The 53,010-nt window shown below is 38.2% G+C and overlaps 7 protein-coding genes, 1 long non-coding RNA gene, 1 other non-coding gene and 2 pseudogenes across 16 annotated transcripts; 5 read left to right on the forward strand and 6 right to left on the reverse strand.

The window, feature by feature from the left end:
* Nucleotides 1-3,750: 3,750 nt before the first annotated feature.
* On the reverse strand, nt 3,751-9,196 carry LOC104760976 (uncharacterized). 2 transcript variants are annotated; one of them, XM_087499453.1, is made up of 20 exons: nt 8,759-9,196; nt 8,602-8,675; nt 8,286-8,390; nt 8,104-8,160; nt 7,935-8,005; nt 7,701-7,800; nt 7,540-7,613; nt 7,352-7,452; nt 7,159-7,262; nt 7,015-7,068; nt 6,870-6,925; nt 6,671-6,709; nt 6,406-6,550; nt 6,115-6,296; nt 5,972-6,039; nt 5,815-5,887; nt 5,675-5,736; nt 4,649-5,582; nt 4,261-4,551; nt 3,751-4,164 (listed from the first exon to the last, which is right to left on the reverse strand). In XM_087499453.1, exons 2-20 carry the CDS (start codon nt 8,668-8,670, stop codon nt 3,876-3,878), a joined length of 2,874 nt encoding a protein of 957 aa, XP_087355579.1. In that variant the 5' UTR covers nt 8,671-8,675; nt 8,759-9,196; the 3' UTR covers nt 3,751-3,875. The 2 variants fall into 2 exon arrangements, with proteins under 2 accessions (XP_087355579.1, XP_087355580.1); XM_087499454.1 differs by having other exon boundaries at nt 7,360-7,452; nt 8,759-9,111.
* Nucleotides 9,197-11,174: 1,978 nt separating this feature from the next.
* On the forward strand, nt 11,175-15,461 carry LOC104760978 (heat shock 70 kDa protein 7, chloroplastic). 6 transcript variants are annotated; one of them, XR_015588986.1, is made up of 10 exons: nt 11,798-12,525; nt 12,636-12,888; nt 13,003-13,082; nt 13,168-13,310; nt 13,392-13,490; nt 13,606-13,795; nt 13,908-14,306; nt 14,418-14,925; nt 15,014-15,054; nt 15,142-15,461. XR_015588986.1 is itself a non-coding variant. In XM_010483984.3 (8 exons), exons 1-8 carry the CDS (start codon nt 11,947-11,949, stop codon nt 14,826-14,828), a joined length of 2,154 nt encoding a protein of 717 aa, XP_010482286.1. In that variant the 5' UTR covers nt 11,175-11,946; the 3' UTR covers nt 14,829-14,953. The 6 variants fall into 6 exon arrangements, 1 of the variants encoding a protein (XP_010482286.1); XR_015588984.1 differs by having other exon boundaries at nt 15,004-15,461; XR_015588983.1 differs by having other exon boundaries at nt 15,014-15,461.
* Nucleotides 15,182-16,421, forward strand: LOC147922876 (14-3-3-like protein). Its single transcript, XM_087499460.1, has 3 exons — nt 15,182-15,336; nt 15,800-16,081; nt 16,217-16,421. Exons 2-3 carry the CDS (start codon nt 15,829-15,831, stop codon nt 16,231-16,233), a joined length of 270 nt encoding a protein of 89 aa, XP_087355586.1. The 5' UTR covers nt 15,182-15,336; nt 15,800-15,828; the 3' UTR covers nt 16,234-16,421.
* A 786-nt stretch (nt 16,422-17,207) lies between these two features.
* LOC104763312 (B3 domain-containing protein At5g38500 pseudogene) lies at nt 17,208-18,251 on the reverse strand (annotated as a pseudogene).
* A 1,193-nt stretch (nt 18,252-19,444) lies between these two features.
* Nucleotides 19,445-20,314, forward strand: LOC104760980 (heat shock 70 kDa protein 7, chloroplastic-like; annotated as a pseudogene). Its single transcript, XR_002036416.2, has 3 exons — nt 19,445-19,584; nt 19,689-20,089; nt 20,177-20,314. The product of XR_002036416.2 is annotated as a heat shock 70 kDa protein 7, chloroplastic-like (transcript).
* On the reverse strand, nt 20,305-22,031 carry LOC104760979 (uncharacterized). Its single transcript, XM_010483987.3, has 2 exons — nt 21,377-22,031; nt 20,305-21,275 (listed from the first exon to the last, which is right to left on the reverse strand). The coding sequence occupies exons 1-2, from the start codon at nt 21,522-21,524 to the stop codon at nt 20,548-20,550; spliced, it is 876 nt and encodes a 291-aa protein (XP_010482289.1). The 5' UTR covers nt 21,525-22,031; the 3' UTR covers nt 20,305-20,547.
* Nucleotides 22,032-22,161: 130 nt separating this feature from the next.
* LOC104760981 (uncharacterized) lies at nt 22,162-27,019 on the reverse strand. Its single transcript, XM_010483989.3, has 14 exons — nt 26,703-27,019; nt 26,481-26,593; nt 26,297-26,393; nt 26,093-26,217; nt 25,510-25,993; nt 25,227-25,412; nt 24,810-25,103; nt 24,568-24,720; nt 24,331-24,485; nt 24,130-24,235; nt 23,186-24,037; nt 23,010-23,091; nt 22,612-22,905; nt 22,162-22,514 (listed from the first exon to the last, which is right to left on the reverse strand). Exons 1-14 carry the CDS (start codon nt 26,805-26,807, stop codon nt 22,318-22,320), a joined length of 3,243 nt encoding a protein of 1,080 aa, XP_010482291.2. The 5' UTR covers nt 26,808-27,019; the 3' UTR covers nt 22,162-22,317.
* A 2,622-nt stretch (nt 27,020-29,641) lies between these two features.
* LOC104760983 (nifU-like protein 2, chloroplastic) lies at nt 29,642-31,762 on the forward strand. The gene is made up of 4 exons (XM_010483992.2): nt 29,642-29,961; nt 30,079-30,181; nt 30,670-30,980; nt 31,442-31,762. The coding sequence occupies exons 1-4, from the start codon at nt 29,857-29,859 to the stop codon at nt 31,628-31,630; spliced, it is 708 nt and encodes a 235-aa protein (XP_010482294.2). The 5' UTR covers nt 29,642-29,856; the 3' UTR covers nt 31,631-31,762.
* Nucleotides 31,763-31,819: 57 nt separating this feature from the next.
* Nucleotides 31,820-34,047, forward strand: LOC104760982 (uncharacterized protein At5g49945). The gene is made up of 3 exons (XM_087499461.1): nt 31,820-32,829; nt 33,257-33,460; nt 33,549-34,047. Exons 1-3 carry the CDS (start codon nt 31,831-31,833, stop codon nt 33,777-33,779), a joined length of 1,434 nt encoding a protein of 477 aa, XP_087355587.1. The 5' UTR covers nt 31,820-31,830; the 3' UTR covers nt 33,780-34,047.
* A 462-nt stretch (nt 34,048-34,509) lies between these two features.
* Nucleotides 34,510-35,291, reverse strand: LOC104760984 (uncharacterized). Its single transcript, XR_763071.2, has 2 exons — nt 35,158-35,291; nt 34,510-34,723 (listed from the first exon to the last, which is right to left on the reverse strand). It is a non-coding gene; the product is annotated as an uncharacterized LOC104760984 (long non-coding RNA).
* A 14,677-nt stretch (nt 35,292-49,968) lies between these two features.
* Nucleotides 49,969-50,075, reverse strand: LOC147922877 (small nucleolar RNA R71). Its single transcript, XR_015589918.1, has one exon. It is a non-coding gene; the product is annotated as a small nucleolar RNA R71 (small nucleolar RNA).
* Between the last annotated feature and the right edge of the window lie 2,935 nt (nt 50,076-53,010).

The raw sequence follows: 53,010 nt of genomic DNA on the forward strand, positions 1-53,010 counted from the left end.
GAATAATGGGTTGAGGATATATATAGTTTAACAACTGATAGATGAAACACATATTAAAAATGTCAATAAGCAAGTCTAGTTAATACATATCGTACAGAAAATCCAATTGTTAATCTACAATTATTTTTCTATGCATAGGAGAAACGTGTACACCACCTGTAGTCTGCAGACACCTTTAATTATCCCGAGCATATAAGATATTAAGAGTGATGATTTTTTAAAGAGTTGAGCAGATTACACTATAATGAAGTTTATATAAGATGTAGTCCCTAAATTCAAATATATGTTAATCGAAGACGGTGGAAGCCGTGTTTAGATGATATATCATTATCCTAAATAAACTAGGAATGACTAATGATGGTTTATTACATGAAAATTGGTCAAATGCCATAAAATAAGATACAATTCATAAACAAATAAATTTTTCAAAACTATAAAAGGTTATTACTTTACTTTTCAATGTGTACCTTCCGAGTAAGTATTTAAAATTAATTTGGATATGATTTTAAAAAATATATTGGAACAGTTTCTACATATTGCAGTTGGAATACTTTGTAAGTAGAGAAAATTAGACTTCTAATACAGTAAAACCACTATAAATTAGTAATGTTGGGGCCAAGATATTTTATTAATTTATAGTGATATTAATTTTATATATAAATTAATAATTATTATTTTATAGTGTAAATTAATAATTATTAATTTATAGGTATATTTTTAATTGTTTATTTTTAAAAAATTATTAATTGAGACAATTTTTGCAAAATAATATTAGAATTTTGGATGTTGTAAATTTTATGGTATTGGAATTGAATTTGAAATAATAAAAAATATTATTGACAATGAATTACAAATATTATAGACAAATTCACTTATACACATGACATGAATATTCAAATTTATGAATACGAATATCAATTATCGTATTTTAATAGTCTATCAAACTATCAAAATGTAAATGATGCATATTTAGAAATTGAAAATTTTAAAAAGTTTTAGCTGTTTTATGAAATATTATAGAATATTTTATATCATTATAGTTTGAAGATACAAAATAACAATTGTATTATAGATATGAGGTTTAAGAAAAACATATTTTACTATATCAGCATATATATATATATATATATATAAATTTATATGATTATTGATTTATGATATTATTGGGATTATATTTTACATGGAAATTTCAAAAAAAAATATTATCTTATCGAATTTTGTTATTTTCTACATTGTCCCGACTTGGGACTAGCAAATTTTTTTAATTATAGTGTTTATTAATTTATAGAATATTAATTTATAGATGTTTTACTGTAATTGACTTAATTAGAAGTACAAATATCGTCATTAAACCCATTTGTAAGTAGACAAAATTGTCCAAATGGGTGCTTTGCAAAAGTAAAATTTGAGGAAGGCATGGGTACATTATGCATATTAAGTATCATAACTATCAATTAAATAATAAGAAGAAACAAATTATTCAATCACATTTATTTTGAAAATAAGGTATTTTGGTTGATAAAAGTTAGAAAAATTATTAAAAGTCTTTTCTTCAATTTATTCTACTCACTAAGATGAATTAAAAAAAAAGGTATTCATTTGATAAAAAAATGATTATTAATAAAAACCGATGGTGATAGTCGATCGTGGATAGTGGTGGGTTTGTAGACAAGGGATGATGTGGACGGTGGAAGGTAGGTTTGTGGACGGTGGATGGTACATGGTTACATGGTGGGTGGTTAGATCAAGGATGATGGATATGATGTGTTTGTGGACGGTGATGTTGTGGACCTATGGTTGATTATAAACCCAATTTTTGTTCATTGATATTTCTTTAAATTTGTGCATGTAGTAAATTATGATTTTAAGCACACTAACATTCTCAATACAAGAAAAAAAATGCATCAAATCAGGCTTCAGACAAGTATGACATAAAATTGTGGAACCTCATTTGAATAAAACTTATATATTCTGAGACAGTGGGAATTGACCGTCGAGGAGTATATGCATTTGCTCCAAATTGTCAACGTTGCGGAGCGCATCCTATCAAATTAGGCTTCCGAAAATCTGGTATTTAAAATTTAGGGTTTAGTTTTGAAAGTTTAATTTTTAAAAATGGGACATTTAGTCAAATGATATACATTTTAGGTAATATCACCAGAATCTACAAAAAAAAAATTATTACTAAAATATTTCGGATATTTTCAAAATACCCAGCGTGCCCTTGTTTTATGTTACCGGAAAAACGTTATTACAAAAATGTCATTGTCACGTCAGACGCCACGTCAGAAATCGCTGACGTGTATTAAATAATTCAGCCGTAAAGCGAAATAGAGGTAATGACGGCTGAGTTATAGGTATGTTGCGGCTGGTTTAAGAAAAAAATATTTGAGTAAGATCGGACGGCTGACTTAGAGCATAATTCAGCCACACGTTACGGCTGAGTTTTCAACGGATGGTTGAGTTGTCAAAATTTTGGCTGAGTTAGAACATAACTCAGCCGTCCGATGGTTGAGTTGTCAAATTTTCGGTTGAGTTTTCAATACGAAACGGCTGAGTTATCGTATTTCCAGCTAGCTGAGTTATGAAAAACGGCTGACTTATGAAATGTAGTTTCGGCTGAGTTATGGTTAAATTCTATAATTCAGGCGTGAAAGGCTGACTTATCGTACAACTCGGCCATTTGACGGCTGACTTAGAAACAAAAGATTAATTACTAGAATGTTATTCAGTTACGGCTGACATATGAAACGATACGGCTGAGTTACATATTTTCAGTTGACGCAGCGGCTGAATTTGGCAGCCATAGAGTTATAATTTATTTCATGGCTGAGTTATATTAAGGCTGAGTTATTATTCCTTTAATGTCTGACTTACCACGTCGGATGCATCATCCATGTCATCATCTTTCTTCTCTGGAAATATAGAAGAAAATAATACCATATTCAAAAAAATTAGGGAATCAAGATAGGGATAGAGCAAAATTACCATTTTAGGATTTTGTGTGGTGGAGGGAGTGGTGGCTGTTGGTCGGAAGCGGTGGTCGGCGGCTGGAGAAGGTGGCTGTTGGTCTGAAGCGGTGGCCGGCGGCCGGCGGCCGGAGAAGGTGGTCGGAGGTTTGCGGCGGAGGTCGGTGGACGGAGGTTGGCAGCGGAGGTCGGTGGCCGGAGGTCGGTGGCTGGAGGTCGGTGACCAGAGGTCGGTGACCAGAGGTCGGCGGAGGAGGTCGGGTGGCCGGAGGTCGGCGGCGGAGGTAAGTGGTCGGAGGACATGTTAAATCATATATATATATATATGTATTTTACTTTACTGATGTGCATTTTTTTTTTATTTTTTTATTTAAAATGGAAAAACTAAACGCAAGGGGTAAATTGTAATTACACCCAGAACACTAAACATTTGAGTAATTTTCAAAAGATTGTTAGATATAAATAATAAACTAACTTTTGATAACATTTGCGTAATTCTTTTTTAAAAAATTATGTTATTATCGAACTTGAAAGCTGATGCTACATATTGAAGCGAAAATATAATATTTCATACTATTATATTTGTTGTTTTTTAATTAATCTATGTGCACTTTCAATTAGTTTTGATACGATATTTCTTAAAAGTTTAGAATACTTTACGTATACGTAATTATTGTCATCTAAACCTTTTGTAGCTAGTAAAAGTCGCTATGCACATGTAACCGAGAAACACATGTATATATATCCTTTAAATGCTAAGACTACCTTGTTGAGGCTGTTGTTGTGCTAAAAGCAGTTTAGGTTGAACTTTTCACAATAGAACAAGCAAATTGTTATAATCAAGGCCGTAAGCAAATTGTTATAATCAAGGCCGTAATGTACTGAAACAATGAGTGCAAAATGAATCTAAGACATAATTCTCCGGCAAGTATAGTCGAACAAAGTCTGGAGTGTGCTTTTTGGAGATGTTTCATTAGGTAGATTCAGAAGCCTAGAAACCCGAGAGAAACCGATATCATGTTTCATTAAAGAGTTAGGCTCTGGTTCTTGTTCTGGTTCTAGACCAAGTTGTTGCTGTTCTTTACTTGTTTTTGTTAGTGCCCATTGCATAGCCCATATTGCAAGGGGACGCATGTAAGTCAGTGATCTATACTCATCATTCGTGTTCCAAGCTTCAGGCGTCTGAAACGAGTAACTGTGTATACACAGTATCAGCAACTAATAATGGATATGAGTCATATGACTCAGAGTGAGAATGATAGAGAGAGAGAGAGGGAGAGAGCAAGCTTACCCAAGTCCGCCTTCAGACCAAGCAGCTTCATAAACGCCACTTGCAGTCTGAAACGCCATATCAACTAGACCTTCTTGGATCATTGTAGCAGAAAGAGCATATGTAACACCGGACCATATCTCTCGTGATTGCATAGACGCTGTATCAACTTTCCCACTGGGATGCATACCGTTTACAGCCCCACGTTTCCCATCTTTAATCTTCATCACATTGAAGTTGTAAACTTTCTCCAAAGCTGTTCTTGCCTTGTCTTCATCTACAATAGGCAAAAGGCCTGATGCTCTCGCGTACCTGCGATTATATACATCATACCACATCAACTCTTACTTCTAACTAAAATGCATAACAGTTATACTTATTACTTCTTTAAGAAAGGGAGGAAACAAACCATTGACCAGCTAGTTGATCAGCTTGGATAGATGAGCTATACGGACTTCCACTATTGTCATAGTTAAAATATGAACCATTCCACAACTGTTTCTCATATACAACCTTTGCTTTCTGAAACTTTGACCAGAAATAGTCCTGAGAGTTCTTGTCATCAACTACGCGTGCCAATGCTGATGCAGCTTGCAGTGCAGCCACCCAAAGTCCACCAGAGTATGCGCTTACACCAGACGCGGACCATGTATCGTAAGTCTGATCTGGAAATCCTTCGTTCTCAATCATTCCATCGCCATCGTTGTCAAACTGAGCCATATATGCCATTGCAACATACACTGAGGGCCAGACAGCTGTTGCAAACTTCTTGTCGCCTGTAGCAACCACATCCCGGTACACTTGGAGGACGAACTTGGGGTTCAAATCTTTCCACCGATCTGTATTGTGAAGGTTATAACCATTGACTTCAAACCAAGGGTCATTGATGCCTAAGTCATGAGGAACTGCACCAAGAACCTTCCTCTGAACCCATTGTCCCTCAGTAAGAGTTTTAACTTTAGTGGGATCGTGTAGCATCACTGCAGCAGCAAAGTCTCTTTGGATACTAAGTTCTAGTTTTGGAAACAGCATCACTAGTGCAAAAGATGAATAGAAATGAACATCATAGGTGTTCCACATACGATATTCAACCCCTTCTAGGTAAAGGAAGTGCCCAATGTTCTCTTCTCCTTCTTCGAGTAGTTTAGTGCCAAATGCAGAGTTTGATGCTGTTGATGCATGAAGTTCCTCAAGTGTAGATGACATTTTTTCAAGGACAGAGATAGCTGTATCATTCTGACGCGGCACATCAGTAGCGTCGTTCTTCAGACCGAGCTGGGAGTAATCGAGTGAGAACTTCTTTTCTCTGACTCCTGCCAAGCTATGTACTGGGGATGATCCATCTGCAGAAAAATATGGACTAACCATGAGAACACCGCGTCATAATGTCATGCTGAAAGTAAACTTTTATCATATAAAAATCGTCCAAACGTACCTGTCCAAACAGTTCCTCCTGAATTAAGGTAATAAAGCTCGTTGAAGAGAGTGATAGGGTACCTAAAAACACCAAACACAGGTTCGTGATAACTTTATGAGCACTGATATGTCTTATAGAAGCTGAAAAACAAGCCTTACCATTCAGGCAGCCTTTTGTCTTCAAGTATTGCTCTTTGCCAAGCTTCTATCCAGGACTCCCATTGATTATGTTCTGTTCCATATAAGACTTGTCAGTGGAAGCTCTTTCTTAGGTGTATCAAAGGAAAATCTATTTTAAGAATGATTAGGTCTTCACCAAAAATAGCATCATGTGCAATTTGGGCTGCAGCATCACCATGATTACCATAAAACTTTGTGTAACGCCTGAAAAGAGTCTGTTTTAGAAGGCTGACTTTATTAACCATCATCATTAAAAAAAAACTCTGTAGCGAAACTTACCTAGAATATATTTTACCACTAGGAAACTGCACTTCAGGGCAGTCCCAAGCCAGAGAAAATGTGACAATGCGTGACTCTCCCGGTGGGACTGTTACAGAGGCTGCTACTGCTGCCCCAATCGATGACCCGTTCTCTGACTGCATCGACGCTTCAGAAGCCTCAAAGTGATCAAAAGAACCATTCTGTAACAAATACAGGAGTATATATCAAATATAACGTTGACGAATAATACAATTATAGGCAAGAAGATAATGTTCGGTTCATCGTAACATAATCAAGGATTTGTCAAACCTCTTTAATAACTTGCCACATATCTTTTGCTGTGATTCCATTCTGTTTTCCAGATACTATGAAAAATGGGCAGGTTGACACACTAACACCATCGGTGGACTGAGCTGAAATCGCATATGACAGTGATGGTAATCCGTTTGCTGTTCTGTATCAGAAAACATCCAGCAACAAAATTGAAACATTAAGAGTATGATACTTAACCACCAAAAACATTTTTATCATGTACTAAATTGGTGCTTTACGCAAAGAATATGGAAGAACTTACTTATGGTGTAAAAGCACACCCTGGACTCCATCATTCATCCTATTATGATCATCAACATCAAGTTAGTATAAACACACACACGCACAGAAAAAGTTGAAAATTTTGCAACGACGTTCGCCTTCATATCTTTTAAAGTGGGAGAGCTAGTAAAGCCACAAAAGAAGATAAAGTATGATGAGTGAAGAGTATTTATTTATACATTATCTTGGAGTTGTAGTGGCCACCTGAGAACTCTGAATCTCCTCCAACAGAATTCTGAACAAAAACAAAAATCTCAGAGGATTGTGAAAGGAATGGTAAAAACAAAAGCCAAACAATATGACAGCATTGAACAATGATCTCACCGCCCAAGTGAAGAGCAATGTCGCATCCGCAGTAGTGTCTCCGAGATTATGAAGCTGATTAATATAATAGCCAAACTCATCAGTACTATGGTAAGCTCTACAGCATAAAAATCTCAAAATATCAAAAAGAAACACTAGACATACTGTAAAAGTGAAAACAGACACAGGAAAGCTGCTTTCTTTGTAGTTGTGAGGTATAAAAGGTGAAACTTGACGACATACAATCCTAAGCTCTGGATCAGGTTCACCTATAGACCATCAAATATTAATGTTTCAGGTTCATAACACAGACGGAACAATATTTCTTAGTGTGAAATTATGTATAGAATCATATTACCCTCATACATTGTCCAGGACCTTGGGTATAAAGCATGATAGGTAGACTTGTCTCCTTTCAGATTCCAGTCCCAAGAACCAATTCCAGATTCTGACTCTTCTCTGTTCAAATATATACATGTCAATCATCTCAAAACAAAGAATATCCACCGCAAGCTAACAAGCAGCACAGAGTACTGTAGTACTTACTTGCCAAGCTTTGGGTTCTTAGGACATAACACGCTTGAGTACTTTTTTTTACCATTAGCACGTGAAACAAATGCCTGCATCAAACAGTTTGAAACATGGCTTAAAGTTCATCATCAGAAATATCCTAAAACCAGTTTCTTCCTGCGAAGTCTCTAACTTACTGAGAATTGATTTGCTAGAACTGGTTCATCTTCACATCTTGGAGGGAATAGTTGCCATCTCTGGAATTCACCTTTAAAACTCCTTCCTATGCTTCCAGCACTGCATGTTAGACCTTATCAATATTTTTTCAGTATGAAAGGTTACAAATATAATCAGAGAGATAGAGTTCTCCAAATGACTATTAAACATACTAATGTGATGACGTAGAGTGGTAAAAAGGAACAAAAACATACCCAATACCTCCAAGTGGAACACCATGGGAAGACGTTACAGAGTGCTTGGAGAATGGATCTATGAAAGCCAACTGAAATTAAATAGATATATTATTACAATATGGCTTATGTACACAGATCATTTTGTCTTAAACTCTTTGATAGAACTGAAAAAGTGAAATCTGTTTACCCTTCCTTTAGCGGCTTCTTCTCTGACAAGAAACCATAACCGAATGCCAACAGGAGCCTACCAGAAACAAAACAAAAAAGATAGTTTTGATGATGACAAGCTTATCAAACAGTATGCAGAATTTCTAATAACAGTTAATATATATTTGAAGCGTTTTGTTTGCCAATAGGTAGGTTAGGTACCAGTTGAAAAATCTCTTTAGGAGTTAGATTGAATTCTCGAGGAGCCTTTACGTCACTATCTATCTTTCTTTGCCATGTCAAAGATGCAGGTACTCCCGGATCAACCTGATTTTGACAAAAATATTACAAACCAAAACCAACATTACTTGAAAGATTCTGGTAAAGAAGCAGTGTTGATCAGTATTTGTGTGATACAGATTAAAGAACTGAAAAGTTGATGGATAGGAAACTATAACAAGAACCCAGAAGTTTAAGCTATCCAAATCAGTCTGTATAAGAAGAAAGCAATGACACAACACAGCCATGTATAGCTTACTTTAGTAGTATCAGAAGAGTTGAAAGATTTGACATCTTCACCACTATCCATGATCTTTACATCAGACATTGATCCTGAAAACACAACAGAAACATTAAATAATTGTAACACATTCTAAAATTCATGAAGACAAACTGGGGAAAATAAGTGAATATACCTGAAACGGATTGCTCTGAATCGAACAAGTGGATCAAAACAAAAATAAATACGGGAAACAAGAATAAAAATCGCGAGAATTGGTTGTGGCAGAGAGGAACGATCAACCCGAAGAAGATTGAAAAAAGAAAATAAACTTTGTGAAAGTGAGATTGAAAAATCGGGACTTTGTCAATGGTTACAGTTGGTGACTCTTATTGAGAAAACAGAGTTTTGTTATATGGAAGATTTATTGGATAAAAAATTATCTCCTGAATAATTTGGACTAATTTAATTGGATATATATATATATATGGTCGCCACTCGCCACTCGCCACCACAAACAATTATTTAAGGTTAGAAATCTTATTTATTAATTTTGATCAAAACGTCTCAACTATTTATTTCCTGATTTTTAAAACTTTACTTTTAAGCAATGTGTTTGTAATTTGCTGATTACAAAAAAAAAAAAAAAGCATTTAATTTTTGCAATTATTAAATTAGGATAATGATGAACAGACAACGCATAATGAATGGGTAGATGAAATCATGGAAATAAAACGAAAGAGATAAAAACCGTGTGCGAAAATTGGAATTAATGGTGTTGTTTAAGGACAACAAGTAAACAAAAAAGGAGTGAAAAACAGACACGTTACTTGCATCATCATGCTTCATATGTGGACCTATCGAGAGAACTTAGGTTCTGCACGATTGCATCGTGTATTTGTTTTAATTAATAAAAGAAGTAACGAAGTAATATAAAAAAAAAACACCCCAAGTCAGTTAGTTGTTAATGTGAAGAAAACATTACCGACATGCTTGAATGAACTAGAGAGCATCACGAAACGAACTCTATCCCCAGTCGTGTTTTACACGGCTTCCCTGTCAGTCTCTGGTTCGACTTAACATGTGTTTGACCTCTTTTTTTTTTTTGTTTGTTCTCTCCCACGAGTTGAACTCGGTGGAGCTTAGCCCTCAAACCACATGTTGAGCTACAAGTTCATGCACAATGTGGTTTGACCTCTATTTCAAGTTGTTAATTAGTAAAATATTTTTTTAAAATGGGAGATTCTCATAATACCAAAAAGTGTCTTTCCAAATTTAGCACAATATTTTCAAAACTCCAAAATAGCACTAAATTGCAAAATTAAACTCTAAATTCAAAATATTAAACCTTACCTCTCAAAAGTTAAAACTATATCTGAAATGTGAAATTGAGAACTTAAACCTAAAAAAAAATTCTAAAAATTAATTTTAAACATTGTAATGTCTTAAATAATGCTATTTTTGGAAGTTTATGGGGTGTGTGCTATAATCTTCCATAAAATTTGTTTTAATGTTATTTTAGGATATTTTTTTTTATAAAGATGTAAAATTTGGGTTTCAAGTTTCTTTTTAAAAAAAAAAAAAATCCCTGACATTAATATGCATGTTTGAAACCATATGGTAACACAATGACAATGTTAGTAAAAGTTAAAATAATGTATATACACTAAATTTTACCCCGTGGTACACCACAAGTATATTATTTTGTTGATATGATACTGTAATAGTTTAGTGGTGCTTGTAGTCGATGGTGAATTGCATATATATATATATATATATTGTTAACGTTGTAGATAGGTTTTGTATAAATTTATAATTCGCAAGTTAAGAATATACGTTATCAATTCTTTTTGTCAAACTGAGCCCTAAAAATTTGGCATGTAAATTAGATATTTCCTAAGATACAATGGGCATTAATTGACATTAATTGGATGTAAATAAGTAAGCTATGTATTAAAAACCGGCCCAAAATATTCGGTAATCTTAAGGAGGATCCGAATAATTGAATTGGTTATAATTTTATTTAAAAATCTGACCCAAAATTGGCAAAAAGCCAAAAAGTGATGGCAATCTATTGTACTTTAAAAATGTATTTCGAGCTCTATATGTGCATATATTTGTTTGGTTATAAATATTCTAAGAAAAAATTTAAAATATATATTTGTTTATAAAAATTCAAATCACATCATATGCTGAACAAAATCTAAAATTTTATTAACTTTATGTATTAAATAGTAATTAAAATAATTAAATATACGATTAAATAAAAGTGTAAGGAGAATTATATTTTAATCTAATATATTGATTTAAATTGGGTAGATAGTTTTTAGGATAATAATTTTATCAAATAAGGAAATGATTGTGTTTGGTTGTAAGGATTGTAGAGAATTTAGTTGAGACTTGTTTGGATACAAAAATAAGAGAAGATAACACAAAAATGTACTTCAAAAATGTTAAGATAGATATTAACATTGTTTTCCCTTGTTAACATTCTAATATTAATACTGTATGTGGAGATGAACACGAGACGATCAAGTTTGGGTAACCAAGCTAAATAGGCTTGACTTGTTATCTTGTATATATATAGGACCACAGAGAGGAACCTTTCATCCGGACAATAAAGCAACCAAGGTTATCTTGTATTTTAGTGAAGTGATTTGTTTGGAGATTGATACTGAGTCGTCCTAGCATTTGGAACAGTTTCAATCAAGATCCAATAAACGCAACTTATAAAAAGAAGGTTTGGGTTGGTGAGAGAGAGAGAGAGAGAGAAAACAAATAAAGTAGCGAGCAAGTTAGTAAGAGAAAAGCATTCAAGGTGTAAGCATTGGGTAGTTCTCTCAAGATATATACAAAGAAAGGGTGTGTGAGAGTTACTCACTCTAGTCAGTATCTTCCCTTTGTTGTATCTCTTATAAACTTGCTTGGTTAGTGGATTTTGATTTTTGAGCTATGGTATTCAAAAAAGAGAATGATGTAGCTAATGTCACATGCTAACATTGCTGGAAGTCGTAAAAGCCTCTAACGTCAATCTCTTTATTAATTACTATCTCATTTCTCTCATACATCTCTACTTTGTTTCAAACTTTTTGTTAGTCTTTTTGCTTAAGTAAAGTAGACTCAAACAAACATCTTTTGAATAACTTTCTAAATATGCAACGATTCAAATATGTTGGGCTCAGCCGTTTTCATAAAAGCCCACCTAAACACATTAAAATCGAAAGGACATATATACGCCACCGCCACCGCCACCAACCATTTTTTCTAGAAGCTTCCACTTACATACATACTTCTCTCCTCCTTCCTTCCTTCTTCTTCGGGCTTATCTTCTTCCTTCCTCCTCCACCTAACTCTCCTTCATTTCCTCCTTAGGGTTTCAATCTCATGGCTTCCTCCGCCGCACAATTCCACATCCTCGGCGGAATCGGATTCCCTACTTCTTCTTCATCAAACAAAATCCTCGATGGTAAAACCAATTCCACTCCACGAAGCGTCTTCTTCGGCAACAGAACCACTCCTTTCTCTACTCCAAACTCCGCCTTCCTCCGTATGGGAAGAAGAAACACCGGCGGAGCTTCCAGATACTCGGTTGGTCCAGTCCGTGTGGTTAACGAGAAAGTAGTCGGGATCGATTTAGGTACGACGAACTCAGCCGTAGCTGTCATGGAAGGAGGTAAACCAACGATTATAACTAACGCTGAAGGTCAGAGAACTACGCCTTCTGTTGTGGCTTACACGAAGAACAAAGATAGACTTGTTGGTCAGATTGCGAAGCGTCAGGCTGTTGTTAATCCGGAGAACACTTATTCATCTGTGAAGAGGTTTTTGGGTACGGAAATGAAAGAGGTTGGTGAAGAGGCTAAGCAGGTTTCTTATAGAGTTGTTAAAGATGATAATGGCAATGTTAAGCTTGATTGTCCTGCTATGGGTCAACAGTTCTCTCCTGAGGAGATCTCTGCTCAGGTTTGAACGGTTTTTTTTTTTTTTTTTTTAATTCATTTTCTTGTGAATTTAGAATTTGGGTGATGAGTGGTTTTACTGAGTACTGTTGTGTGTGGTTGTAAATAATGTAGGTTTTGAGGAAGCTTGTGGATGATGCTTCGAGGTTTTTGAATGATAAAGTAACTAAAGCTGTCATCACTGTGCCTGCTTACTTTAATGATTCACAAAGGACGGCTACTAAAGATGCTGGGCGTATTGCTGGATTGGAAGTTCTTCGTATTATCAATGAGCCTACTGCTGCTTCTTTGGCTTATGGCTTTGAGAAGAAAAGCAATGAAACTATTCTAGTCTTTGATCTTGGTGGTGGTACTTTTGATGTCTCAGGTACTTTTGCTAAAAAGTATTACTTGGGTTTTGCTAAGTCCTTGGCTTTATTGTCTACGTTGGTATTTGGAGTATTCTGATTATTTATGGGTTTTTTTGTTTCGTTGAATGTAGTCCTTGAGGTTGGTGATGGTGTTTTCGAAGTGCTTTCTACTTCTGGTGATACACATTTGGGAGGTGATGACTTTGACAAGGTGAGTCAAAACATAGACTACTTGTCTTGATACTAAAGGCAGGGAACCTTGATCTGTTCACTCACCTGGTAAATATGCAATGCAGAGAGTTGTTGATTGGCTTGCTTCAACTTTCAAGAAAGATGAAGGCATAGATCTTACCAAAGACAAGCAAGCGCTTCAGAGGTTAACTGAGGCAGCTGAAAAAGCTAAAATTGAGCTTTCCTCACTGACTCAGACTAACATGAGGTTCAATTTTCCCTCTCAGATCTCATTTACCTGGTCCTTTTTGCTATATGAGATATTAATTAATTGAAATTCTGTGTCCAGTTTGCCTTTTATCACTGCTACGGCTGATGGTCCTAAGCACATTGAAACCACTCTCACCCGAGCCAAATTTGAAGAATTGTGCTCTGACTTACTCGACAGGTGATTATAGTTTTTGTTTTCTGTGGCTAAGATCAGTAACCCGCCATTCAAACAAGATTGCTATGTGATTTACCAGAAAGGCTTAAGTTCCTATTCTATGCATTCAAACTTGTAGGGTAAGGAAACCGGTGGAGAATTCCTTGAGGGATGCGAAGCTCAGTTTCAACGATATTGATGAGGTGATTCTTGTTGGTGGATCCACACGTATTCCTGCTGTTCAAGAACTCGTAAGGAAACTGACAGGGAAAGAACCCAATGTGTCAGTCAATCCTGATGAAGTCGTAGCTTCAGGTGCTGCAGTTCAGGTGTGTTCATGTTGACATCTTATCTTCACGTTTTGTAGTCATAATAATTACATTGTACCATTGTACTTTAATGAGCTATATCACTAAAAGGCTATTTGGCTTCTGATTTCAGGCTGGTGTTCTATCTGGAGATGTGAGGGACATTGTTCTTCTTGATGTGACGCCACTGTCGCTTGGTTTGGAAACTCTTGGTGGTGTCATGACCAAGATCATTCCAAGAAACACCACACTTCCAACTTCTAAATCAGAAGTCTTCTCAACTGCTGCAGATGGACAGACAAGTGTTGATATTAATGTGTTACAGGGTGAGAGAGAGTTCGTAAGAGATAACAAGTCTATTGGTAGCTTCCGTCTTGATGGTATCCCGCCTGCACCACGTGGAGTTCCACAAATCGAGGTCAAATTTGATATTGATGCCAATGGAATTCTATCTGTCAGTGCTTCCGACAAAGGCACAGGAAAGAAGCAGGACATCACCATTACTGGTGCTAGTACCTTGCCAAAGGATGAGGTCTGTATCAAAATTATATAAATGTTGCTTCACTTTTTTTTTTTTTGATTTGTAGTGTTTTATCCTATTCATGTTTAAATGATTCATATTGGTTGTGGGGTGTTGTTGCAGGTAGACACAATGGTCCAAGAAGCAGAGAGGTTTGCCAAGGAAGACAAAGAAAAGAGAGATGCGATTGACACAAAAAACCAGGCTGATTCCATCGTGTACCAGACGGAGAAGCAGCTGAAAGAACTTGGAGAGAAAATTCCAGGTCCAGTGAAAGAAAAGGTCGAGGCTAAGCTCCAAGAGCTGAAGGAGAAGATAGCAAGTGGATCAACCCAAGAAATCAAAGAGACCATGGCAGCTCTTAACCAAGAAGTGATGCAGATTGGCCAGTCTCTGTACAACCAATCCCAATCAGGTGGTGCTGGTTCTCCTCCTGGAGGTGAAGCTTCCTCGGCATCTGACTCATCATCTTCAACCAAAGGTGGAGACAATGTTGATGATGTGATCGACGCTGACTTCACTGACAGCAACTAAATACACAATTCGGATTCATACGAGTATTATTCTTGGGGTTTTGTCCATGATTGATTTTGTAGGAAGGATAATTTGATTTGTGGGCAGCAAATGAATGGTAAGAGTCAAATTTTTGCCTTTTAAAACACATAAGTGAAACAATATTCTGGAGCACAAATTGTCAAACCTCTCTCAGCTTTTCACAGAGTAGTTTAGACGTTCCTCTGCAGCTATCAACCAGGCGCAGGTGAAGATACCTACATACATAGTTAAACTGTACAACAAACACAAGACCAAATGATTTATATACACAGACGGTTGCGGTGTTATGCAGCATAGCACATCAGAGGCGGAGTCCGTCGTTCTTAGGACTTTCGAGGGACGCTGCTTGCTCTGCCCCAGAACCTGCGATCTTCATTGCATCCACACCTGCCATTACCACCACCTGAGTTATGCGCGGTTGTGTATAACTGGTTAAAACCATGTCTCGGTGAGCCCCCCCAGCCTGTGCCACTGGGGAAGTCTAAAGGTGCTGGTGGTCGCTGCCTGTTAGGCGCCTGCAAGTATTCTTCGAAAAGATTGATTGAATTATCAAAAATTTGTAACCCAAAGCGCAAAAATAAAGTGGAATTAAATTGATATTAGATTATAAAACTTTTTCTTTATGGTTTACGTGATAGGACTAATAAAATTTACTACTTAATATGATATGCAAAATTCTGATAAAAATTCTATAAAAAAATTTGAAACAGGGTGGCTATCTAAAACTGTTGCTCAAATCAAAGAAGGGATTTTCTCTGGAGTCTTAATCTGTGAAGAGGTTGATTAAGTGGATGAGTGTGTAGATGTGATATTGGGTTACAGTTTTAAGTTGTTTCTGCTTTGTTTGATATACTTCTTGATTCTTAATCCATGATGAACTTGGTTAAGTAACGGCTGTTTAGATGTTCATTTGAGTTCTGCTTTTGATTCAGTTGTTTCTGTTTTTGTAGGATTTTGTTCTAGATTGTTAAAATCGAAGATGTCTACTGAATCATCAAGGGAAAAGAATGTTTACATGGCGAAACTAGCTGAACGCTATGAAGAAATGGTTGAAGAATTCATGGAGAAAGTTTCGAAAACTGTTGATGTTGAGGAACTCTCAGTTGAAGAGAGGAATCGTCTCTCTGTTTCTGAGTTGGATACATTTGGTGAGGAATCATACAAGGACAGTACACTGATCATGCAGCTTCTTAGAGACAATCTCACTCTCTGGATTTCAGATATGACAGACAGTAAGCATCAACACAATATACATTGATCATTGTTCACTTTAAACCAACTTCAACTTGGGGTCTTTAGATGGTGATATAGTTATCAAGAGCTTCTTTGTTCTGTAATTGACATGATTGTTTCTTTCTGGTCATTAGGACGAAGCAGGAGATGATATCAAGGAGGCAGCATCGAAGCCTGATGGCGCAGAGTAAACCCAAAGAAGAGGAAATCACTTTATTTTATAAAAAGTAGAAACTTTCATGTGATAATCTGAGTGAGGGATAGCTCAGGATTCTTATAAGGACATAATTTTGTTCTCGTTTGTTTGTTTGGTAAACAATTTGAAAACTAATTGCTATTGCTTTAGGTTCCTCAAAATTTCCTTTTCTCCTAATGAAATCAAAACTTTTTTTTTTTTTTTTTTTTTTATGATACTGCAGTTTTCTTATCATCGTTTTTTTTGGGTCCTAAATATAGTTTAAAATCAGAACAACAACCCTAATAATTGTTGAATCACCTGAATAGCTTAGTGAACAAGCGAAGTGCTAGTTAATTAACACCTCCAAGTTAAGAGCTAGCTAGTTAACACTTCCACGACACCTGAAAGTACAAAGACTGCTGTTCCAATAATCCAATATCAGATTTAGAAAATGTCGCCAAGCTTTCTTGAGAGCTATCCAAAAGAATCAATTTTCCATCACACAGGTTTGGACTTTGAGATTTAAATTTCTTATTATACTTCTAAACTTGTATGTCATGATCTTATTGTTTGTAGATAGTGCTGAGCATTTTGGAGGATTGGATCATTTGCATCACAAAGGTATTGAACAGAACTGTGCGGTAAACTAAAGTAGACAAAACAAGATACCATATTTATGAGAAAAATGTTCCATTCAAAAGAGAGAAAAGATCTGAAACAACACAAGTGATAGACAAGTTACTATACTAATAATAGAAGAGAGGAACAAAACCATAATAAAACCCCCTTAATGTAGCTAGCTAATTAACACTTCCTAAAAGTTATTACTAGACCATAACCTCAAGTTCAATGGCTGTGCAGAAGAAATAAACTAGATCAATCAAGTTACATCGACTCAAGAGACAAATCAAACATTATCAGACACCAAAATTAAGAAAGAAGCTTAGTATGTCTCAAGAGCAAAGCAGAGTACACCACGGCACCTGAAAGTCCAAAGACTGATCTTGTCCTTGGCTTTTTAGTTGTTATCCTTGACGACATCGTTCCACCCCCAGTTCAAAGCGTAGTTCAAGGTTCCATGTCCAGTTTCCTTCTCCATCGGCCATAGCTTGAAACGCAAACCCCACTTTTCACATCTTTGGTTCACAAGAATCGTTCCCACACCGATAGTCTCATCTATGGCTCGAGACTCCCCAGGCGTCAAGAAGTCGTTTCTGATTAGCTGCTGGAATGGAACTAAGAGACGGCTCTGGGCTGATTTGACATCAGTCGTTGTTAGACACCTCTCAAAGATCAGCAAAGGGTTTGGGGAATCAGCTCTCATTCTTCTCATCACCTGAAAAATCCACTCAGGGGCCTCTGTATCCGTCCTCGTTGGGAAAGAAACAACCTTTGCTTTCTTGAATTTACCACTCTTCTTCTGTTGCACGGCACGCCTCTTGCGACTTGTTGTTGTCTTCTCCTTTAGGCATGGTTCGTAACTAGGGTCGTTCGCCTCTGTCTTCTCAGACTTAGCCGTGTTGTAACCGAGGAGTAACGAAGGGTAATTATAACAACGAAGGTTCAGGAACGATGAAGACGACCCATCCAAGTTTCGTCGTACCAATCTCTTCTCAAAGAGTCTCGTCGCCTCATCACTCTCTCGGAGGTAGTCGTAACCTTCACAGACAATCATAGATTTCCCCTTCTTTGCACGTAGTAGCTCCGCATCTAAAAAACTAGGGTTTTGTGTGTTTTTCGTCTCGTGATCATCATCGAGCGATGAAGAAGAAGACATCATAGAAGTCCCATTAGGGTTTTGTTGTGTGTATCTTCTATTCACCAAAGACGATCTTTTCTTCCTCGGGAAAAGATAGAAGAAACTCTTATCGCTATCTTCTTCTCCACGACGAAGACGTTGTTCTTCTTCCTGAAGCATAACAGCAGTATCCACAAGTAAAAAAAAAAATTCGACCACATATCCTCCGTGAGATGATTCATACTCATGGTGATCGAATTGAAAGAATCTCTAAAAGTTGTGAGAGTGTGAAAGACGTACGTACGTTATCTGGAAGAAAGGAAATTGTTATTGAGAGGAGAGAAACTAGCGAAACTGAAAGAGCCGTCTCCTGCCTGGCCTTATATACTTACATGAATGAGGGTTAGGGTATTTTGTTTTTTCCATTCTTGTGTTTGAGTTTAGTAGTTTAATTATTGTGATTAGTAACTAATTATAGCCGTTGTGGTCAAGTTAACATGGATGATTAGCAGCGTATTGCTATAATTACGATTTAGTCCCTATTTGGTATTTCCTTTTTCCGAGAATGAGAAGAGAAGTAGTGAAAAAAAAATAGGAAGTTTCTCTACAGCTTCGTTTTTTGTTTCATTTTTGTTGTTGTTGTTGTTGTTGTTGTGTATTTAATTTTATTATTGTGTTTTGGCATTTACATAATTCGATTTCATAAAATAACATACAACTCCTCAGTGTTTTACTCCTGAACTAGCCTGATCGCGCTTGGAGCCTTGCAATTGCAAAGCAGGTTTGTCTAACGTTACTTCACCTTTTACGTCATGTAGAATTGTTAACTGAATGAGCTATCTTTTGAAACTGTGAAGGCATTTGATTTGTTGATGCTATTGCTGAGTTGGATACTGATTCTACGATTCAAGGAAGTGAGAAGAGTGAAACAGGGGCAAATGCTGAGGTGGTACAAGTGGATGAGTCAACAAAGAGGAGTGAAGACTCTGAGTAGACCAGAGGCTTTGCTGTTACGGAGTCTACTACTCTTCATCTCTATATATATTGAGATTTATGCTGGCTGATGATTGATGGTATTGTGAAGAAGACGCTATGAGTACTCTAAACCTTTAACAATGGTGGTGCGTCGTGAGCTCGGTCCGATAGAACGTGACGATGTGGTGTTTGTTGAGGTTTCCAAGTTTCATTAGGTCGATTGCAACATAGGAGTTGATTTTGCTTCGATTCAAGCTAAAATATTTCATCTGACCATAAGCTGGACTTTAATGCCTACAAGGTGTTCGACAAAATGCTTCTGGGGAGAAGAAGGAAGCAACAACGTAAGCAGAGAAATCGCCTTAAGGCATGACCGTTTTAGCTGTTTCTCACGTTGGATCCAATTGGACTAAGGAACCGATTTTTAAGTATTAGAAGAGACCGAGTGGCTGCGATTATAGGACAATCACTATCTGAAACTCTGCAACTCACCATTGAGTTCTTACCCTGTCAGTTTCCTTACGAGTTCTTGAACAGCAGGAATACGTGTGGATCCACCAACAAGAATCACCTCATCAATATCCAAGAGTGCTTCAGGTGCTGCAGTTCAGGTGTGTTCATGTTGACATCTAATCTTCACGTTTTCTTGTCATAATAATTACATTGTACTTTAATGAGCTATATCACTAAAAGGCTATTTGGCTTCTGATTTCAGGCTGGTGTTCTATCCGGAGATGTGAGGGACATTGTTCTTCTTGATGTGGCGCCACTGTCACTTGGTTTGGAAACTTTTGGTGGTGTCATGACCAAGATCATTCCAAGAAACACCACACTTCCAACTTCTAAATCAGAAGTCTTCTCAACTGCCGCAGATGGACAGACAAGTGTTGATATTAATGTGTTACAGGGTGAGAGAGAGAGTTCGTAAGAGATAACAAGTCTATTGGCAGCTTCCGTCTTGATGGTATCCCGCCTGCACCACGTGGAGTTCCACAAATCGAGGTCAAATTTGATATTGATGCCAATGGAATTCTATCTGTCAGTGCTTCCGACAAAGGCACAGGAAAGAAGCAGGACATCACCATTACTGGTGCTAGTACCTTGCCAAAGGATGAGGTCTGTATCAAAATTATATAAAAGCTGCTTCACTTTTTTCCTATTCATGTTTAAATGATTCATATTGGTTGTGGGGTGTTGTTGCAGGTAGACACAATGGTGCAAGAAGCAGATAGGTTTGCCAAGGAAGACAAAGAAAAGAGAGATGCGATCGACACAAAGAACCAGGAAGGATAATTTGATTTGTGGGCAGCAAATGAATGGTAAGAGTCAAATTTTGCCTTTCAAACACATAATTGAAGCAATATTGTGGAGCACAAATTGTCCATAGAAGCAGTGTTGTTACAAAACATGTACAAAATAAATCAAATCTCTCTCAGCCTTTCACAGAGTAGTTTAGACGTTCCTTATCAAGCAGGCGCAAGTTAAGATACCTACATAGTTAAATTGTACAACAAACACAAGACCAAATAATATATATACACAGACGATTGCGGTGTTATGCAGCTCTGCACACATCAGAGGCGGAGTCCGTGGTTCTTAGGACTCTGAGGAACGCTGCTTGCTCTGCCCCAGTACCTGCGCTCTTCATTGCATCCACACCTACCATTACCACCACCTGAGTTATGTGCGGTTGTGTATAATTGGTTAAAACCGTGACCCGGTGAGTCCCCCCAGCCTGTGCCTCTGGGAAAGTCTAAAGGTGCTGGTGGTCGCTGCCTGTTAAGAGGCTGCAGGTATGCATTGTGGTGGTGGTTTTGTGTCTGAATCTGCTGTGAGATGTTTGGACTGCTATGTACTCTATGCATTGGGTAAAGCCTGCTCAACTGGTAGCTGTTGTTCTGAAAACTCGTATCAGGCTGCTCGTGACTGTATCCATCAGGTGATGATTCTGATCTGGGAGAGGAGCAAGTAGAGACGGTGAAGGAAGGCCGCGTTTTGATGGGAGCACGAGGAGCAGAAACACTCTTGGGTGTGCGAAGGATACCGTTGATGGCTTCAATGTAACGTTGCTCAATGGTCTGTGGCTCGATGGTGCCTAACTGATGATTCTCGAGAACAATCGGGTTTGCAGGAAACAAGAAGGTTCTGAGTTTAGGGGTTTCGTGACGGTTATATTCCTCTATCATGTGTTTGACATCTTCATCAGATTTTACAGAGACTAATGCATCAAGATCTTCGGGAATGATCTGGTATTTGAGGACTACATCGTTCTCTGTGATTGCCGTGAGTCTCTTCATGAGTTCTGTGTGGCATTGGAAAAACCCAAAAGATGGATCTTTATTCTGAGAGATTACTAAGGGAGAAGAAGAAGAAGGAGTTTGTTTGTTGTTTTAAAGATTTTACCGGAGAAGGAGATGTCAGGAGAGACAGCAATGACGCGAGTCTCGCCGCCGACGTATTTGAGAATGCCGTCGCATGGTCTAGGGAGGATTTTGCCGCCAAAACTGCACATGAACTTCACCTTACTCTTCGCCGATCTCTCCTCCGCCATCAATATCTCTCTTTTCTTGTTCTTGTTGTTGTTTTGGATGGGACTAAGAATTATAAAACCCTCCCTAAATTGCAGATTTGTTTTTTTTTTTTTTTTTTTTTTTTTTTAGGTTTTGTAAAACTAAATAAAAAAAGTATAAATGATGGGAAGAAAAAGATAATCGAATGCAAATTGAAACCCCAATAATAATAATTAAGAAATTGATGCTCTTTATAATCTCTTCCTTCTTCGTATTATTTAGATTAATGATTTGGAGATGTTTGAGATAATAATATGATAGATTTTGATGAAGAAGGAAGAAGAAAGAAGAGAAGTAAAAGAGGTTGATCAAATTGAAAATTCGGGAATTATTTCTGAGTTCTTTGCCAAATCAAAAAAAAAAAAAAAATGAAGAAGAAGAAGAAGAAGAAGAGGAAAGGTATGTTTTGAAAAAAAGCAAGAAAACAGGAGCAGAAGAATCCACGCCCGTAGGATATTTTGAGATTGTTAGATTTTTTAGCTATTTCTGGAATTTTACCAAGGAAGCCATTTGCTATATAACATCTTCAATGTCTTTTTCAGTTCATAACTAAGATCTTATCATATCATTTTAATTTTGACAGGTAATTTCGTTCATTTACCTTGAAACAATGGAACATATCGAAATCAATAACACGTAAAATCTGAAATGTTTTTGGGTTGTAACTCCGTTTTTTGCACAAGGTGAACATACAAAGATATGAACCAATATGCACTATATATATAGTAAACAAAAAAACCTTTCATTAGTTTCTTCTTGCAAAAGATAAAAAACCTAACTATGTTGTTGTTTCCCACTTTTTTTGCCTTTCTTCTGTTTCTGCTTCAACTGTGTCAAACCTGCTGCTGTGATCTTCACATTCCCGACAAGAGCTGCCATCAGCTCTGGATCCGTACACGCCTTCATCAGCTCTTTCTCCCTTACTGATGCCTCCGACATGTGTGTAAACAGATTCATTGCAGTTTTTGCAGCTGCGCAAATCACAAAGAAAACAACATCAATACAATCCAATAGCATCACACTTATGACGACTTTGATATTTGGAAGAGAATGGGCGTCTGTTATTACCTTTTCCTTTCTTCATGCTGCCTGGAATCGCTTTGACTCTGTATTTATATGACTGAAGAGCATTGTACGGGCCGCACACCGGGACCGCATATAAGAGAATGTCGGTTGGCAACGGGTTACCAGTTAGGTAATCGACATCAATCAGTTTTTCTTTCTCTTCATCCCCAACCTCATGGATATCCTCTTCTTCCATAACCACTTTGTCCATGTCTGAAGTTTCTTTCCCATGACAATCCCTAGCAAGATGTCCGACCTTCTTACACCTATAACATATTTTCACAGCATCATCCGTCTCTGCACCAAAACCAGACAACCATCAAGATCATATATGGTGCCACTCTAATCAATGCGTAGGAGAAGAAGTAGTGTCAGACAAATGAAAAGATCGAAAAGTTTACCTTCAGTAGGTTTCTTCTCTTCGGTTACAGCGACCTTTGCCTTCTGTGATTCAGCATCATTCTTCTGTGGTTTTCCAGAAGACTGCATAGGGAAGACAAATCAATTTTACCCATATAAGTCATAAAATACTGATAGAATAAGAATTGATGGAGAATCCTATTTGGAAAGTACTTACTGCCAACAATGCCATTCGAATTTTTCTTTCTTCTTCGTCTTGATCAGCATACTTCTCCTTCATTTTCTTAAGTTTACCCCTTTGCCCACGGCTAACTTTTTCCCCAGCTGGCTTGTTATCAGGTATGTTCTTGTTGACTTTGTTTGAAGAAGTAACATCCTTTTCTTTTCGTTGCTGCTTTTCTTGTCCAGCGTTACCATCAGCAGCAGTGTTACCGCTTTGGCCCATCTTAAGCTTTCTTCTCTCAGCTTTTGACATGTAGGGCTTATCTCTCACTCCTGCTTTTTTCTCTTCCTGTTTCATCTCCTCTTCCATTTCGTCCTTTAATGTCTCTATTGTATGGTTCTTGCTGGCCACAGTTGCAGCACCAAGACCAAGGGTTCTGTCAAGTAGATCTTCGAGCTGCGAGGTAGCTGATGCAACATTTTCTTCAGCAATACCAGAGACATTCATGTCCAAAGAAGAAGTATCTTGGCTCAATGCTGTACTTGATTCCGGTAAATTAACTTCTACTGGGGCAGAAACCGCTTCATTCACTGGATCGTTCTCTGACTCAGCATCTGAATGCTCATCAGGAGCATGCGTTTCCATTACTACATCATTCATTTCTTCTTCTTCACCTCTTACCCTTCTCTCATTCAAATGAGCTCCCAAGGAGCTCTCGTCCAAACGAAACAACAATCCAAAACCCATGATGAGTGGGTGTGGTGGAAGGAAGTTTTTCTTACCTCGTATCATGAAACTTCCAACTGTAAGGTATTCTCCTGTAGGAGCTGTTTTAGTGACCTGATGAGGATAAACCCACCATGCACTAGTAACAATCTTGGAATCCCAGGCCTGACTATGACAAACCTGCATCGAATTATTTTTATATGTTTGCCATCAAGACATTGCACCATATTCACACAATTCAAACAACTAAGATGGTAGAGGAATTTGCTTACGGTAAAACATCCAGCTTGGTTTAAAGTGAGAGGAGGTACATTCTGATCAGGTTTATGGTTCTTTATCACAGTACTAGATGCTCCATGAAGCTCTGCGTGTACATACCTAAGAAAGCATGGTGAAAAGAAACTTATGATAATGTTTGAATATTTGATACCAACACAAAGACTAACCAAATAACTCGGTACATGAAAACTTACAGATCTCCTTTTGACATGTAACGTTTAACTATCATCTCATTTTGCTGAGCATCACGACCACTGATGATCAAGTAATTCTCACTGCTAATGAACCAGTTGAATTTCTCAAACCAGTGGACTTTTCTCATATGTGAAATAGTTGCAACCACTTTTTCCTTTAAGAAGAATCATATGATTAGTTAACTGCGAGAAAGAAATCAATAAACAAGATTAACAGCGACGAACTTGGAAGCTTACTTGAGAAAGCTGGTGGCGTGTCTTTTTTTCAGCTGCTCGAAAAGCCTTTTCATGAGCAGAAACAGTCTTCTCCTGTTTGCTTTCTTGTTTCTTCTTCATTTCATACCAGCGCCTAGCATTACCATGCGCAGATAGTGATAAGTCAACCTCCACCTATAAAAACCACATATAATGCCCCATATGTCAGAACAAGAAAGAAGATGAGCTTTGTGTATATAATCAATTTGGGAAGAGATTAACACCTTTTCCACTGGGAGCGTCTTCTCATCGTCATCCATTTCATCGAGATTGTTGCACAGCAACAAGGTCATGCAATTCTTCTCTAGATAAAGTTTGTCAATAAGTCCAGCAACAGGATTTCCTAATTTTTTTTCTTCCTTGACCATGCGAGCTAGATCATCCCATCCCATACCCTTTGCAAGAGCTACACGAACAGCTAATATGGCAGCATCTACGTCTTCTAAGTTGTACTCAATTAATTCAGCCATATTAACACAATGGTTGACTTCTTTCTTCAGAACTTGAACACGGTTTTCCTACACCATCAGTACAGAAACATTGCAATTAAGATAAGTTTTAAAGAAGGAGAAAAGGTACACAGCGATCTATGGAAATGGAAATTCCAACCCAGTACATCAATAAATATCAATACCACAAACCTGATCCTGGCGAATCTTATTGAGTTTCTGACTGGCAGAATCTTCTTTTGCCTTTTGTTGCTGTTCAGACCTTTGGCTCTCAATTTTGCTGTAGAACTCATCTAAAGCAGCATCGAAAGTTTCAAACTTTTCATAGACTCTTGATTTGAATTGATTTAATAAGATTGAACAGAACTCGTCATACATCTGCAGACAACCAGGTAAAATAAAAATAAAATCTATAAATCCATTGCCCTCATAAAACAAAATATAAATGAAGAGGCATAGAGAGTCAAATAGTGACCTTTTTAAGACCTCCTGATTCAGAAGGCGTGTCATTTGCCAAAATTTGTTTTTGCATAAGAATATAACCTTCAGGAACTTTTTGACCATTTATAATATCTTCAAGCCAATCTTCAAAAACGATCACCGCTTGAACCAATAACTGAATCTCATTATCATCTAACTTCTTGTCTTCTGAAAGTTTGGTAGTTGGAACAAGACCAGCATCAAGAATAATGTGCTCTGACAGCTGTGGCCCATAGCCTAAAGCGTCACCAAGGATATTCTTCAAGGTATATTGTTTGGCACCCGTAGAATCATTAGACTTCCCACCCTTTTTGCCACCAGTCTGCTCCTTTGGTTCAATGTGTTTTGCCTCATGATCCTTAAGCGAGAAAGCAGTAAGTGATTCCTGAAGCTTTGAAACAGTGGTTCTTTCAAAAACTCTACATATCTCTATCGGGTAACGGTGACGAGACATGATAGCAAAACCCTTATTGTCATCTCTGCAGAGATGAAAGTAAAATTATTCACTAAAAAGGCCACACCAATTAAGGTAAACAGAAAATGTATCTCGAAGCAGCAGGTTGAGAAGTTCAACTAACCTATGTGACCGGAGGAGTGTCATGATCATATATTCAGAATCAGTAAGAATTATGTTTCCTTGAGCATACAACTCCAAAATAACATAGTGTGCATTAGCACCTAGCCCAAACTGGAAGACAATGATCTGGTGCCAATAACAAAAGTTAAAACCAAAACAACGCAATAGAAGCAAACCAAAAACAAAACTCCAAAGTCCACCATACCCTATCGTAACCAAGCTGTCGTACATCTTCAAGCCTCCTAGTCCGGATATGTTTTCTCAACTTCAAAGTAAACCCAGAGGGAGTATTACTCTTATCCCTACACAATTTGTGAGAAAAAATAATCATTACTACCTCCCAAATCCAAAACCTGAAAACATAGATGAATAGAGATGAAGCTTTTTACCGAACATAAGCTGTGGTATGCAAACGAACACCACTTTCCATAAGAAGCAAAACTTTCTCACTCTCTCCAGATTCTGTGATACCGCTACTATTCAAGAGCTTGAACATATACGTCTGCACATCAAATCGGAGCAAAATCAAAAGATTAAGCCCTAACTGAAATCGAATCAACGAATTGGTGTTGGAATTTGAAGATGTTCGGCGTATTCAAGAAGTTTATTACCTTGGGAGATATATCATACACGTTAGAGCATCTCATACCGATCAAACGCTTCAAGCACTTTACCTCTGCGGCGACGTCCGCCGTGTTCATTCGCACCTTCACCATTTCTTAATCTCTCTATTTTGTCTCTCTCTCTCTCTCGAAGGTTTGGAAATTTGGTGATTTCACTGGAACGAATCGAAGAAAGGTCAGTGCTGAGCGTAGACGAAAGAAGAAGAAGAAGAAGAGAAATTTGGGAGCTATTCATGTATGTTGGGCCGAAGAGAAGAAGGCCCTAGAAGCCCAATATCAAATTCCATCATTAGATGTCTAATGATGATTACATGCCACTCAATTAGGTGTTAAGAAGATGATTAATTGAAATTGACAGGGGTATAATAGAGTTATCGAAAATCTATACTAATAAAAAGTACGAGCTATAAACTCTTAAAGACGTCCACATAAGATTTTAAACCTCCAATTGTGATTAGACACTTCACTAATTAACATTTTCTAAAATCTTCAGAATTTTCTATATTAAGAATTATTTTAAACAACCAATCAGGATTTGACACGTCATTCATTAACATTTTTTAAATTTCCAAAATTTTTTAGAAAAAAAGAAAATTTTAAATTTATTGAAATAAAAGAACTATGCACAATATCCCACATCGGCTAGAAAATTTTTAGATAATGGTTCAGAACCAGTATAAATAAGATTAATATGCTTCCAACAACGAATGAGCAGGAAAACTCGATTTATCAGGCGTCCAAGTTTAAAAGTATATTCGGTTTGATCAGTTATTTATTTGATCGAATTAAAACTTTAAAAAGTTTGAAAAAAAGAAATTATAATATTTAAAATTTTGAAAGTTTTAATATTATAAATATTAAAACTTTTAAAAGTTCTTAGCTTTTAAAAAGTTTTTAAATATTATAATTTTTAAATTTTAAAAGTTTAAAATATTAGAAATATTGAAACTTTTGAAAAGATTCAAAATTTATATTTCAAAACCTTTTAAAAGTTTAAAATATGATAAATATTTATGTAAAACATAAATTATCTTATTTATCTACGTTTGTGCTTTTTATTTCTTATGAGCTGTAAAACATATTTTTGTGTATGATTTTATAGATAAGTTAATATTTTTTCATTAATTTTTTATTTTTATCTTATTTTTTATTTTTATGAGAAAAGAAATGATTTTGTTCTTAGTTTGATGGATTAACAAGTTGTGTGATAGTCTAAAAAAAGGTTTTTTAGTGGAAGAAAGTGAAGAAGTTGGCGAGGATGAAGAAGAAAAAGAGTATAGCGAAGAACCAGACGGTAAAAATAATGATGACGATTACCATAAAATTTGACAATAGAAATGACAAGAAATAATATGAAGAATAAGAAAACATTGAATAAAAAACACAAAAACATAGGTGGTAGCGATCAATTAAATATGAAAACGAGTTAAATTCATGATGAAAAAATTGTTTTGTTTTTCTGGTGGTCAAAGAAATGGTTTAGGATATGTGAGGTCATCAGTTTAATTCGTCTCGCCTGGATGTCTAGTTAAATTCATAATTTTTTTGTTATCAGATTTGATTTTATAACACAACCGATTTTTATATTTCAAAAAATTGTGTATCTGAAATTTAACTTTTTCCTTAATACTAATTTAATTTTTTTTATAAGATAATATTTTACTACCGTCATCAATCATATATATTTTTCATCAAAATATATCAAATATACCCACGCGTAGCGTGGGTTCAAAACCTAGTACATTAAAAAGATCCAACATCGATTAAAAAGATATTTATTTTTTTTACCTTTTATATTCTTAAGTAAAACATATTTAAATGAAACCAAGTAAATGACATCAAATATATATATAAAAAAAACTTTTGTTTTTAAAATTCAACCATATTCTAAATTAAATCATAAGAAAATGACATCAAATATATAAAATACAAACTTTTATTTTTAAAAATATAGTATAACATTGAATCATAAATTATGTTTTGAACCAAAAGGTGTTATACCCCAATGTATCACATGTTAATTAGTATCCACATTTAGGCCTATCAATTAAACCAAAGTGCGTTGGGCGGATGCGATTGCACGAGTCTAAATATTTTAATTAAAAACATATTTTATATATACTATCATAGAATGATTTTCTATGGGTTAAAAATATTTAAATCCATCACAGAACGGGTTTAAAGCATGACGGATTTGAACTATTAAACCAACACTAAAACTATTAACTTATTTCATATTTCACATATATATATATATATTTATAAACATAGTTTGGGATTGATCAAGTTACAATTATATCCATATTTATTATATGAACTACATAATATACCAACACGTCAAAGAAAAAACAATAGTATACTGGTTCAACTAAAAAGAAAAAACAATAGTATACTGGTTCAACTAACACTTAAAAATTTAATTAAAAAAATATATTAAAATATAATAAAAATAAAATTTATTCTACGTACCGTAGCTTCAAACCTAGTGATAAGTTAAATGGAAGTATAAATCTCATACTATGATATCTCAAAATGTTTAATCTCCTTTGTTATCTCCAAATGTTTACTTGCAATACTAAGTTACTAAATTATGTATGCTCAATGGATTAAATAAAAAAATACCAAAAATTTAATTTTAATATAAAAATAAAAACTATTAAAAAATATTAATACGATTATAGTAAACTACACAATTTTTAATGGTTCTTTCAAATCTAACCCACACTAAATCAATAAAAATATTATTTGTATTGCAAATAAACCAAAATATAAAAATATATATAATAACACTGTAACATCTCTATATTAAATTAAAAAGAAAATTCAATTATTTTATAATCAAAAAATCGTAAAAATATAGACACCAAAACACTAAAATAGTAATTTTGTCTATCCCTTATCCTCTTTTTCTATTTTTTTCAAATTATATGCTATTTACTTAATTTGATTGTAGATTTTGGTTATTAGGCAAATTGACCCATATATCTACTATAAAAAAAATATATAGATACAAAAAAAATTATCCCGGTGGTACACCCCCCGGTCAGGCTTAAACAAACATTGGGTGGGCCTAAGACAGGACGCCGATAAAAAAAAAGGTAATCAGAAATCTCTCGATCGTATTTCGAGTGGAGGAGGAGATATGCAATTGCTGGCGGCGCTAAATCCGGCGGCCATTTCCAGGACGCCGCTACAAGCCCTAGATCCTTCTTCGTCATCCTCCTCTTGTCTTCTTTCCTCTGCTCAGGTGATTTCCCCCCTCCCCCCCCCCTCCTTCGAATTTTCGATCCGTTCTTTCTTCTTCTCACGCTTGTTTTGTTAGTATTACTAATTGTATCGATGTCTCTGATTCGAAACTTTGCAGAGTTTGAGCTCGCAACGCGGTTTTGGTCTCCTCGTAGCTAGGCCTCGACGGGGATTACCATCTAGGTCTTTATCGAGTCCACAGCTTTTCCGACGATCCAAAGGTCAGATTACGAATATCTCGATGTTGATTCTATTATTCATTCTTTGTCGTCACTAGGGGACAAATTCTATGATCAATGAAATTTCGACTGTAGTTTCTGAAGACAAATCGTATGAATCTTGAAATTTCTATTGAACTAACAGAGACTTTGTTGTAGATACATATGCTTAGTACTTTGACAGCATAAGATGTCTTTCTTGCCTTACTAGTCTCCTTGGAAACTTGGGAAGGTCAAGTTTGGTGTTGTGATTGCATCGCGCTTTGACATGAAATAATTTGTTTCGTATCGCTATCATCTGTTTTTATTTGGGTTGCTTTAGGATTATATTTCAACTGTAGTTTGTGAACAAATGCTTTTCTGGTCCCATCTCTCTGTCAGACATTATAAGGTTACAACGTTTCTCCAAACGAATTATGTATGTATGTATTCGTGGCTTCTTGTGTGCGTATCTTCTCCAGGAGAAATGGTTGATTTGTGGATTTTTGCAGTTGTACAGGCAGTAGCAACCCCAGACCCAATCCTGGAAGTACCTCTAACGGAGGAAAATGTAGAGAGCGTTCTGGACGAAATCAGACCATACCTTATGTCTGATGGTGGTAATGTGGCGTTACATGAGATCGATGGAAACATTGTGCGAGTTAAGCTGCAGGGAGCGTGCGGATCATGCCCAAGTTCTACTATGACAATGAAGATGGGTATTGAGCGTCGTCTAATGGAAAAGATCCCTGAAATAGTTGCTGTTGAAGCAGTTCCAGATGAAGAGACTGGCCTAGAAATGAATGAGGAAAACATTGAAAAGGTTAGATTTTTGCATTTGATCTCTAGCTTATGTTCTCTCTGCACATGTGGCTTTGTGATATCACTTGCTCAATCCATATATTTTTGGTCTAGTACTGTTTTTTACGCCCCATGAATCGAACAAGGAAACCATTGAGAAGACTAGTCTTGGTATAAGCTCTAGGTTGCTCTCTGCATATGTGGTTCTGTTATTACCTACTCTGTGTAAATGTCTGGTACTGGCAAATGCTAAATGTATTAAACCGAGATTATAAGTTAGCAAGACGAATCTTCTGTTTCTTGTGATATCGTTACTGCTTGTTTACGTACGTACGGGGCTTTTTGTGAGTCTACGAGCAAGTAAATCTTCATGTCCAAATCCTTTGCTGTTAAAAGCGGTTTGTCTGACCATCATGTCTTAAACTTTTGGAGTTTATGTTTGTGGTGTTAACAACGCTTTGTGGGCATATATATATTGTTTAGGTACTGGAAGAAATCAGGCCGTACTTGATCGGAACAACAGATGGATCGCTTGAACTGGTGGAGATTGAAGATCCAATAGTGAAGATAAGAATCACAGGACCTGCTGCTGGAGTCATGACAGTTCGAGTAGCAGTCACTCAGAAACTCAGAGAGAAAATCCCATCAATCGCAGCTGTTCAACTTATATAGAAAAAAACATACTCTTTCCTTTGTATTGTATTAGCTCCTTGTGTATAGTGACAGTTGTTGTGCATAGATACTTATTACTGTGTTTTAACATTTTGATATTTTATCCCCAAAATAAAGTTCAACTTAAAACCACAGAGCTCGAAAACACAACCTTGTATATTGTGATCTTAACTTCAAATAATCACTTATTAATTTTCAGAATGAGCCGATCTTTTTCATTTATCTCCTTGGCTCTCATCTTCTACCTCTTCCTTCATCACCACCTTCTCGTAGCTTCTCAATTCGAAGGATTCGATGCTGAAGACGACGATGTCTCCGACGATTCCTCTCACCTTCACCACTCCCTCCCTCCTCCTCTTATCACTCAGTCTCACTCATCACTCCCCGATCTGGAACCCGAACCGGAACCCGAACCGGAACCCGATCTCATCCCTGAATCAGACACCGAGCCTCAGTCCACGCCATTTGAATACTGGGATGAAGACGAGTTTGAAGGACTACCGACGGAGGTAGAGACACTTGAATCGCCATTGATTACAGAAAACATCACTACTCATGCTGATTCGAAGACGTTAGATCTCAACACTTCTTCGGAAGCTCAAGACGATGCTACTAGTACTACTGATCCGTTGATGAAGAAGAAGACCAAGTCGTACGCGGTGGAGATCGCTTGCGTTTGTTTCCTAATCGCTCTCACGATCAACTACTTCGTCGGCAAACGTGAGAACGAGAGGCTCGCGTTAGCTTGGGCGGCTAAATTCGCTTCCAAGGATACAATATTCCAGAAGAATTTCAGTTTGTTAGGAGTTAGTGAAGGAGAGGATTCGCCATTGTTGTTGAAAGAATCGTTGAATGTGTTCAAATTCTACGCCAGTGGTCGTAAGTATTGCCATGGATTGTTAGCTACCATGGAGCTTAAGAGCAGACACGATCTGATCTCTAGGCTTTTTAATTTGGTGGTTCCTTGTAAAGATGAGATTACTTTTGAGGTTTATATGAATGAAGAAACAATGGATCAGGTTGTGTGTGCTATTGTGAGGAAGAAGGCTGTGAAGACGATGATAAAGGAGACGAAGGATTTGCGGAGAGTTGCTTTGATTCTTCCTTTTGGGAGGAAATGGGTGTCAGAGGAGTTAGCTGTCATCTCTGAATCCAAGGAAGTAGCTGCTAATATGATCACTGACTCTGTGCTTGATCTGGTGAGATCAGTTTTCATCTTCTTTTCTTTTCTCTCTAAAGATTCTCCATTTTGTTTGATGATTTATGATAGAGTGAGAAATGGTAGAGTCAGAATTTAGCAGATCTTTTCTGAGTTCAGTCTGAATTTGCAAACGTTTGGGAGTGTACTTGAATGGGTCTCATTGTTTTCCATTCAGTGTAAGATATGTTGGAAAGAAGCTTTAGTGCCTTTAACCATTGTTACCTTAATAGGTCAGTATTGGAGTTAGTTAGGATATGGTAATTGATCCTCTGTTTGTATCTGTATTTGGTTAAATAGGGAAATCAATCACTTCCAATGGGAACCCTTAATTTGCTGTTATAGATTTGGGTTAACGTTGCACATTATTTATCTCGATGATACTATAACTAACCAGATTCGGGCATGCATGCAATGGAACTGTGTAGGTTTTTGGTGACAATGCTGTGGATAAGTATGGGAAGAATTTCATCTCGATGCATATATCTGACCAACACCCTGGCAAGCACAAGAAGATGCTGCTTTTCAAGTTTTCCTTACCCGATGCTAAACATATGGATGATATCGTCCGGTTGGTGGCGCTAATTCCATATTACATCGACTTAGTAGGACGATACAGACTCAGCTCCCAGGTACAGTGCAAACTTATGATTAGTTATATTATATAGCCTGGTTAAATGTGTTGAAAGGCTGAGTTTTAAGTGTCTTGATTCAATGAAGGCGCGGATCAAAACTGAGAGTGGTAGGCAAAAGGCAGCAGAGGAAGCATACAAGGAACTTCACAACGCCAGGCAAGAGGCATTGCAGAAGAAAAAAGCAGAAAAGAAGAAGATGATGGAGGAAGCGGAAGCAAAGCTGAGTGCAGAAGTGATAAGGAAGAAAGAGGAAAAAGAAAGAGCAAGGCAGGTGAAAAAGGCAATGCCGAAAATGAAGATGAGCCGTAGTCACTAGCTAAAAGCTTATCAAAGAGAGCCATCCAAAATTTATTCGTCAAAATCACTCTCACAAACTCAAAAAGCATAGAAAACATGGTCATGTGTTTTACTCATTGGCTCCTTTTGATTCATTTGTCTTGCTTCTCCCTTAAAGTACCATTTTGTTTTACTGATAATGGAGTTTTTTGATGTTGAGCTGGAAAGTCCTGGGAGAGCTTTGTATATAATTGACAACGAATGGCTTATTAGGCTTATCTCAATTCTCAAGTACGTCATTACCAAAAGTTATTTAGTGGCATAGGTTCGTCAATATAGTTACTTTGCAGTAGAGTATGATTTCTTCTCGATGAGCCTTCTAAATCTTCTCTTGATTGACAACAAAAGCGCGCAGGTCCTAGAAATGGCAACGTCGTGACTATATCCAGGTTTCGGCTGTACCTGATCCACTCTCTTCTTTAAAGGATAAGAAGCATAACAGTCGTACGCGTTTAATTAATGGGTACCCATTTATTTGTGATAAAACCTATATAATTTATGGGACTAAATGGGGTAATCCCATTTAACTTTTTCTCATAAATGGGTTTAAATGAGTTCAGTTTAACTCGACATACTCATTTAATAAATGGATGTTGTATACCCATATTAACATCCTTAGTCTCGGGCCTAACTCCATGATCATCTTGTGAAACATCAAACTATGTATGAGAAAACCGCATTCACATTTTATTTTGTTTCATATAAGACAATGAAAACACCAACGACTTATTTATTGAAAATTATGATCATCAAACTGGAACACAAATACATAGATATTTTTTTTTCTGAAAACACAAAGCTCACATACATGTATAAAACCATATATATGATCTATGCACTTTGTTCATGGGCCGTGTCCTCTGCGCGATTTCGAAGGAGGTACATAAAAACGAGGGGTAGGAGGAGGTGGTGACTTTATTATACCTGCTCACAATATTGAAGAGATTGTTTCATTAGTTTTTCTTTCCAATAATATTTAACATTTAACTATAAAAAAAAACATAAATGATTAGGTCATGCATTCTATCATCTCGGGATTCGAAATAAATGGAACAGTTGCGAACAGTACTGATTGCAAATGATTTACAAATCATCATGTATAAATATAAGGAAATTGTTTTCAGCTAGATCTTAAATTTATTTTCTACTTAACAACTAACAAATAAAGTAGCCTACGTACGTATATAACCTCTGAACGTACTGACATATTACATAAATCCATTTGTAAGTATCAAACATGATATATGATATGAAATTTAGAAAATATATAATTGCAACTTTTTAATTAGAAGAACAAGAAAGAGAAAAGAAAGAGTAGAAAAGAAAAAAGAAAACTTGCAAACGAGTGTAAAACTAACGTTGGTAGCGTCTGGCCTCTGTAAATCCAACTTGAGAGGAGATACATAAAAGCAGAAGAAGCACAGAAAAAATAAGAGAAACTAAATGTGATTTCTTTGTAGCCATTTATGTTCCACTTTTATTACATTACCATAACAAAAGACTATCTCACGAGTCACGATATATATAGAAGTAAAGAAAGCATCAATACACATCAAATACTTTTCCACTAAACCGTACTTTTACATCAGTTCTCCGAAATTTCTTCGAAAAGGGTTATTCCTTTAACTTTGTTTCCATACGAAGACTCATAATAAAGATATTTTGGTGTAAGTCAATTACGCAATTATATTTTTCAGTCATAAATCCATATAAAATTGTACAAAGGATATAAGTATTAGTGAGTCCTAACAAATGAGTATTACTATACAACTGAATTGACAAGCAGACAAGGGATATAAAAATCCAACGGAAAACTAATACTTTAAATTCTCTTAAACGAATTATTCATGTACTCTCTATGTTTCAAAAATAGTATTATTCTAGAGATTTTTCCTTGTTTCATCAAAAACTTTACTTTACAATTATAATGTGTTGTTTTACTTTAACTTTTCTAATTTATTTTTTAATCCAAACCTTATTTTCATTGAATTTAAATAGGGGCAAACATATATTGGGGTAAACATGTATCTATATATATATTTTTGGAGACATTTAGCAAATAAATTCTGAACTTAGTACTTATTTACAAGAAATGTCATTGACATTTATAAATTATAAAATGAAATTTAAAACCAAGATTTTGTGCAGAACAAAAATTCCTAAAATATATCCTTAATCAATCAATGACTAATTACAATATCTCATTAAATAGTTTTTCGTAAAATTCCTAAATATTTCCTAAAATATCTTCTTAATTCATTACAATATTTAATGCTAAAAATAAAAATGTTTGTGCAAATCCCAAATTATTTTTTACCTCAATAGATAAGAAAAATAAAAAGAATTATCATATTTCATAACTTATTTCTGAATCATATGTAAACAATTCTAAAATTAAGATATTTTAAAGATATTGTATACTTGATTATCAAGATTTTAGGTACTCATCCACCCAAAACCTAACTTTTATTTTCAAAATTCTATAAATACTCCTCACTCTCATCATCTAAATTCACCAAACTGGACAAACGTTTCTTCTATATCACAAGCAAACCTAACTTTTGCATTTTCTGTTACTAGATTTCTTATCTCCCCATAGTTTACAAATCACCATTCAACTAGATTTTTTATTTTCTTTCTTTTTTGGTGAAACAAAAAGACACATATGCATAAGAATGCATGTTTATTATGAATGATTTTTATGCTTAATTGTTGTGATATGATGTTTCTTTTTATTCTTTAGTATCTCCATCTCCACAACGAATGGACAGATTTAACCTAATCGGAAACAAACTTGAGTTGATGACCTTCTCTCTTTGGCTATTGGATCTGACGTTCTCGCCAAGTAATATGCAAATTACAACTTATGTCTCTTAATTGCTCAATCGCCATATGTATAATCAGACAAGAAAATAAAATGATTGTCGGTCACTCATCTAATCTTATCATTTCAACTCCACCCCTCTGTTTTATTGTAACTAAACAACTAAAACAGTGATTGGTTCAGATTTCTAATTAATTGAAATGGTATTTGGCACCATATAATCATAAAACTATGAAGCTTAGATTAAAAAGACTCTCACGCATTTTCTCGAGCACTTTGTTTGCTATTACTTTACAGTTAAAATCTAACAATTAAAATTTAAACAATTCATCAAACAGTAGAACGATGGGACAAAAACAATGAGTATTGATTTTGCAAGTATGAAGACAAAATGCAGAATTTTCTATAACATACCTTGGCAACTCAAAATTCAACCCAAACAATTAATCCTTGACTTGATCAGTATTTGTTTCAAATTTGTTTTCTACCATCGATAACAAACTCTAAATAGAAAACCCCCGAATCTGGCATTTAGAATCTTAATCGTGATACTTAGAGTTAGAGGGCAGCTCAAGTTGGGTTTCTGAGAGGTCTGGTCGGTTTACTTAGAGAGTCAAGTCGGTCGTGTTTGATCGGTTTAACTGTTTTGGTTTTTGTTCAATCTATTTAAATTACAATATATATATATATATATATATATATATATATATATATAAACCCTTAATTATCGAAATCTATTAATGAATGACTGAAAAGAAGTACACAACATAATATGAAGTTCTTTGGGTATGTCACTATGCATTATTCGTCTTTTTAGGTGTTGTTGGTGTAGTTAAAATGACATTTGGGTAGTTTGTATATGTGGCTATGTAGTTAGGCTCATGTATATTAACATTTTCAAAATATATTTTCAAGAGAATCTTTTATTTTCTAAGATATTATATAAAATACAGTACTATTGATTGAAATAATAGATTAGGAAGTTTATCAAATGTAAATATGGAATATGAAAATACTTATATAAAGTACATGTATCTAAACAATATCTTCAATTAATTCTCTACTATCCTCATAACCAAACACAATTAAAAGATCTTGTTTGAAATATAAAAGAATATTTTTTAATTAAAATTATGATTTTCCTATTATCTTTATTTGATTTATTTAGTTTACTTGCTTTAAATCATCATAAAATACATAAAACTAATGTAACTATATTTTTTTGTGCATTTTTCGTTATTTGGATTTTGAAAAACGCGCATGTTATACTTAAGCAAAGAAGAAAATTTGTGTTTGGATATCTAGCGGGATGAGTTTGAATATTAATATAAATTGAAAATTATATCATTAATTGTTAGTAAATCATCAGTTCATTATTTTGTTAAAACCATCGACATCAGAATATTAGGCATAACTAATTGAGTTTATTAAATTACAATTATGTAAAATAAACAAACAGTACTACGATATACCACATGTTATATTCTGAATTTAACAATTTAACAATTTAAACCGATAAACCTAAATTTTTAAACCGGTAAACCTAAATAATATATAGATATAAGGGATATACATTTAAAATTTACAAAACATTAGTCATATATATAGTTAATTTACTAAAAATTACATTTTTATTTTACTTTTAAAAATATAGTTTCGCGACTTAAAATCTAGTAATTTTACATTTTTAAATTTGTATGAATTTTGTCAAAATGACGCTCTTTATTAAAAAAAAAAAAAGAGTATTATATTTGTTACATGTTTTCATATTCTGTTTCTCCAGAAAAAATAAAGACATGTTTTCATATTCATTGCAATATAATAAATTGTCTTAAACGAGTAACGGTCAGAAATGAAGAAGATCGAGAAAGAATTGTAAGGTCAGAAAACCTAACCTGAAATGGACTGTCCTGTCAGTGTTTCGAAATAGAGTTTGAAAATAATTAAGTTAAATAACATGTGGACATGAAAAAAATGAACCATGATGCAATTTTATGTGTGAAGTTCGTTCCATTGTCCATAACATTTTTGACCTTTGAGATTCAAATTTCTTTTTTCATTTTTTATTTGAAACTCATTAATATGTCTATGCTTTCACTCTCAAGAATCCCCTCTCCTACACTTTTTCTTATGCTTCTCTTATTACGGCAAGGTAGAAAATAAATATACAAATTCTGATATTATATTCTACGAATATGAAAGAAAGCTAATGACAAAATATATAACACTCCAAGGCTACTTTATTGGTTCTTTGCCTGAGACTTGAGTGGCATGGAAAATGCCTTGATATTATTATGATGTATGTCAGATGTCACTAGTCTCAAACTGTTGGGATACAAACAATGTCTCACAAGATTAGAAAATAAATTTCTAATATATAAGTCAAGACCAACTCCAATTAATATGAGACCTTTTGGGAAGGAGCCCAATAAAAAATTCGTACACCCATTACCACTAGACCACTATAGTTAGCAAATTTAATAGAAAATGAAACATTTTTTATATTTCATCTGGTGCAACTGCATCCCTCTCAATCAACCTAGATCCGCCCCTGACTAAGATGATGTCACTGTCACAATATGTAATTTTCTTTCCTCTTAGATATAAGTTCTCTCTTCTTTATCGACCTCAAGTTACGTTCTTAAAAGTGAATTTTCTTTCATTAATTAGCACGAGTAATAAATTGGCATCGTAACATTGAAATGATTTGATTTTCTTTGGCTAAATTTGAAGGCACCAAATAATAAATACTATATTCATAGGCAGTCATCATGCTTAATCTTCATTTTGCGGTTCTGAATCTTCAAAAAAATAATTACTATTAGCATTTAGAGAAATACCTTAAAAAATAATACTAATAATTTGACGTGCGTTAAAGACTGTGATCGTAAGAACACGAGCTCTTGTGTCTGACTTAACTGCGATGTGTTGTTGCAGGCTATTAAATTACAAATATGATTTACGTGGATTGGCTGATTGGTTATACAATTTTGATCAGCGGCTTATGTTTTTTTTGGATTTAATATCCCAACAGTTGGTGCGGGATTTAGCACCCCCAACATACCGATCTGAACCAGAAAGATAAATTGATTACTTAACCGAGAATCCGGTTAAGGGTCCTAACTGATGATCTACTTAAGGCCTGTTCGGACGAAGAGACCCAACCCCATCGATGAAAAGCCGACTTCTTGATTCGCCCGACGGCCGACTTGAGGAAGAGATGAGAACTTTCTATATTTTTTTTCGGGCTACAAGGATAGTTAATATATTTTGTGATCAAACGAAATTGTATAAAAGGGGAGAGACTTCTCCATTGTAATCCATCCAACAATTAATACAATTCTTCTACTTTTACTTGTTCTTGAGCGAAAACCCTAAATTTTTCCTCAAGAGATTTCGATTCCCTTTTGCTAATTAGTTTTGATTCGAGTTCTTAGAGAGATAGCTTTACTGAATTTGTTTCCCCCTTCAAACAAATTCATTGTGTGAAACCCAGTTTCTACAATTGGCACCGTCTATGGAGACGCAAAATCGTCTTTACAAGTCAATTTCTCAAGAACTAACAACGATGTCTCCGATGTCCAACACAGAGGCAAATCACACCTCTTCAAACGTATCTGATATCACGGGCCTCGCGTCTTCCCAGGGTAATACCGTAGCACAAGGTGATGCTCCAACCACGCAAGGCACCACCGTCTATGTCCGTTGCAACACCACCGCTTCGGTATATTTGACCGATATCCGCACCGAACTCCCAGCTGAAACCGAAGTCGAAGGCAACCTCGACCAGGGGGTGGAGCGAACCCGCGAACACCCGGATGATCTCGAAGCAGAGTGCTTGGACGAACAACCTTTGAACAGAGAAACGACGCGTCTTACGGAGCAGGAACCTGGCGTCCGAACCGAAGACTCCTCTGATCGTGCAACGATGGCAGTACCAATCCCGCAGGTTGTCTCCATGGAACACTTTAAGGTCTTGTTCGGTACCATGACCAAGGAGATCTACCAGATGATCTTTGACACCAACCGCAGAGTCGATGCTGTCGTAACTCAGACGAGCCCGTCACCACTCTCTACGGAGCAATCACCCGCAACCAGGGCAGGCGATCTTACGCGTTATCTCGACTTCTCAGACATACCGACGGTCGACCAAGCGGAACGAAGGACTCTTCCTCCCCTGGCGACATCGGTCATCCGGCCGCCGAATCTAAACTCACGGATCCGTGAGACTCCGGTCATCCAGGCTGCCCCTTCAACAAGCATGGGACCTCGCCTTGAGATTGAGGAAATCCAATCGCAGATTCGCGGCATGAATTCTCTCCTCTATCGGGATATCAGTACAACCCCACAGATCGACAAGATTGTCGAAGTTACTCGCCGTACTCCTTTCACACAGCGGATCCTGCAGGCCGCCATACCAAACGTCAAATCGAAGCTCCCAACCTATCTCGGAGATAAGGATCTGGTCCTTTTCATGATGTCGTTCATGGAAACAGTGGCCAAGGCGCGGTTTACTGACAAACAGAGGGATATTGGATACTGCCAAGTGTTCGTCTACAGTCTTTCCGGTCCCGCCTTAACTTGGTTCATAAGGCTTGGATTGAACTCGATAGATAACTTCACCCAATTGTCAACAGCTTTTCTCAAGCATTATCGAATTTTTATCAAACGAGGCGTAACGAGTTCGGATCTCTGGGAGATGGCACAAGAACCAGGCGAGCCCATTGGAAGTTTCCTGGGCAGATTTAATGAAAAACTGGCAAACGTTTCTGTCTCGGAGGATAGCGCAATCGCCGCTTTCAGAAAAGGTCTACTTCCCGGTTCAGCCTTACGAAAAGACCTCAACATCCGGGAACCCAAAGACCTCGATGACGCGCTACATCGAGCCTCCCAATTTGCACTCGTGGAAGATGAAGATGCCCGGTTGGCCGCGAAAACTGTACCTGAACCTCCAGCCCCCACGAGAGTCAGGAATTGGGAGGAATACCACAAGCCCCGAAAACACCACGACCCCCAGGACCGAAAGAAGGGGATAGTTCACACAGTTTCCAAAGTCGACGGACAAACTAAGTCGGCACCCGATCCAAAAGGAATTGTACTGCGACTTCCATTTGGTACTTGGCCACTCCACGCACGAGTGTATGCACTTAAATAATTATCTCTATGGAAAATATATTTCGCGCGAAGTGGAAGCCGTTTTTCAACCCCGAGGTTTCCGAGGGGGAAGAGGTCGCCGTGGAGGCTTTCAGGGTAGTCGATCTAATGGTGGTCACGGGGCAGGCGGTCGCGGTTATGCAAACAACGGCCCGACTAACCATATTCCACAGCCAGCAAATCAGGTGTTCGCCGACCATCAAGAAGAGACGCCCCAAGAAAACGAGATACCCGGTCCCTCAAAGAGACAACGGGGACAGAACCCCGAGCGAGCTAACTCCCCTCACCAAGGTCGAATAACCATGATACTTGGCCCGCCAGAAGATTGCACTGATTCCGTTCAGGCATTAAAAAAGAGGGCATGCCAAATTTGCAGTCTTCAAGCGGCCTCGGACGAACCCCTGCTCTGTTCGGATCCCATATCGTTCACCGCGGAAGATGCCAAAGGTATTCAACACCCTCAATCGGATCCCCTGGTCATCGAAGTAACTATGGGCGAATTCGACGTCGAAAGAATCTTGGTGGATACTGGAAGTACCGTAAATGTTCTGTTCTGGCAAACATTAGAGAAGATGGGCATCACACCCGAGCAGGTGAAACCCGAGACCCGAACGTTGACCGGCTACGACGGATCGCTAAAATGTCGATGGGAAATGTAAAACTACAAGTGCGTGCTGGAGGAGTGACCCGGGAAACTAAATTCGTGGTCGTTGATGCACCCCCAATTTACAACGCCATTCTGGGGTCACCATGGATATACGCGATGCAAGCTGTACCGTCAACCTACCATCTCTGCCTTAAATTCCCTAGCTCAACAGGGATCTGTACGCTATATGGCGATCAAAGGTTGGCCCGAACTTGTTCCGTCATCGAAAAGAAGCAAAGGAAAAGTCAGGACGCATAGCAATTACAGAGTGGGGACAATCTCTTTGGTTCCCATAAGCCAGAGCGAGACCTGCTCAAATCTCCGGAATGTCGAATAATCCAAGTAAACATCGACCCTACGGATCTATCATGAACTGTCGGGGTGGGGGCCAAACTGGAAGACAATGTTAAGACACAGCTCATCGCTTTCCTGCAAACTCGGTCTTCCACATTTGCTTGGTCGACAAAGGACATGGACGGAATCAGCCCCAACGTCATCTGGCACAAGCTCAATATCGACCCAACATTCAAACCAGTTAGGCAGAAACTCAGGCGTCTGGGTCCAAATAGGGCAAAAGCAGTCCAAGACGAAGTCGAACGCTTACTCAAAGCAGATCAAATAATGGAGGTCCAGTACCCAGATTGGTTGGCCAACCCGGTCGTGGTAAAAAAGAAGAACGAAAAATGGAGAGTCTGCGTGGACTTCACTCAACAAGGCGTGTCTTAATGATAGCTTCCCTTTGCCGCACATAGACCGACTCGTGGAAGCCACAACATGGAACCAATTGCTCTCGTTCCTGATGCTTTCTCAGAATACAACCAGATCGCCATGAGTTCGACGAATCTCGAGAAAACGGCATTCATCACGGATAGAGGAATCTATTATTATAAAGTTATGCCGATCGGATTAAAAAATGCCGGGGGAACCTACCAACGGTTGGTCAATATGATGTTCGCCGATCTACTCGGACGAACTATGGAAGTCTACGTCGACGACATGTTGGTTAAGTCTCTGGTCGCGGAGCATCATATTCAGCATCTGGCTGAATGCTTCGACATTTTGGATCGATTCCAGATGAAATTGAATCCGACGAAGTGCACGTTTGGCGTCACTTCGGGCGAATTCCTAGGATACATCGTTATTGAGCGAGGAATAGAGGCCAACCCCAAGCAGATTGAAGCAATACTTGGCCTCCCGTCCCCTATGAACAAATGGGAGGTGCAGCGCCTGACTGGCCGGAGCGCTGCTCTCAATCGTTTCATCGCCCGATCAACGGATAAATGTCTTCCCTTCTATCAGCTCCTCCGGGGAAACAAGGACTTTCATTGGGACGACGATTGTGAGATCGCCTTTTGACAGTTGAAGGAATATCTGACCAATCAACCGGTGATGGTCAAACCGGAAGACGGTGAAACATTATACCTTTACGTTTCGGTTTCTGGCTCAGTAGTTAGCGGCGTACTGCCCCGAGACGTCCGCGGTGACCAGAGACCAATATTAAATACTAGCAAAGCCCTCAACGATGCGGAATCAAGATATCCTACATTAGAAAAATTGGCTCTCGTTGTGATCACCGCTGCGCGTAAACTTCGACCTTACTTCCAGCCGCTCCGAACTATCCTCCATAGCCCCTTCAGTCCGGACGCATGGCGAAATGGGACGCATGGCGAAATGGGAGGTCGTTTTCTTTGACAAAAGTTCGGCAAAGCGAAAACATATCAACAGATGCTCTTGCATCCTTGGCAAATTGGTTGGATCCAGATTTACGGCGCACAATTCCTGTTGAGTGCGTCGAGACATCCAACATCGATCTAGCCAGCCTGGTCTCCGTTATCAATGACGATTCGGTTCCGATGGAAGTTGACGAGCCAATAGAAAACCTGAAGGATGTCACAAAGCCACCCGATGATTGGCAAATCGAGGTTAAGGATTATATCTCTGAAGGAATCGTCCTGCCAGATCGTTGGGCAGCCTGGCGTCTGAAGGCTCGAAGCGCTAGATACATCCTCTTGGATGGCAACTTATACCGTCGCAGTTTTGTCCGGAGTTTTCCTAACCTGTGTTAGTCGCGAAGAAGCAGAGCGAATCATGATGGAGGGACACGAAGGCGACGGTGGTAACCAGTCCGACGGACGAGCGCTTGCTTTAAAAATCAAGAAAGATGGTCATTACTGGCCAACCATGGTTGCTGATTGCGAACCTTTTTCGGCGAAGTGTGAGGCTTGCCTACGTCACGGGCCAATGCAACACGTCCCACCCAAACTGCTAAGCATTGTTATTGCTTAGTATCCTTTCCTGCGTTGGGCCATGGATCTCATGGGCCATCTGCCGCCTTCGAGATCCAAGAAGTTCACCCTGGTACTCACTGATTACTTCACCAATTGGGTAGAAGCAGAGTCATTCACCAAGATCCAATGACTAAATTTATATGGAAAAACATCATATGTCGTCATGGATTACCTTACGAGATCGTCACCAATAATGGTATGCAGTTCACTTCGCTCATTACCAGGCGTTTCTTGAGTAAGTGGAAAATTCGCCTAAGTACATCGACTCCCTGATATGCCCAAGGTAACGGTCAAGCCGAGGCGACGAACAAATCGATTGTTGATGGGCTGAATAAATGACTTGGTCGGAGGAAAGGCGCGTGGGCAGATCATCTTGATGGTGTATTATGGTCATACCGAACAACCCCTCGGCGATCTACAAGACAATCCCCTTTTTCTCTGTCATATGGGATTGAGGCACTCGCCCCGGCAGAAGCAGGTGTCCCGACACTCCATCGAACGATGATGTTTGATAATCCTGGTCTTAATGACAACATGCTAATCGATCATATCGACTTCTCTGAGGAATTACGCGACCAGGCCTTAGTTCGGATTCAACACTACCAAAATGCAGCAACTAGGTATTATAGTAAGACCGTTCGTCAATGGCGTTTCAGCGAAGGTGACTTGGTCTTACGAGAAGTTTACGAGAATACCAGAGAACTCAACGCCGGCAAACTCGACGCTCGGTGGGAAGGGCCATATCTCATATCCAAAGCAGTTCGCCCTGGCGTTTACGAGCTTATGACCAAGTCTGGAGAACGAATCCGGAATTCGTGGAACGCGGCGCACTTGAAGCGTTACTATTATTAGGTCGCCCTTGCGACCTTATCTAGGGGGTTTCGGGAACCCGACCTCCACCTATGTTTTGTTTGTAATATGAACTACGACTGGCTTGATCCCTCTTTCAGGGTACGTAGGCAATTCTTCATATTTTGTTAAAGATTGAACGAATGCAACTATAATTTCTATAAAGTTTATTTTTGTCGAGATTCCCATTAAATGTATGAGTCAATTGCATTCAGTTCGACATAAATAAAACTTGACTAATACTGGAAACAGAGTCGAAATTTCCATTGAATGTGAGTCAATTACATTCAGTTCGGCATCGCTAAAGTTTCACAAAAAAAAAAAAAGGAAGAAGAAGAAAAGAAAAAGAACAAAAGGGAAAAATAATAATAAAAATAATATCCTAAAAACAATTTTAAGCGGCAAGCTTCCTATCGGTGAACCCAATCAGAAAGTTTCGTCGCAAGCCCCCTAGCGTTCTGGACGGTCCTGCAATCTCAGGATGGGAGCTGGGCTGGATAGGTCAGATTCTAACGGTTCCTCCATCGCTAGTTCGTTCACCGCAGTTCGCCAGATTTTCCACTCCCGCTGCAAGGCTTCTAGGCTTTCAATTGGCAACCCAGACCCCTCGGACATCATGTGTTCTATGAAGGCAAATGGGCCCTCGACTAGATGGCGTTCACGGAAGGCTTGACCCGTCGACTCCAGATAATTGATGAACTGGATCAACCTCTTCAGACAAGCTCGGTTTGCCTAGATATCTGTTATGAATGGGAAGGTAGTTTCTCCCATGGGTTCGCGGTCGCCTTCAGGTAGATCAGGCACCTCCATACGGTCGACCAGTTCTTTGCACGCCGCATGCTCAGCAAGTGGGCGGTCCATACGCCACTGAGCCAGGAAGAAACCTTCGTCAATAATACCTTCCATAACTCGAATGGTCCCTTCCAAACGGTAGAGACGATGGAGCTGGTTAAGCTTTGGGCGAATCGCCTTGATATACGCAACCATTCTTTTACGACGAGTTCGGTACCCTCGAAGCTCCAGTTGTAAAGGAGACACCCCCGGGATGATAGTGTCGGAGCTCGGAGCGAACTCACGAGATCGGGACGTTTCTCCTAATTCTTGAGGGGGGGGGGGTTAGCCGGCAAGTTTGGATCCCGACCGCTAGATGTGGCGGCTATCCTTTCCCGGGCCCTCCTTAACCATGTAGATCTGGTAGTAATTGACATCTTTTTCCTTTTAATTTTCAAAGAAGTTGCGAATGGCTACCAAGGATCTAACCCTTCCTCTATTTATACTCAAACTCTACGAACAACCGCCATAAATTCTACCAATTAGAATGCAGCAAATTTCTTGCTGTGTCCCGAGTGTCGCAATTAAAGACTGTGCAGACATTCAATGTCTCTAGCCACGTGTCAAAAAATAATAATAATAATAATAATAATAATAATAATAATATATGTATATATATATATATATATACTCTATCAATGAAATACATTCATCGTCATTCCTCTTCTCGTTAGTTCGGACAGAACTCATTAATATATTTTGAAATTGCAGTTCGGACCGAACTGAAATTCTTTGACACCCTGGCCAGGTGATCAAATTACCTCACAGCGCACAAACTTACTTATGTAGGGATAAGCCGAACCCAGACTATTAACTTCGCACCCAACAACTATATTTCATTGGTAGGGATAAGCCGAACCCAGAGTATTTATTTTGCACCCGACCTTTAGATTGGACGGAATTGTTAGCCGAATCCAAAGAATAAATTTGCAGTCCGACTTCCGAACTAAAGTAAAGGAGACAAGCCGAGCCTAGCATCTCGCCCTCTGATCAAACACAATCCGTTAGGGATAAAAGTCACACCTTAAGAATTCATCTCCTCGGAGCCAAGAGGGATTATTGTCAAACATAAAAATGACTTGATATAAGTCGGGAGACGTCCTGCTTCTTGTACATTTTCCGCATAAAAGTTTTTATTTATTGCAAACGCAACTTGTCTTAAATTTGACAGTATTTCATAAAATAATGTTAATATAAAAGTGGTTCAAATCACTAATTGCAAGAACATCAATTATTCAAAACTGAGGGTAATCCCAGCTGCAATTTTTCAAGTATCCGTCCTATGGCGTTTTGGCATAGACAATATCAGCTGAAGTCCTATTTTCTCCCATTCATCGGGACGAGAGTCTAGTGCCCTGATCTTCTGTTCGGCCTTGTTGAGACGGCTGATGGCCCTTTTTCTCTTCACTTTCAAGTGGCGACCTCGGCTTCCAGTACAGCTAAACGGTCATCGATCTCGTTCTTCTTCAGACGATGATAGTAGAGTTTGTGGCTCTGCTCTTGATGAATGGATTCGATCTGCATGCCAAAAAATCTTCAGTTATGATTGATTCTGGGAAAGACACATTATAAGTTAAGTATAAGAATGTTACCTGATTGATATGTTACAGTTTTGACTCACTTTGACCCCGTTTATTTGATAGTTTGTAGTTGTTTGAGTTCTTTTCAGGTTATAATAAGAGGCTAGGAAGCTAAAAGCAAGGATTAGAACAGCAGGAGCAATCAGAGCAGAAAGGAGTTGAATTGGAGCAGAAAAGCTGATTTTAGACCTAGGAGCACATGCTCCCGATTTCCGAGCACATGCTCCCAACTCTACGGTTTCATGACGAAACGTGGCAAGCATCTAGGCGCTGATTCCCTGCCTAATTCCCCTTATTTTAGGCGATCCTTTGTGAGAGAAAGAGGGCTGAGATCGTTTTTTAATAGGGAGATTTGAATTTGGAATCTTTCCTTATTTTTCTCTACTTGTATGCTATTTAACCTAGGGTTTTAGGGGAGAGATTTTAGGAGAGACCTTTTTCTTTTGGTTTTTGGGGGAGCGACGTTTTGTGAGGGAGAGGAAGAGCGGCTATGTTAGAGAAGCGATTCTGAACCCTTGTGATTTTTATATTTTTATGCTATTGAATTTCTCATCTATGTTGGCTATTCATTTCTCTATGTCTGAGTAGTTTTCTTTGCTAGTTTAGGGGTTTCAAAAGGGGTTTCATGGGTTAGCAACAGAACACAAATAGGGCTTTATATAATCGATTGTCTTCACTATTGTTAGACTTAATGCTTAGGTTGATTTGATCACCCAATCTATGATTCTAGGTTTATCTATTCATCAAAAGTGTAATAGGTTGCTAGAAAAGACATTAGTGGGCAAATTATCCTAGACCTGCGAAAGTTGATGTGTAGGTGATTTGTGAACTTATCATTCCTGTTCTTTAATGCTTGTCTGTGATTCTGGGCTCAAACGACAGTTTAGGGTTTATGGAACGCCGAGCATGTGCTCCGGATGTCTGAGCACGTGCTCCGCGTTTCCGCACAGAATCGATCAGATAGAGTTATTGATACCATGACAGTGGATCAGTTTATATTTATGTTTGAGTTCTAGACTGGTACTTAATCTATGCCCTGAATAGTTGTTTAGTTGCTATCTCTGAAATTCCCGAGAATTACCCCTGATCTAGTGTTTTGCTTATTGCCTTTTATACCGTTTTAATCGCGTTACTGTTACCAACCAAACCCAACTTTGAATTGTCTTAGCTTGAAATTGAACCAATAGAACCATAGAGTAAAACTTGGTCTTCGTGGGATTTGACCCCTAAGTACTGCTTCTTTGCTGTGCACTTGCAGTAGGAAAATAGGGTTTAAAACTCTGTGTATCAAGTTTTTGGCGCCGTTGCCGGGGACCAAATTTTTACCTTTGGTTTTCGGCGAAATTACTAGACTAAGACCTTACTGATTTGTCTTTCTGCTTCTTCTTTGCGTGTGTTTCAGGTGCATGTCAAGAAGATCTACAAGAAGAAACAAAACCGAAGAACTAGTTGCTTTGTCAGCCGCAGAGCTCTCTTTGGCAGAAAGAACAAACCGCAAGAACAGAAAGTTTCAATCCGTCAACATGGGTGACAACAGAAACAATGAGGATATGGCTGCCGAGTTGCAATAACTTCGACAACAGTTGGGGCAGTTGCTCCGTGCTCAACACGAAAGAGCCGCGCCGCCACAACCGTCCATTGGGGACAAGGACAACCCGCATGTGTTCTACACCAACCGAGCGGTGATTGTTCCTCCCACCATCCAGAGACAAGATTTTGAGATCAAGCCACAGATGATCTCTCTTGTGAAGCAGCACCTATTTCACGGTCTCCCAGCTGAGATTCCGATGGACCACATCGAGAATTTTGAGGAGATATGTAGCACCACTGGTTCAAATGGGATACCGCCAGACTTTCTGAAGTGCAAGCTCTTTCCCTTCTCTCTTGCGGATAGAGCTTCACGTTGGCTGAAGTCATTGCCACCTGGGTCTCTGACATCATGGGAACAGTGTAGATCGGCGTTTCTGGACCATTTCTACACCAAGGCTAAGACCGCTGCCCTAAGGAACAAGATTTCATCGTTCCAACAGCACACTGGAGAAGCCTTCTGCGAGGCTTGGGAGAGGTACAAAGAGTACCGTAGAGAGTGTCCGCACCATGGATTCAGTGATGAACATATTCTGGGCATTTTCTATGATGGAGTTAACTGGGACTACAGAAACGCTCTCAACTCGGCCAGCAATGGGGATTTTATGACAAAGTCTAAGGAAGGAGCATATCAGTTGATTGAGAACCTAGCTGCAAGCTCCAGCAACAAGGCTCCTGAGTATGACAGGTCCGTGAAGGTCAACAGTGTCGATACGCAAAAGATTGACGAGTTGACAGCTAAGGTGAACCTTCTTCTGAAGGGGAGCCAAAAAACTGTCCATTTTGTCGATGAGACCGGAGACATGCTGCTAGCTCAGGAGATTTGTGATGGAGAGGATGAAACGATGGAGGTTAATTATGTGAGTGGGCAAGGTTTTGTGCAGAACAGGGGTTTCAACCCGAACTACAGAAGCCATCCGAATTTGTCCTATAGAAGCACCAACGTGGAGAATCCTCAGGATCAGATGTATCCGCAGCAAGGAGCTCAGAATCAGATGGGTTATCAGAAAACCTTCTCAAACAACTTCCAAGGCAAACAGTTTGTGCCCACTTAAAACCGTTTCCAAGGGGGGAACCATCAGGCATATACAAGCGCTCAGCAAGCACTGCCTTTCACCATCCAGCAGTTGGGATCTTCATCTGCTAGCAGCTCTCAGGATGAGCTAAAAAACATGATGCAACAACTCTTGGTGAATCAACAAAAAGCTTCAGTGGAAATCAACGCTAAGGTCGATACCATGTACAATGACCTTAATGGGAAGTATGAGGCAGTAATGTCACATGTGAAGAAGCTTGATGTTCAGGTTGCACAGACTGCTGAAGCCGTGAAAAGAACTCCTGGAACTCTGCCCGGAAAAGGGGAAGCAAACCCGCGGAACGAGTATGTCAATGCGATTGAGCTAAGGGGAGGAAAGAAGTTACCCCCTAGAGAAGCACCATCCGCTAGGCTTGACAAGGGCAAGGGTATTGCTGAAGAATACCTTCCTCAACATGCTGCTGAGACTCCACCATTGAGTCAAAAAGAAGCCGAAGCATCCGGCGAGCACGTGCTCCCGACTCCCGATCAGACCGTTCCTACTGAGGTACCTCCTGCACGCGTGTACACCCCTAGGGTTCCTTACCCTGTTCCTCCTAAGAAATCTCGCAAGGATTTGGAGGATGCAAAGTGCAAGGAGATGTTGAGAGAATTGACGGTAAAACTACCCCTAGCTGATGCTGTTCAGATGATATCTACTTTGAAGAGATATGTGAAAGGGTTAGTTTCTGGGAGAGTGTCAGAGGAAGAGAACGTGATGATGGTTTCAAGAGAGTGCAGTGTTGTGCTGCAAAACAAAGTGCTAAAGAAGAGAGATGATCCATGGCGATTTGTCTTATCCGTGATAATCGGTAAAACGATTTTTGCAAACTCCCTCTGTGATCTAGGTTCCAGTGTGAACCTTATGCCATATTCAATGGCTAAAAGGCTGGGATACACGAAGTTCAAGTCTACACGGATTTCGTTAGTATTTGCGGATAGATCCACCAAGCGCCCCATAGGAGTGTTGGAGGATTTACATGTCCAGATAGGGGACACGCTTATACCAGCAGACTTTGTGGTTCTGGAACTTGAAGAAGAACCACGTGACCCCCTGATCTTAGGTAGATCATTCTTATGCACAGCTGGTGCGATTATAGATGTGCAAGGGGGAGCGATCAATCTCCAGCTGGGGGATATGATCGCAAGGTTTGAGATGAATAAGCTGCTCAAGAAACCTATGATAGATGGTCAGACTTTTGTGGTTGATGATGGTTCAGAGGTTGCACATGAGGTTACCGATGAAGTTCTCACTCTCGACCCGTTGGAGGTTGCCTTGACAAAGGCAGAGGGTAAGTATGGATTCTTGAATGAGGAAGCTGATGGTTTTACACGCATTTTGGATGCAGGTACACGGTTCCAGCAACTGGTAGCTTACGCTAGCCTAGACGATGAGAACCAATCAGGGGAGGAATCCGCCGAGGGAGCACCTGCTCCGGTAAAGTCAGCGGACGGTCCTTGGAGCGAGTTAAGAGCTCCAAACGTAGAGCTAAAACCACTTCCAGCCGGGCTAAGGTACGCGTTCCTAGGTCCTAACTCTACATACCCCGTGATAGTGAACTCTGAACTAAACAATGTAGAGACCGCTTTGCTCCTTTGTGAACTTAGGAAGTATAGAAAGGCTCTAGGGTATTCACTAGATGACATCCCAGGAATCTCACCAGATCTTTGCATGCATAGGATACATCTAGAAGATGAATCAATGACTTCGGTAGAACATCAGAGGAGGTTGAACCCGAATCTAAAGGATGTTGTTAAGAAAGAGATAATGAAACTTCTAGATGCGGGTGTAATTTATGCTATTTCTGATAGTTCCTGGATTATTCAAGTTCATGTAGTCCCTAAGAAAGGTGGAATTACAGTGGTTAAGAATGACAAGGATGAGTTGATTCCTACTAGGACAGTTACGGGACATCGCATGTGCATAGACTATAGAAAACTTAATGCTGCGACCCGTAAGGATCATTTTCCTTTGCCGTTTGTTGATCAAATGCTTGAGAGATTGGCTAACCATCCTTACTACTGTTTCTTAGATGGCTATTCAGGTTTCTTTCAGATCCCAATCCATCCCGACGATCAAGAGAAGACCACATTCACATGTCCTTACGGCACCTTTGCTTACCACAGAATGCCGTTTGGCTTGTGCAATGCACCAGCGACCTTCCAATGATGCATGATGTCCATTTTCACTGACCTGATTGAGGATATAATGGAAGTTTTCATGGACGATTTCTCCGTCTATGGGAGCTCCTTTTCCGTTTGTTTGTCTAATTTGTGCAGGGTGTTGCAGCGGTGTGAAGACAAACATCTGGTGCTGAATTGGGAGAAATGCCACTTCATAGTCAGAGATGGGATAGTGCTGGGACACAAGATTTCT

The sequence above is a fragment of the Camelina sativa genome, chromosome 18, assembly GCF_030686135.1.
Source record: "Camelina sativa cultivar CO46 ecotype springtype chromosome 18, ASM3068613v1".
NCBI lineage: Eukaryota > Viridiplantae > Streptophyta > Magnoliopsida > Brassicales > Brassicaceae > Camelina > Camelina sativa.

Coding starts and splice junctions, on each gene's coding strand:
- LOC104760978 (XM_010483984.3), top strand. CDS start 11,947: ATGGCTTCCTCCGCCGCACAATTCCACATCCTCGGCGGAATCGGATTC. Junction 13,796..13,907: donor CTTCAGGTGCTGCAGTTCAG/GTGTGTTCATGT, acceptor TTCTGATTTCAG/GCTGGTGTTCTATCTGGAGA. Junction 14,307..14,417: donor GTACCTTGCCAAAGGATGAG/GTCTGTATCAAA, acceptor GTGTTGTTGCAG/GTAGACACAATGGTCCAAGA.
- LOC104760981 (XM_010483989.3), bottom strand. CDS start 26,807: ATGGTGAAGGTGCGAATGAACACGGCGGACGTCGCCGCAGAGGTAAAG. Junction 26,594..26,702: donor TGTATGATATATCTCCCAAG/GTAATAAACTTC, acceptor TTTGATGTGCAG/ACGTATATGTTCAAGCTCTT. Junction 24,038..24,129: donor ACCAAGCTGGATGTTTTACC/GTAAGCAAATTC, acceptor AATTCGATGCAG/GTTTGTCATAGTCAGGCCTG.
- LOC104760976 (XM_087499453.1), bottom strand. CDS start 8,670: ATGTCTGATGTAAAGATCATGGATAGTGGTGAAGATGTCAAATCTTTC. Junction 6,551..6,670: donor GGTGTGCTTTTACACCATAA/GTAAGTTCTTCC, acceptor TTTCTGATACAG/AACAGCAAACGGATTACCAT. Junction 4,165..4,260: donor TGGTCTGAAGGCGGACTTGG/GTAAGCTTGCTC, acceptor GTGTATACACAG/TTACTCGTTTCAGACGCCTG.
- LOC104760979 (XM_010483987.3), bottom strand. CDS start 21,524: ATGGCGGAGGAGAGATCGGCGAAGAGTAAGGTGAAGTTCATGTGCAGT. Junction 21,276..21,376: donor TCCTGACATCTCCTTCTCCG/GTAAAATCTTTA, acceptor AATGCCACACAG/AACTCATGAAGAGACTCACG.
- LOC147922876 (XM_087499460.1), top strand. CDS start 15,829: ATGTCTACTGAATCATCAAGGGAAAAGAATGTTTACATGGCGAAACTA.
- LOC104760982 (XM_087499461.1), top strand. CDS start 31,831: ATGAGCCGATCTTTTTCATTTATCTCCTTGGCTCTCATCTTCTACCTC. Junction 32,830..33,256: donor CTGACTCTGTGCTTGATCTG/GTGAGATCAGTT, acceptor GGAACTGTGTAG/GTTTTTGGTGACAATGCTGT. Junction 33,461..33,548: donor GATACAGACTCAGCTCCCAG/GTACAGTGCAAA, acceptor GATTCAATGAAG/GCGCGGATCAAAACTGAGAG.
- LOC104760983 (XM_010483992.2), top strand. CDS start 29,857: ATGCAATTGCTGGCGGCGCTAAATCCGGCGGCCATTTCCAGGACGCCG. Junction 30,182..30,669: donor GCTTTTCCGACGATCCAAAG/GTCAGATTACGA, acceptor GGATTTTTGCAG/TTGTACAGGCAGTAGCAACC. Junction 30,981..31,441: donor ATGAGGAAAACATTGAAAAG/GTTAGATTTTTG, acceptor TATATTGTTTAG/GTACTGGAAGAAATCAGGCC.